Below are 71156 nucleotides of genomic sequence, written 5' to 3' on the forward strand. Positions count from 1 at the left end.
AAAGCTAGCTAACAGCCATCACAGGCGAAGTCGATACAGTCACGCATGTGTCTCCTGCTTGTCTCCAGTCAAGGTTGCTGAGGCACTGTCCCCCCCACCCCACCCCGCACAAACGTATCAGTTGACTGGGAAAAGAGAGCGATACAGGGATAGAGAGGAGACGGGAGGGGTAGGGGAGTTGTATTGAGATTTGCTTGAAAGAAATATTTATGAGCTGATTTTTTTTTTTTTTTTTTTTTTTAAGAAAGCGTTGTCTTTAATGAACATGTTTAAAGATTGTTTCACCATCTATAATTTATATGGTGGGGCTTCGTCAGGGAAAAAGGGCGAGTTTCAGTTCGTACTTGTGAATCCTGGATCGTGACGGTAAAGAGCATCCTGAACATCTGCTTTGCCGGAGAGGTGTGACTGTTTGACACTACTGTGCCATACAGAGGGGACTCATGGGATAAAGAGGCATTGTGAGGCTGAGTCTGTTGCCAAACTGTTTGAGAAATGCTGATTGACACTCATTGACCAGAGTAACAGGGGGTGGAGGGAGAGAGATTTGGAAGGCCTTGAATATCAGCATGACTGTCACTCAGAGAAGAGAGAGAGTGATGGGAAGGTGAAGGAGGAAAGAGGGATTGTGATTCCACCGAAAAGCATTACTGTAATTATCTGACTATGTCATTTTCTGATCTTCTGATCCCTTCTAAACCCACTAATTCCCTCCTGGTGAGCAATCCCATCAATAAAGCAGCACTCCTCACAACAAGCAGTACAGGGAAGCCCAGTGATTTTTTTCTTCTTGCTGCTCTTTATCAGGGAAATGTATTTCTTTGTTAGCTACCCTTTAAGCTTCAGGGTAGCTATTGATTAGTAATTTATAATATCCCTTCTTTACAGATGCCTGAGGAGAGATTTTTTTTTAAACACTTATTGATATTAACACAATTTATTTGATGAAAAAGACTCATGCGAAAGTTTACTTTGGAAATGTGCTGTTAAAGGGAATCACCAGCTATTTAGTGTTTCACTTTCATAAAGTTGGGGGACACAGCTGTAGGTCAAAACTGAAGCAACAGAGGCCAAGACATCTAGACGTGTATTCCCTATTATGGGTTAAACTTCAAAAACACTGGATCTTACATTTCCCATAATGCCAAACAATAGTGTAATTTGATCCTCCCTGTCTGAGAAATGTCCATGTTTTTTCAAACTCTATGTCCCCTGTGTGTATTTGCACACGTTCTGTTGTAAATTTGTAGTCGCCAAGACCAAGCTAAGATAACCCTAATGAGGTTTTTTCAGATAAAAGAAAAAGGCATTCCACAACTGTTTTCACGCACTGAGTAGTACTCCTCATGATGAACTGACTGACTATTGTGTAAAAAATCGGTAGGCCCGATTGAAGTGTTTGACACATGAACCTGCTGCAACTCCCAGGAGATAAATGTGATATGCATACATATATGTATGCAATCAAATACAACTTAAATCTTACAAAAAATAAATCTTTTTCATCAGAGAGCTCATTTGGCCAATGTTTGTGACAGTGTTGTATTGAATCAAATGATATTGAAAGATTTTGTGGGTCGACCACTAGATATAAGTAACTACTTTTAAAATGCAATTTTCTGTCAGAATGGCTTGTGATAGCTAATGAATGGAGGACAGTATGACTATGATGACAGACATCACAATGGCAGTGCACAGGAGGTTGCTGGTTGCTTTGTGAGCTTTTGAGAGTCTTGACATTTTTTTCTCCAAAGAGGAAATAAAAAACTGGGGGTTTTTTTGCAGTTAAACAATATCAAAAGTCAAGGAGCCAGCCTTCATGACAACATGCATCAGACCTCCTTTGGTTCAGCAGAGCAACATTTGTCTGGATGTCTCCTTCTATGACCAGAGCGGATGATCTAATCGCCTGCTGCTGTTGCTGTAGATTCACCTTCAGTGATGACAGCATGGCTGAGCAGGTGAGGTCACAGCCAATTGTCACTAATGGGAGTGAGATCAACGGCGGCACTAGCAACTGTGTAGAAACTCTAACCTTATTATTTACAAAGCTGCACCTCGAACCTTATCAGTCTCAAACGGAAGTTTGCCTTCAGCGTGTGCAGCTGAACGGAGATTATCACAGTCAAAAAAAGAAGAGAAGGGAAAACAAGCTATACTGTAGCTGTCAAAATTTCATCCTGTCTGAATTACTTCTTTACAAGTGCCTCACTACATGTAAACACAAGCACACACCCACACAAAGACACATGCGCAAATACACAACCATAAAAAAAAAGTACACGCCAATTTTCCAGTCTAGGATGTTGGAAAACCTGTCAGACTCTCACAAAGAAAAGCAAATTTATTTATTTATTTGAGTTCAGAGTAATTACAGGCATTACCGTGGTGCTTGGCGGTGACATCTCTTTATAAAATCAGGTGTCAGAGTGCGCCAAGTAGAGACGTGCCAGGGAGGAAATGTGACTCTTTTCCTCCTCTAATCTCTAATCAAATTAAATAGGTGAGCACTTTTTCCTTCTCTTGCGCTCTCTTTTTCTCTCCCTCGCATCACATGAGACGGGAGAGGATAAGTTTTGCCTGAAACTGCCAAGTGTATATCTAGATACCATGAAAAAGTATTCTTGTCAGCAATTGCGTAGATTTTTGTCCTGAGGAATTTTTTAATATGACTGCATGAGTACACATACCAGCAGCTCAAGGAAAACACCAGAGCCAAGAATCCAATTGAAGGTATTTGTTTCCATTTCCGGCTATTTGGCAAAGATGAGATAAATATGTTATTCATTCCTGCTGAACACAGTGGCTTCTGAGGAAATATGTTACTCTTGCCTCTTTCTTTGAGTCTAAATAATTGAACAGAGAGAGGAAGGCCTCTGCAGGGTTCATATTGAGTTTTTTTACTGACTTTCCCCACATCTGTTCATACTGGCTGTCTTGCTTTACACACGCGCACACACACACACATAAAGATGCACACACACACTTACAGATCATATGACAACATGTCTGAAATTCACCGCTTTGAGCTTTTGACAAAATAAGCGAGATGAAGACGAGCGCAGGTACAATATGGTCAGACTCCGCTGGGTTTGCAGATGCTTACACTCCTCCTCCTCTAGCACGAGCACCACCAGGCGCCCCAGGGCCCTGACAGAGAAGATATGACATTTTTTTTTTTTTAAACTAAAAGGGGGGAATGAAAAAAAACTTCCCCCATGAAGAAAAAAAAATAAGCCTGTGTTTTACATCTCTTTCACAACGACAGCTTCAGGGACAGTTTATGTGCGAGAGACAAAGATACTTTGACACTGTCAGCTTCTGTCACTGAAGCTACCAATGGTTGCTGGTGAGGAGTCGTTACAGCAAAGCGGCCTGCTCCTCTTTTGCTGATGTGTTGATCTGTGTATGTGTGTGTGTGTGTGTGTGTGTGTGTGTGTGTGTGTGTGTGTGTGTGTGTGTGTGTGTGTGTGTGTGTGTGTGTGTGTGTGTGTGTGTGTGTGTGTGTGTGTGTGTGAGAGAGACTGTGGGATGGCTGGGTCTTTTGTGTGTGACTTGATGTCTTGAGGCCTTTATGATAATGAATGCTAGGTCTTCCCCTACTAAAACATATCAATAAATAAAACATAGGAACTCCTCCATTGTGGTTGATTCACACATGGTTGTGGCGCAGGCCCTTTTAGCTCACTGCCACTTTAAGGGATACAAATACACCATCATAAACACTTAAGATGAACAATCCACCTGAGACTGTGAGAGCAGCCCTTTTATCCACGGTGAAGGAGAACTATACATAATTAAGAGAGGAAAGTGTAAAGATGTAATTGGTATGTTGTTGATAATCTTGATTACCATTATTAAGTAGTTTTTAAAGATACATGACTCTGAGCCATATTTAGAGGACCTAACTTATTAATCAGGCAGCTGTTTGCTGCTTCGGAGAAATGCAGAAGAAGAGGTACAGTAATAACTCAACATGGGTGTGTGTTTCTGTGTGTGTGTATGTACGTGTGCGTGTATAGGGGGAGAAAATATTACAGTGTTATTATGTGCTAAATTAATAACCAAGTAAGAAAACTGATTCGACAACTTTGTTGGACCTGAAAAAGTCGCATGTTTGATTATTAAACAAAAAAACCACTGTGCAAATACAAATGGATCTGACAACAAGAATTAACACAATCATAACCTATTTTAAATTGCTGACTACATGAAAAAAAATTAAGAAAATTACTCCACTACAGTAGGGAACACAGAGGGCCCTTTGTGTCTTAGTAAATATGGCAAAAGTCTTTGTTTCTTTGTTTTCGCGCTGACTGTGGAGGTCACGTTGTGGGTCTTACCCCCAGGTTTGAGGTGCGCTCTCAGGTGCCGTCTGCCATCCAAGCTTTGCTCACCCCCAACCATCCCCAGGCTCCACCGCTGCTCTTCAAAGACTGCTTGAAACAAAACGTGCTTGAATAAAAAAAAAAGAGAAAAAAGAATTGAACAATGATTTGCGAATGAGAATATTGGTAGATGTTTGAGGCAGAATACTTGGGAGAGGTAAAAGACATTTAAGCAAATGGAAACAAAATATCTACATGAACCACTCTAAAAAATGATTTTAAAACATGAAAGCCCTAATGAACATCTGTTTCTATCTTTAAATCTATCACTAATCTTATTGTGTTCTTAAACCTTACTGATCCATCAACATTACAAATAGAAAAATGATGTTATAGCACAATGAAAATCTGTGACTCCAGAATCTCTCAGACCAGATAACTATGCTGGACAAAGTAAAACATCTTTTGGGCTAAGGGTCTTTTCTATTCTAGAGGTGTACGTAGAGAGGACTACAACATACAATTACAAAATGTTGTTTGTTTGTTTTTTGTGTGTGTTGGGTTTTTTAATGAACAATCTAACATATTTCCCCTCTCTTCATTTATGGGTTTTAATCACAGGGTGTAAAACTTATTAGAGTGTGACATCTGAATGACAAAGATGCAAAATTCATCATATAGTATTTATCATGCACTATATCCCCACACACCAGTGTTTTGGGGGTGCTGAACAGAGCTCATTTGGGCCTTCACTTTTGTGACGCTGCCTGTCGTCATAGTCATACTGCCCTCCATTGGTTAAAAGTCATATTACATTAAATGTGCAGAGTTTAAAGTCAGCACTGACATTTCAGTTTGACTAAAAGCAGTTCAAGGTTGTTGTAATATTCTAATGTATTTAAAATAAAATTAAAAAAGATCTGTAACTAATTACAAAGTCCATCTTCCAACACTTTGTTGCTCTTTCTTCATCTCATCTACATTGTTATCCTCCCTCGTAATCCAATTTCACAGCCAAAAGTCATGTATTTGGATGTCAAATCAGTAATAGATGTTAAAAAAATTCAGTTTTGGAGTGCTTTGGTAGCCGAGTGGTTACTGCACACGCCACATATCAGCAACATCCCTGGTTTGAGTCCAGCAAGGGAGCTTTGTTGCATGTCATAACCATTACTCTCTACCCTTGTTCCCCACTGGTGTATTTGCCAGTAACTACCCAATGGAGGCAGTAAGTGTTCCAAAAAAAATTCTGTTTCATACTATTTGCCAATACTGATGAATTTCTGTTCGTAAAACAGCATGTTTGTGGTTTGTGCAACCTATAGGCAATATTACACTACACGAAACTGCATGTAGTCATCGCTGAAACATCAGTTTCAATTAATTCAAGAACTGTTCACCCTTCTCTTCTATCTCATAGTATGCAGAAAAACAATGAATGCATGACTGCTGAAACTTGTTGCATTGCACACATGGTTGTTATTGAGGTTAAGAAGTTTTAATATGTGATACAGGCCAGGATGTACTCTTTCTATCCATCTTCCTAATTCCTTGATAAATGCTAATTACTACTTTGTTGACAAGTGCAGTCATTTATTATGTTGAATCAAGTAAACAAATAAAATTGAATTCTTATGTATTTGGTTCTGATCTATCTGTTCAGGTTAACAATCAAGCATAACAAGGTTTCCAATCTACATCTTCATCTACTTATTGTATGCACTGTATAATCTTTTGTAAGAAAAAAAAGAAAAGAACAGAGGAAACGTGATTATCTATTCATCTAATGTTTTTAATTTTCATATTTATATTTATTTTAAAAGCTGCAGTATGAGCAATGACTAAAACTAATTATAAAATATATAACTCCACAAAAGCTCCTTAGACTTATGTTGTACTTGTGGCAGAGGAGCTTCTGCACTTTGTTATGAGTGTGCTTCCCATACTGCAAAGCAAGACCAGTGCACTTACAAAATGATTTAGGGCAGAGCCGGTCCTGACCTCCCTGAGGCCCTAAACAATATTCTACCATTAAACGGATCAGGGCATTTTAACCGGACATTTTTACTGTCATGTTGGGACATTTTTATTGCATTTTACTCATCATTTTAACCCAAACCATGTGTAAACCTAATCAGTGGCGTTAAATGACAAAAAAAGCTGAAAATGCATAGACAAGTGGCATGCATCAAAGGAGGTTCTCATCACCATGCCCCCTTTTTCAGGCAAAACAGCAACAGTGTGAACAGAGGAAGTTGAAACATGTCTCCAAACTTCTACTTCAAACAAACCAGTTTAAGATAATTACGCTATGCCGAACATTTTTTGCACTTCAATGGCTCACTACTTTAGTGTTTTGTGATTTCACCATCCTATAGATAGTGACAAAGGTAATGTCCTGATAGAATTTTATTACATTTGAGTATTTTTAAATAGTAAATATAATCTTTAACCTATGATTGGATATAAGGCTTTGTTTTGCATAATCCTGAATGCAACATCACTCAAAGTGAGTACTTACTGTATACTTACAGGATTACCCATTCAGGTTAAAGATGTTTTTGTCAATAACGTCAGGTAAGTAATGAAGTGACCAACTAATAGTGGCAATAATCTGACCCCGATTCTGAAAGGTTCATGGTTGTGGTACATTTACTGGAAGTGAAATGTGGTAAAAGAGCCCAGATTCAGACATGCTTGATCCTATCGGGGCTTCACCAGACCCATGTATACTGTCAAGGGTATTAATGTGAGTTCATAGCCTTCCCCATGGAGCATGAGTAGCATTTTAGAAAGCAAATTTATAGTCACTACAAGTAACTTTCATTTTGTGTTGATTTTAGCAGCCGCTGTGGACAAAAGTGGTACTGTTTTCCTGGATTGAAGACTGCATTTTCTATGAGCACTACTTCCTTGTGTTGTAAAGAGCTTGGCTAGAGCATGCTAGTAGTATTAATAGTGTTTTAGTATCGTTCACACACCTAGGTTACTCATAAGGCTGCATTCACCACCAAATCCAGCATTGTGGCACCTTCCTGCAGTTGTGTGGAGATGTGGGTGTGTTTGTATGTGCTTTGGAACATGACTGCTGTACTCCCTTGTTCTTACTACGCCACTGCTTGCTCTCTTCATTCACCCTCTTGCTAATTTGCTCTCGCTGGTGCTCTTGGCTCATTCACGCTCTCTCTCTCTTTTTCTCTTGTCTTTTTAAAAACAAATGCAGTGCCCATTCAAAATATGACTGTTTGGAAAAGTGAAGAACAGACAGACAGAGACTCTAACAAGTCTAACTTTATTTTGTTGTCAAGCAAAGAGAAATGTACTCTCCTTATCCTCCTCTCATCCTAGTAATGCTTTCTTACTCCTTCATGCTACAGTGTTACATGTATATTAACATAAGCTCTTCTGGTCTGCATGCCATAAATCATTTTGTTTGATTTCACGGTAATTCCGACCCAGTGGTGGCAATTTAGAATAACTATATAGAAATAGCTAATTTTCTGGCTGATGGTCCTGTTTGCTTATGTGGGTCATGTAGACACATCAGAGGCATCATGGAACTGTTTCATAACCAGTTAAAAGTTCCTTGTTTTAACTTTAACAGACAGATCACACATTACTAAGTTTTTTCATAGATCATACATTAGGCCTCAAGTGTTGCAAACATCCTTCATTTTCTAATGAATTCTTTCTCATCTCCACTGCCCTACAGAGGACACACAAGAAGGGACCAAGTATAACACACAGCTGGTCCAGTGTTTCCCACTTTTACATTAAACTTTAAACCAGTTTGTCATAATTAATAAATCATTTTTCTACTAACTCTGTTGAGTGGTTAAACATTGTTTAAACTCACAGTAGTGAAAGATCACAACGTTTACAGTTATGCATATTATTGTATAACATGTTCGATTTTTGTGTGATTAAAACTCAATGAAATGTTGAAACAATTCAATGTATATCATACACACAGTAAGTGATCATATGATGCTTTTTGTCCTCTGTTCAGAGGACCCACCTCAAACTGAAACATCACAATGTAAACTGATGACCTAAAGTTCCTTAACAAACGGTTTCAAAATGCCTTAATAAGTTACTGAATCATTTCAGTGAAAATTCCAAATTACAATAAATGATTTGTGCACTTACTGCAAATATATTGCAGGGTTGCTGCACATGTTTTAAAATTAAATATGATGATTTTTTTAAGACCTCTACAGAGATTCATCCAATTGGACAATGGGAAAAAAGGCAAATGATGTTGGGTGATTTTCTGATTTGATTTGAAGTTTTTTCAACTTGAGGCATTCAAGGTGCTCCTGCAAAATGCAAGGTGCATAAAGCAGAAAAACCAACAAAGCAAAAAGCTTGACTCTCATTGAAAACAATTACAAAAAGCCACCCCAACTACAAAGAGCGCTCTGACTGATGGGGGCCTTGTATGGACTTGGGACAGCCGAATATCGCAGAATGCATTTCGCCTCAACCAGCAGCAAAGGTGGAGATTTTGAGCCATGCTAAAAGCTGTTGTACACTGTAGGAATATTAATGTCACTTTATTAAATTCTAATATTTTTTCAGGTGAGAAAATAACCATTCAGATTTCCAGTATGTGGTCAGTTTAGACAGAGTTCCAGATGTGCCTATTGGATGTCACTGGCCCTACATTCTTGTGGTAAATATTTTAATTTACCATGCCTGATTAGACATCTTTTCTTTTGATTGTGTTGATATGTACATCTCGCTCACTCTTGTTTGCTTTGCTGTTCCTGTTTAGGTAAGACAACTGTTTTTATTACTGTGGTAATACTTTTTTTTTTACACACCTTTATTGAAGAAATAAGAGTACATATTACACCAGGTACACAACAAGTACACAGTACAATACAGGAATGTTCCAAAATATAGTATATAAATACTTAGTTAGTAATAAGTGATAAATAAATGCATTAAATGAAAGTCAAAAAACATTAAAATAAATTAGTAGTTAGGAAGGAATAAAAATCTGGACGTTTATTATTGTTATTGGTACATGTAGTGTGATGACCTTGCACAGTTCTGCCTGACTTCCACCTGGGCCGAGGTCTAATTAATGAGCATAAGTGTAAACACCTGTGTGGGTGTGCAGGGTCGTTAAAAAATAATCAGTGCCAAATTCCTCCGAAGATAACGTGCATACACAGCCTCCTATACACTTGGCATATGAAACCAGGGAATATTATTTAGCAAGTAGGTGAAGGCTGAAACCTGTGATAGCTAGTTGCTAAACTGACAGCTAAATCTGCTTTAAAAACCTGAGAAGAAAACTCGGAAAAGGATCTCTGCAGGTAGCCGTGTGAGCTCATGAAAGGAGTCTTTTTTAAATAGCTTTGAACTAATAAGTAATGCACTACAGTAGAATAAGTGACAAAATATTGAACACAATAAATTGTCAGAATGGAAATCGCAACAAAATAAGTCCTGAATTCTGATCCTATATTGTTCCTTAAGGCTTCCAACAAGTGGCTACACCTTTTTTTTTTTTCAGCAGTTAGTAGTGAAGTTTATGGGAAATGTGGTGCTGATTTAATAGCACATCTGGCATGAGACAGAGCCAGGAAGTCATATAGACCATAGTTTAATTTGTTACCATGCCAAACAATTAATTTTAAGATGATATATTACTGTTTAAAATGCTAGTGTCTTTAAATGGGATCAAACTCATTGTTTATTGCCTAACTACATAACTGCTATATTTTTTCTCAGCACATTCATTGGTCACTGTGTACTGTTGTGGTAGCCACTGTCACTAACACATACACATACACACATATATTTTGTCTATCATGTAGACACAAAAAAAGACAAATAAAGTTGCTTAAATTATATCATCTCCATTAATAAGGCCTGGAGATTAAGTGACAAAGGTGAATAATAAAGTAATACAGTATAGAGTTTAATGTTTTGTAGACAGTAGTAGTAGATCTGGAGGCTTTTGGTTCAAATTTGACCCAGTGTACTTATAGATTCAAGCAGTTTTACAATACAAAGGATGGTTAAAATGGACATTTCAGGGTCATTCACTTTGATTTTCACATCCAAATAAGACTGGTCATTTGTTTAAAATCTGTGTCATCATGTCATCTGAAATGCAGCACCTGTAAGTTACATGTAACTGTATCATAACTGGGAAAGAAATGACACAAAACTATTGTAAAAATTAGTTTTCCTTTATAAATACTTCTCCATGCTCACAGTTGACTTTGGTGAACTGGGGGGAAATATGGGGATTTTACCTTACTGTTGGTTGCAGTAACAAAACTAGGATGAGTTGTGTATTATTCTTATTGCTTTAGCATTAAGATTGTAATTGCATTATGTAAAAGCTAAGGTTAGTGGATATGAGATGTTTTAAGACATAAAAAACCTTTCAGTGTGTGTGCACTGGAGGCTTCACATTTTCATGACACACTTGTGAAAGTTGTATGCTGGACCACAAATCGCCCCAAACAAGTTGTGATGTCACAAATCCTGCTCATAGGAAGACAGATTAAGGGCAGGTAAAGTGAAACTTTCCACCTTCAGCAAATTAATTTTGGTGTCAAACGCTGCACGTCATTCTGTATGGTGAGGCTCAAAAATCCAACTTTAGCCACAGTAAGTAAAACACATGTTAGAGAGGAGAGGAATTTTTAACTGTAACATTGTAAATCTTTATCTGACAGTGCTGAACAGATACAAAAAAAAGATCCCAGGAATTTTATTCGCAGCCAGGCTAAGTCACATAACTTATCATACAGAATCGACCATTATGGATCACATTATAGAATAAAGTGATGATTAAGCTACTCTGAGGATAGCTGAGTTCTATGTTCTGTTTGGGCTGTGCTGCTGAAACGTACTTTGTGTAGCTGTCAGAGAGGCCTGACTAGAATAATGAGTGGCCTCAAACCTCAAACGTCTGAGAGGCAAGCTGAAGGTAGCTGATTCAAGAAACTGGTCATGTTTGGGATATTGCTATGATTGAAAACAGATGGCATTGGGAAAATACACACTTTTCATTTTTCATTACAGTCTAATTGGGTGAAAGTCCTTTAAATGTAATATCCCACTCTTGAAGATGAGTCTCAGAAGTAAAACCAATGTCAAACTGCCTGCAATTCATTTCTTAGTTGAATTGATAAGAACACACTCAAGGCTGCAGTTTGTAAGAAACCTGGCAACACATCTCCAGCTCTGTCAACAAACTTATGAGTCCTGATGAAAAACGCCCAATGGATTAGGCCCATGTTCTTTCTCCTCATTCACTGAATCCAAGGTCTGGACATGCAGAGGAACCAACTATGGAACTTGTCTAGTATAAAAAGCCTTAAAACCCTCCATGCACCCATGTAATGTGTGTGCTTGTGTGCGCCTGTGCACATAAAGCCACAGTCCCTCAGGGCCAGGAAGATGGTTTGGCAGGGGATCATGAGGAACAGGTCAACACGATGAGCGAGAAAAGGCAAGGCAAGGCAGACGGAAGAGTCAAAGAAAGCCGGAGAAGTCTTTGAATCCAGTGGAATTCCTCTCCTCCTCCGTGGCTCCTCTGGGAGGCGTCAGGAGCCTGTGGAGAGAGCGAGGTAAGACGGGGCCTGTCAGGAACAAAGCTCCAAATTCACATGATATGTTTAGCTAAAAGGGTGAAAGAGAAATGAATCAAAGCTTGGCAGGATCAAAGAAACGCAACAATAAAGTCAAGGCGGTTGCCATGGGACCAGCAGGAGATGCATATCATTTATAAGTTGTACTTCAGCTCTGTCAGATGTGGAGGGAACTGATTGTTATTGTTTGGAGGATGAGCTGCTGGTGGAGGGGGTTAAGAGCAAGGGTCATCATCGCACAGTGAGAGGAATATATCTTCTCACTTGTTTTAAACAACAGCCGTCTCTGATCTTTGTCAGAGGCCACAGCAGAGGCACCTTCAACTCATGATAACAGACAACAAGACAGACACAAAGACAACTTTGTCAACCCCGTAAATATCTTATCAGCACAATCCATTGATAGGCTAAACATTTGTTTTGCATCTTACACTGTCAAAGGTTATGAACATTGTTACGTTTTTGAATGTGAAATCAAACAGACTTAAGCTGTTAACTGCAGACTTTCATTTTCATTCATGTAGCGTAACTTTCAAATGAAGAATGTTAACGCACAACTGCAGCAAAGAGTAGGCTGTTTTTCAGGGTCAGTTCAGACATATCACAAAAACCACAGTTTCTCACTAAGCACTGGCGATGACTGCCATGCAGATCATTTTGGTTTTAGGGATTAAAACCTTTCATGAGACTCAAATGTAACATGTCTTACCAATGTTCTTGTTACTCTGGGTAATGGATAATTTGTTGGAATGACAGAAAAGTAGTTTGGAGCAATTTTTGGTTGATTATCATGATATCTCAAAACCTTGGCAGGGACTAGTATAAGTGAGGGAAATATGCTGTGTGAACCGAGCTGTTAGCTTGGCATTAAACTGAGGCCACAGCAACAGAAGAGATTAGACTTGCACAAAAGAAAATAACTCACATCCAAACAACCTGAGAACAAGCCCTAGTCTTCACCTAAATGTCTAAATTGCAGACTTTCCTCATTGCAACAAATAGAAATTTAACAGCAATTACACAAAACTCCTAGTTCATTGTAAAGACTCAAATTTATGGAAGCTCATTTCCGCCAAGTAAAAAAAATAATTAGATTACAATTAAACATGATGAAAATAAAAATTATGAAACAGCATATCAAATTTCGGCCTAATGTCAAATATGTTTTACATACTGTACATAGTACATACATAGTTTTTTGTTTTTGTTTTTAAATACTTTTTTTTTTACCATCATAAATAGGCTTCCATACAAATTATATTAGATCACATGGAGCAAATAATTCCTCTGCACTGAAATACTCTACATATGTCTTAATTACTGAGAATAAATGGTTTTTCCATATGCACATATATCTCCAAAAAACCAGACAATTTGATTGACATGACAGTGAGCATGTCATTACATTTTTTTTTGTATATGCAGGTGCCTGTTAGTGTGTGCATGTGTAAATGTGTGTGTGTGTGTGTGTGTGTGTGTGTGTGTGTGTGTGTGTGTGTGTGTGTGTGTGTGTGTGTGTGTGTGTGTGTGTGTGTACATGCGCCGGTGCAGAGATGAGACCCAGTCTGTCTGCTGCTCTCTCAGATTGCACCCATGAGAAATCCCAAAATAACAACAAAGAGCCCTCAGTGGGTCGGATGAAAGCCCTGTCACCAACCATTTCAGCACAGAGAGTCTCCTCCCCTACTGTATCTCTGAGTGACACCTCACACATCACATGAAGACAGGAAGGGGAGACAGTCTCCCGCATCTGACCGCAACAAATATTTCCATATGTTAATGAGATTGTTGTTGGCTTTTAACAGGGTCAAATGGCTTGTGGTTCTAAACTGAATAGTTGTTTTCTTGCTATTTCACTGCTGATGTAAACATTCACTGGGGTTCGGTAAAAGTTAAAGCTGGGAGTTATGAGGAATCAGATTGATCATCCTAGCGCTCATTGCATTTTTTTTCTCTTTCTTTAAAAGGAATGGTTTGACATCTTGGGAAATACGCTTTTTTGCCTTCTTTTTAAGAATTAGATGGTGTCTGTGAAGTATGCATGCAGCTATGAGGTGATTAGCTTAGCTTAGCATAGGGGCTTGAAGCAGGGGGAAACAACTAGCCAAAATGTATTAGTGAGTTTTAAAGGTGCTGTATTTTTTTAAACATTGGATAGAGACAGGTTAACAGTTTCAATCTGATTCCAGGCGTTATGCTAAGCTAAGCTAGTTGCTTCTTTGCTGAAGCTCTGTATTTAGCGCACAGAGATAAGAGCGGTATTGCTTTTTTTCTTCTCAATGTCAGGAAGGGGAAAAAAAGCAAATAAGCATATTTGCTTTACTTTGAATGGCCTTAAGTCAACAATTCAAAAAATATATAAATCATCCAAGGCAACAAAGAGAAAAGCAGACATAAATCAATTTAAAATCTCTGCAGAATCACTGTAGCATTAGAGTAGAATGACTGTTTAATTTGCTGATCTGATGCACCAAAAATAAAGCCCCCTCTCTAACAAGAAGCACTCTTTTACACTGTCCCCACTAGCACTTAAATCCACTGTGAAAAAATCCCTCCATGTTCTACTACTGATGTCAGGCCAAAAAAACTACAAACAGTGGAGAAGGACTCCATTGTTATTTCTAACTGGTAGAAGCCCTGAGGTTATTTTTCCTCTGCCTTGAAACAAATCAATGAAGCACAACTCACTTTGAACAATTGCACATTTGCTGAAATCAGATGTGGGTTGAGGAGCCAGCCATCATTGCGCTTATTCTGTTTGTTGACAGAAGAGGACTTTGATAAACAAGCCCGTTCTTTGAAACAGGTGCCCGAGCATGAGTTCAGTTTTGAAAGGCAATTCAGAAAACCGACTGATTAGAGAGTTATTCTGCATGCAACCGTCTATCCTTCCCCAAAGTCACATAGATGCTTTCGGTATAAACAAACTATTTATTTTTCAACTAAGATAACAATACATTTTTAAATGGATATTTGCAGTATTTCAAATACCTCAGCAGTGAAATTGCCTGTTGTCTCTTGTCACATTGATATAAATGTCAACAAACAATATAACTTGATAAAATCAGCCACTGTACGGAGGTTTTGTTTAGCCAACGTTGCCCCCAAGTGGTTACACTAGAAGTTGCAAGTTTACATTACACAGCAATTAACATACTTCAACCAAATCCTCCAAAACTTTGCACCCACTAATATTTAACATATTTTGATTACATCATTTTTGTTAAATGTATGCTCAACTTTCAAGACTAAAAACCGAAAAACTCATGACTTAACTGTGATCTGTTTTTACTGGCTGCTTTACAACAGTAAACACAACATGCAGTCCACTCAGTTCACAAACTCGGCTTATCCTCACTATCAACATATGGAAGTGTTTTCAAATTGCTATCTACTAGCAGCAAATGGTCTTAAATCAGTCATTTTAATATCAAAGCACTTAACACTAGAATGATGATTACTTGCAGGTGGATATCCATGCTGCTTGTCAAGACTGCATTTGAAGAAAATGACTGAGCTCTTATCCGACACGTACAGTACAGCCAGTGTTCAATAGGCAAGATCACATTACAGAAGATTACTTTAGAGTTTCAGCAATTTTCCCAAATTACACTGGCCTTTGGTCTCTGGTAAACTTGATTGACTTGAATGGTTTTCATTAGAAAGCCTCGCAGAGGCTTTACTGTTGATGTTCGTACACAAAAGTTGAGGCATTCAAGGGTGAGCGAGTGCAGCTGGGACACTGGAAGTGAACGGATATGCAAATCCTTTCATGGAAATGCTTCATCATGTTTTAAGGGAACGCAGACTCTGCTATTGGAATTGTGATGCTCGTCTGTAGTTCACAAGCCTGACATTCTCCTCCTTCACAACCATTTTGTGTCACTTAATTGTCCTTAAACAGAACTGATCAGTAATGCAGCTTGTATGAAGCACTGAATTTACTGAATTAGTGCAGGCTTTCAGATTCAGCATGGCAGGGAAGTATTGCAAATATATAGTGTTTTGATGCATTCAGTGTGCGTTCACAATAAAACAAACCTTATGTGATTTACACTCAGTGTCATATTTGAACTTCAGTCCACCCTCCCTCTGTCTCTTCCCATCGAAAGAAAAAAATCTGGGTAATGGAAATCAGTTTGATGTCACAAAAAGCCTGAGCCCAGACTGACAAGAAAATAGCCATGAATAACATGACCACCCTTATTACCCTACTAGGAAAATACTTAGAGAGGGATCCAAAATGAAGAGTAATCCGGATACACTTTCAGTGTCACAAGGAATAAAAGCTATTCTGGCCAGAGATATTACCACATTCCCATCAGCTGTTTGACTGCTTTGCCTCAAAACTGAAATGTAGAGGTTTATCTGGATGGAATTAAGGAATGGTGTCATATGCTTGTATGCATTAAGAGATTATGCTCACCAACCAAATGCATAAAGCACAAATGATTAATCTACCTGGCAACATATACCTTAATTTTGATAGTTTATGCTTGTCACTCCGTGTTAAACAATCTTTACATCTAGCTGTCACAAGACTAAAATACAGTTTAACTGGACAGAGTTTCTAAATGTTTTCTGGAGAGATCTGCAGGTTTTTGATGCCATCTTGAGGAGCTTTACTGACATGGCATGAAACTAAAGCACTGCACAGCATGCAGGTCTTTCAACTGCAGAAGAGATATTCGGGTTACATTTCCAGAATATGAACAGAGCTACATCTACCATGAGAAAAACAGTCACAAGCATGTTGAATAGATTCCTGTCACAGGATGAGAAGTCAGAGATTTGATTATCCTCTGACATTATCTTATCCTATGACAGTTATTCATAGACCACTTTCATTTTTTAAATTATGTACTGATAAGACACAATGTGAGAGGATATGAAATTAGAGTTTGATAATTGTTAACAAAAACAGTAATAATTGTGATCATGATGGTCAGGGAAAGGACAAAGCTTAAATGGCACTTATAGGGTTACAAGGGTTGTACCAGTTTGTCATGGTGGAAGGGTAACCTTGTTAATACTATTATCTAATTATTTGTTATTGTAGGCTATATAACTATTGATTATTAAGATTGATGACTATCATTGCAGTATTATTATTAATGATGCATTTTATTGAATGTGTCCTTTTTTCTTTAATTTATGTAAATTTTTCAAAAAAAGTCTATTGAAAAAGTAAACTTAGAAAAATGTACTGAAGCCATCATGCAAGACAGAGATGAATGCTCCACCCAAGCCGCAAAGGATGTTTGACAGGAACCCTTTGAAGAAGGCCACCTCATCACTGGCAGTTTTCCTCTATCACTCTAAAGTGAAGTGTACATGAAGTCATGTCTGCTGGGGAGATATAAAAATTACATCTACGTACTACAGAGATAATGCTACTTAAAAGTGATTATTTTTTCTTTAATCATCTTAGCCCCATTGCATCCAGATTGCATCATCATATGACATCTCACAGTGTTAAAGAGGCAGGATTCATGCTCTGGACACAGCCGACACCCAGCTGACCAACAGTGTGAGGTTTGCTGTTTACAACAACAGTCTGATAGTGAGGTAGACTATCCACATAACAGATATGGTATCATCATTCATCTTCTGGGGCTGTCTGCTTGTGTTTCCGACTCATTTTCTGCACTTCCCTGTTTTAAAGATGCCAAAATAGGCAGTCCAGCTGAGTAGTGTGAAATCCCCTGTAGATACAATGAGGCCCTGTTAAAGATGCATCCAATCGGACCAGAATCTCGTTTTTGAGCAGTCTGTTACCTCTAAGAGCTTCCTCATCTGGTGAGATTTAGGGAAAGGGATGCAGAGATGTAACAGAAAGTTGCAGAGACAGCAGTGCCACAAGTGTTCATCCAAGTGTTCCCTTTAAGAGGATCTGTGCTTCCCTTAAAGTAAAGGGCTTGGGTGGGGAAGTATGTGGATGCCATTGGCTAGATTTCTGTGCCAAAAACATGAACTTGTTCTTTGTTTTTTGGATGCACAAACATCTTTCTACAACACTCTTGTACTGCTTTTAAGCACTGATTTGTCTGCTGGAACTAATGAGGATTAGGTTGAAGGAGAAAGTGCATTTCACATAATATAGACCTGCCAAAGGATGACTACAGAAGCAACCACAGATCTCAGGTTTGCGTGCAGATGCTGCCGTTTCTCAAGTGTCAACAACTCGGTTGTGTATTAGCAGACAAGGATACAAACAGCTTCACCACACCATTGTGAAAAGTATTATGACACGCTTATCAGCACTACTTCCTGCAGCTGGTGGAAACAGGTGCATGTACTGTATGTATAACTTCTGTGGGTGACATATCATTTCCATCACTTCAGTTACTGGTAGTGATGGCCCACATAATAAATAAAAACTTAGTCTATATAATTATAGATTAAACACCCAATGGAATATAAAATAGTTAAAATGATCTCACACACAAATGCATAGATGAAAATAAAAACCTTGTTTATTTTGCACATACTTGTACTATAATTTGTAGTACATGACCATGGCAATGTAACTTTTCACCACACATTCTAGTTGTATAATGATGCATATGAAAAATCAAGATGCTTTTTTAGATCATTTTTGTTTGGGAGATATTTCCATCAAGAGTTTCTGAAGACCAAAAAAAAAAAAGGAAAAAGGAATACTGGACTTCATCGCAACAACTTAAAAGAGAAGAAGTTAATGTAGTGTTTATGATGCCTTCACATGTTCAGAAACAATCAATTGTGTGTAATTGGTGCATCACTATTTTTACTTTAGAAAATTACCTCAATATATTTTCCACCACTGATCAATAACACCAAAAACTACAGTGATCTGCCATAATCAACTGAATAAAAAACATTTTCAAATGCATGATTCCCCTGCTGCTACATTTTAACAGCAATAACAGCATCTAGAAAGTTCTTAGTGTGAATTACACATGTGTCCCCAAATCCATGTTTGTTCAGCAAGTCTGCATACTGGCTCTCTGTCCTTTCCAGTCCCTCAGTCTGGGCCAGCATGTTAAGAGACTGCAGAGTAGAGTAGGCTGTCTGTCCATCCAACATGGTCTCAGCTATTAGCACTGCACATCCTATGGCCCAACACAAGAGATTGTTCTGGTGCTTAGTGTATCGGACAACTTTACAATGGCTTATTATACACCATTAAAAATAACACTATTTAATTCAATGACAATATCGTCTTGTGCATGTCTTTGTCGATTAGCAAAAAAAAGGGTAGTGCTGAACACTTATTGATTTACATACTTTAGTGACTCACTTCATCATAAGAACAGTTCTGACTTTAGCTTTTGTTTTTTGCAAATGTTACCAACAATATATATCACAAGACCCTGTATATAGTCCTGCAGAGAGTGTTGTCAGTCACACTTTGATGCAGAGCATGGCATCCAGGAAGTTGTCTGTATGTCTGACTTGTGCTGTGATGAAACCATGGCTCTCCAAAAGCAGACTGTATTCTGTCGCGCCCCTCTGTTTCCCCACGCTCATACTGAGGGCCTGGAGCAGCCCACGACTCGGGCCCCTTCTGTCTTCATCCAGGAAGATCTCACTCAGCAGGATTCCGCAGCCTGGCGGCATGGTGCAAGTGCATGATGTGTATGCATATTTTTAGAGAACAATATTGTACTAGTGCTCTTGTACTCCAATATCTCCTTGCATTTATTTGTCTTACAGCAAAAAATAAGGCTCAAGAAGAGCAAGAAAACTACTATCAGGCTTTTTTGAACTTGCCATACTCTTGCAATATGTTGTTTTACATGTTGTTACAGTGCAATCATTTTCAGCCTGTAAACAAATCAGTTTCAAAAGAGTTCTACAAAGGTCTAATAGTGTGCAGGTTTGCACTGAAACTTAATCAAACAAAATCTGATATAAAACAAACCTTCCCTATAGCAAAAGATCTAATCAGTGAAATCACTAGCCGCAGTTTTACTAAACTTGAGTTGCAGTGGGAACTGAAATTATTAACACTGATCAAACGTGTAGTAAATAAAGATGAAAAGATTGAAATAGCGGTGTGAAATTTACCTGGTGTAGATGCATCTGCGATTTTGTTCAACAGGATGTGCACTTTCTCATCAGGCCAGTCATGGAGAATTCTTGCAAGGATGTACAAGTCAGCTTTAGGTAACTCGTCTTTGAAGAAGTCTCCTGCTCATACAGTGAGGACAAAGTCATGAGTTATGGTCATAGATAGAGTGGCTGTACATTAACATTTATAACTGACATCCAAGAACAACTGAATAAGCTAAATACACAGCATCGGCCACCAACACCAGCAGTCATGACAGTATTTTAGAGTGGATACACAAACTGACCTGCTACAAATGATACCCTGTTGTCTGTGTGCAGCGGATGGAAATGTTCACTCATTTCAACAACAGCTGGCAAGTCAAACACCGTCACAGACAAGCCAGGATGGGCTTTAGTAAACTCATAAGCCATTGCACCTGTGCATCCTGGGGAAAAAACAGAAAGATAAAATGCAGAATTAGGTTGGTTTTTTTTTGTTTTTTTTTAATCTAAGAAAATTAGTTTTTACATTTACCTTCTAACTATCCTTACCTCCAAGGTCACAGGCAGTTTTGAAACGAGAGAGGTCAAAAGCTGTTGCTATAGCTTTTCCTGTAACTTTAGCGATGCTGTGCATGGCATTCATGAATCTCAGTTTGATCTCTTGACTGTTGTAGAAAGTATCCTGTAAATAGAGAAAAATGATGAGAGAAACCAGAAAATAACATCTGTAAAAAAAATGTCATCATGATCTTGACCACATTTTACCAAATCTAAGGCCAAACCTGGAGATAATCACCTGAAACACATCCTTAGACTTCTTGCCGAAAGCCTTCTCATGCTGGTTACTTCCCTCCCTCACAGCACTCTCCAGGTGGGAGAAAAGAGGCCACACAGTGTTGTTACAGTGCTGGATGTAGCCATGCAGAGAAAAAGGAGCATCTGACCGTAAAAAACGCTTTGCCAAGTCGGTGTTCTTGTACACTGGCCTCTGGTATTCTGGGGGTGAAGACAACATGTAAGAGATTTATTTTAAGTGAAGCATTTAATGCCTCATCTTGTAATTATCAGCCGAGTGCTGACTAACTTCTCTCTTTGCTCTTCAACAGTCCCAGAGAAACACAAGCCTCAAGCAGGCATTCAGTCCCTTTTTCAGAGGCTTTGATCTCCTGGGCCACCTGTGCTGCATCCAGCCCTGGCTGGCTCTGTAGCAGGTCGAACACACACATCTCGGATGCGGTAAACAGTGCCTGGAACATTTTTGGAAATAAAAGCAGAGTACAGTTTAGTTTGTTTAAAAATGATAAAATCAAGTTTATCTTTATTATTTTGATGATATCACACAACAAAACCAGGTACTGGGATCTTGAAACACATACAAAATGATAAAAACATTGTTTAAAAAAAATGTTCCTCTACAGTTTCAAAGCAGTGTACTATCCTGTAGAAAAAACATCAAAATAGACCATTTTTATGAGTCTTTAGTATAGCTAAAATGTTTCTTTCCTGTAGAAATCAACTACAACATGAACATTAATATTTTGCAATCACAGTTTATTCCTAATTACCTTTGAGGCTTTGAATCCATCCATCAGTTCAATGATTCGCTGCAACTCCTCTTTCTTAGGTCCACTGTCCTCAGGCTCTGTCAAATTATGCCCAATCATGTGCCCTCTGCTGGTTGTTGGTGGTAACTTTGTATTCTCAGAGTCTCTGAGCTCAGTCTCTGCGTCATCTGTGTGTTTAGACAAGCTGTTGACCAATGTCCAGGAACTCTCACCCACTTCACTTTCAGTGTCTTTCCGTTTGACCTATAAAAAGAGAGAACCTCTTACAGATGGGGAAAAAACGGTACCAAAATTGTGCTCTTTGGGTGAGAAGTACAAACCTTATGGATGGGACTGTCCGAAGGGCTGCTCTGGGTGCCGTTTGTTTGACTGGCAGAGGGACTTTTGGGTCTGGGGCCGGATGAGGAGCTATGTTTGGATAAAGCTGGCAGGTTGGGTGAGGGTTGAGTGAGTATCAAATGAGTGCCGTTGTTGTGGACAGACCCACTTTCCAGCTCCAAGCGGTTGTAAATCATGTCAAGCTGCTTGCAAAAGTGGTTAAGAGGGAAACCCACAACATTGAGGAAGTCCCCGTGGACGTACTCCACCAGCATGCCGCCAAGAGCTTGAATACCGTAACCGCCGGCCTTGTCCCTGACACACACAGAAAAAACTTTCACTTACACAACAACATACAGACTGAGATTAATAAAAAATACTTGCATGTATGATAAACCCTTCAAATGCAAAGCAAATCAAACAACACACACTTGCTGACCCGACTTCAGTTTTTCTATCTTGCTGACACAGTCGCTTCATGTCAAACAGGACAAGACAAACAAGGCTGGAATAAAACTGTGGTATCAAAGTCCAACAAGGGACAAGTCCAGAGAGCTCACATCCAGTGAACACCAAAGGAAATCAATAGTTCTTACATATGTGCAAGCTCAAGCCTTCATACTCACATGGGTTCACCACTATTGATGTACTCCCACAGCATATCTTCTGAGAGATCAGCAAACTTCACCTTTGTTTCTTCATAGAAGTGTACTAGCTGGTAATCCACCTCATCGTCTGGGGTACAGGGGAGTTTAGAAATGAAATGTGTCCACTCATGGAAGCACAACATTACAGTGTAAACGATCCATTGCTTTATCAAATTTCAACAGAAAGCCAACTGCAACAATTATTTACTTACTTTCTTTCTCATGGCAGAGGATGATAGCTACACCTGTGAAGACACTGTGCTCTTTACCACTCAAGCTGGAGCAGGAAAAAGGAAGTTAGAAGAGATAAATTGTAAACAACGCTGTGACTGTTTTACTCCTGTTATGTAATGACACAACATAAAATTATACTGACCTTGACAGCATCCTGTAAGCATCTTGCTTGTCCACTGGCTTCTCCAGAATCATGCCATCTACAGTCTGTAGAAATAAAAAAAAACATTAGCAAGAAGAGGAGAATATACAGTATATTGCAGTCAGTAAGTAAGCTTCCTCTTCTTACCACAATAGTGTCTGCTCCAATTACTATGTCGGGAGTCTTCAGGTGTTTCTAAAACAAATTAAAACAAAATATGTTATCAATATGCCACTCTACAAGAAAAGTACACTGTATAGTCGTATAAAAAGTAGATTAACTCACAAAGGGCATCCTCCTGGCCACCTCCAGGGCCTTCTGCTTGGCTGTCTCAACAGCATACTCATGAGGTGCTTTGAACAGACCCTTGTCAAGTGTTTCTTTAAACCAAGATGGTACCAACTCAAACCGTAAGCCCTGACATGTAGGAGAGCACACAGGAATAATAAAACATTCATCGTATTGATATCATCATTCAATGCAAGAGATGTGGCAAAGCATTCATCATACATTCAGACCAAGGATCTGAAAATGTACTGGTAGGTCTCCTAATTAACACTGATGCCCAGAAACCCCTTTAAAGGTGAAGGTGTAGACTCCCTAGGACCAGGTGCAGTAGATAGGAACACTACTTTTTAGGATGTGCATTCCTCTATACTAGTTACCAGCACTACAGCACTGAAATTAACTGCTAAATTAATTATTGCGTTCACTTATTGTTTAACTGATTTAGTGTGCTACTTTTTCTATTACTTTCACAACTGGTTATGCAATACGTAATGTTATGTTTTTGCAATAATTCAAGCCATATTTCAAAGTAGGATTTGCAAAGAAACACGTCTGATTTGTGTAGTAACATGTATGATCCAATCATATTTTTCCAAGTCAGAAAACAAAAGTAATTTATAGTCAGATTTACAGCTGTCCTAATGCTGCAGTCATAAGGTTTTCATGAAAGTGGACCACGTCGGACACATACCGCATTGCTGAGAATCTCCTGTCTCCTAGGAGAAGCACTGGCCAGCACAACCAGTTTACCGGCAAGCTTAGAAATGACAGGGTTCAGCACCATGGTGGTCTTCTTGTCTTACTGCCCTTAAGGTGATGAACAGAGTTAAACATTACAGATGTGGCCTAGTTCGAGTCAAAAGTTCAGGAGTAAGAAATCAGATGACTGTAGGTGTTCCAATGCATACTGTCATTGAGGATAGGTCCATATAGTGTGTATATGATGAGATTATGACTTGATTAGATGATCAACATAACATTGAATTTGTTAATCAATCATTTATCAAGGAAAGGTGCCAAACATTCACTAAGTCCTGCTTCTCAAATGTGAAGATTTACAGCTTTTCTCTGTTTTACATCATTGTTAATTGAATATATTTTGGGATTTGAACTGTTGGTTGTACAAAACAATTCTCACTTTGGGCTCTAATAGTGTGTTAGACATTTATTTCTATCTTCAAAAAAATAATTGCCAGGTTAACCTATAATAAACATAATTAAAAGGTAAATGCTACACTAAGCCCATATTTCTCATACATGTGATACAATACTGATTTAAAAGAACATACTGTGTTGCTGTACGTATAGTAGAGACATTTCCATTGACTATAGAGACATGGCAGCGTTATTGACTGATAAGGGGCGTCTTTGAAAGTAGCTAAGGTTAAACACGTAACGTTATATTATATAACCACATAACTAATAATTTAACAGACATAGCACATACCTCTGCTGTCCTTCTAAACGTCATGTTAACTTAGTGTAAGCTAAGTCAGTAACTTTGGTTGTTTTGTGGACTTAATGTCCTGAACAAGCTCCTGTACGAATATGTTAACGAAACACTACTGTAAAGACCTCGTTCTGCCAGTTCACCCCCAACAGCATGAACACAATCACTTTAAAAACATTTCTTTCATGGTCGGAACATTACATTTTATACAGTAAACATGCAGAATACCGCTTGACTTACCTGCACAATTCAGGAAACGGCGAGCGGACGGATTGCTACGACAACCAGCGTGACAGCACATACGTGATGACGTTTTATACAGTGGGCGGATCCACCAATCGGAGACGGAAGAGGATCATGTGGTCCACGTGTGGCGGGTGTATAGTGGGTGCATAATGTCAGACAATAACCATAACCATAACAAAGATGACAGAAATAGTACTTTGTCTTTATTTGATCTCGTTATCTCTGAACTACTAAGGCGCAACATTGTTATTATTACATTATCATTATTGCACGCTGCATATACGCTACTGCTTTACTCCTGGTCAATATATTCTGTATGCTACATTACATCCCATTCTCTTCTACTTAAAATCTAAACCTGTAGCAGCTCTTCTCACTTAAAATATGTACATCTGATTATTTTTTAGTTGAAAAAAAAAGAAACCAAATGAGTGAAACCAAAATAATGAGAAGAAGAACATGAAACAAGGTCAACTATGTCCACAGATTATTTCCCAAGACGTTAATATAAACAATATTGCAATTAAATCAGCTATAGCTTTGGCCAAAGAAGACTTATGTAATGTACACATTATATCACAGTTTGATACACAAGCTACATTTTGTCAAAATAATCTCGTGAATGGTTGTGACAAATAAAAAAAAAAAGCTGAAGTACAAGTATTTTGACATATGTCATAAGAGATTGGCACATTCAGAAAAGTCCTTCACACACACACACACACACTTTCTCTCTCACACTTCCTTTCACACGTTTTTTGTTGCTCTCATTCCCTCTTTCTATGCTTTGCTGTGCTGCAGCATCAAACACACCTTGCTGTTGTCAGTGTCTCAACCTCTCACAGCTTCGCTTGCAGAGTACAGGTTCTCTTTACACTCCATCTTCATTGAATCTGCACTACTCAGGCTGTGCAAATTCATTATCTGCCTCAACTTCTGTCTGAATTCCTTAGAAGCAAAGTAGTAAATAAACGGATCAAGGCAGCTATTCAAACAGCTACAACAGAGAGAGAGTTTGTAGGCCATGTAGAGAGACTTCCCATGGAAGAGTTTAAGCACAGTGTGAGCAAAGAGGAGGATGTTGTTAGGAGCAAAACAGAGGGTGAAAACCAGGAGAACCATGAAGGCCAGACGTATCGCTCTCGCTTTCTGGGCATTCTTGGAATCCCTGGCCAGTTTACGTATGACACTGACATAGCAGAATATTGTGACACAGAAAGGGAAGAGGAAGAGGACAAACACCATGCTGAAGACAAAGGTCGCCCATGCCATCTTGTTTGGGAGCATGTCTTTCTTCAGCACGTCAAAGCATGTGGTAATACGCAGTTCAGGAATGGCAAAGGTCAGGTCTGTGGTCATCAGCGGGTACAGAACGGACAGGACCAAACCCCACATTAAAAGGCAGCTGATGACAGCGATGGACTTCCTCTCCCTGGTCTCTCGGAATAGCATGGGCCTGACGATGCCCAGGTAGCGGTCAATACTAATGGCCATCATGGTGAGGATGGAACAATACATATTGGTGTAGAAGACAAGGGTCAGGACACTGTAGGTGGATACACAGAAAAAGGGTTTATTTAATCACTGCAAAAGCAAAGCAAAATAATGATGAAATGTTTGACATTTTGAGAAATGCATTTTTTGCTTTCTTGCTGAGGGGTAAAATGAGAAGATACAAAGTCTGTGAGAGAATGGTATCAATCGCCTCATCTTGGCAAGAAAGAGAAAAATGTCAAATTATTCCTTTAAGAATGTCCTAAATCTGTGAAAATAAAAAACATAATAGGAGCCAATTTCTCCCAAATTTCAATGAATTCTTGTTGAACACATCCCGTGTTATTACTTTCAGAACTGTCCTGCCAACAAACAATACCTGCACATGTTTGGTCCCAGAACCCAATGGTATCCATGGAGCTGGTAGGCGATCTGGAAGGGGAGGGCAGTGCCGATGGCCAAGTCGGTGAAGGTGAGATTAATCATGAAGATGATAGACGGAGTCTTAGGAGATGTGCGGAAGAGGAGGAGCCACAGGGAAAGACCATTTCCTACTATGTTAATGAAAGTAACTATTACGTAAATGACAGACATGGCGATGCTGACGTTTACATTCTGTAACATGGACAGGGTGGCGTTGTCTAATTTGCTGGAATTCCACGACATGGTTGGAGGAGAGTTGCCTCTGATCACCTGTGGGCCATAGATCAACAAAGGCTTCAGTGAGGCTCATGGTACAATTTATTTTTCTTGCAAAATACTTGGGAGGCATTATTATGCATGTATTATGTACATCTTAGTTTATGCATATCATGATCATTTTGTAATATCTGAATAAGTGAAAAGAAAAACCCATTAGATGACATACACCATTAGAACAAAGAAAAACACCTTGTGAAACGAGTAACACATGATACTCATACAATCTTCCTACTCTTTGCAAGAACGAAACCAGTTGAAGTCATAGGTGTGCAACAGATAGCGTAGAATTCATATCAGGACTCATTGTTCTGTTTTGTTGATTTGCGTGACAGAAGAGCATGTGTTGGGTGGAGTCTTCACACAGGAAAAGGACATGCATTATTTGTGGTAGGATCGCTAACTGTCACTTGTGGTGTTTCATGAGCAATCAGCACGTAAGAATGGTTGTGGGGTAGACTGTAAGTAAAGGTGTTAAAAAAAATAAAACTTACAGATGCTGAAGAAGACAAAACTTAATTCTAGCTTAGTTGCCATGTGGCAGTTAATGCTTCAACACAGGCGAGAAATACAAACGCCCAAACCAACCGATGTAGGGCACATGGTGGTTTAGAGGGAATTACCTCAAACCAAATAAGCAGCAGACACTTTCATTGAACCACTTTACTAGAAGTTATGAATTGAAAATACAGTATGAGGAAATCGATCACCGTCACCCACATTACAGCATTAAATTACTACATATCTATACTTAATATATTGATATGTGATGATTTCACATTTATATTTTCAGTGTGTGCCGTTATCTATTTGAGTATGTCACATTACATCACACTGTACTCATATTGCACCGTAGATGTAAGGCAGACAATCATTTAAGAAGAATGAAAATATTGTCAATAAAAAAAGTAACATATTGTGGTAATTTTTTCCTCTTTTGACTAAAAATACTATGTCACTTCATTGACTGGTCATATTTAAAAAAAACTTTAAAGTTAAAAGTACAGACAATTACAACAAAAAAGTCACTAAAACTAAAACACATAAAATTAATAAATATTGACACATGGTGCATTGTAGGCCCATTTCAATACTAAATCAACTTAAATAATATAAAGTACTGATAAAGCTCAGTAAAAGTCAGTTGAACACTTACCTTTATCAACACAAAGGCAGAACAGAGGGAAGATAACTTCACACACTAGAGTCAGTTGGAGTTTGAGAACAGATATTGACTGATGAGGAAATGGGGTGTGAATACGTTATTGCCAGGGAGAGACAGAGAGAGGAAATGCTACCATGTGACAATATTCATCCTATACCAACTGCAGCAACAGTCACCCTTTAGATTTCGTCTTGGAGATGAGTTGCTTGCAAACAACGTTGAAAGCATATTTACTCATCATGATTAAACGCATGGCTGTACCTCTCACCACGTGGTTCATGAATTATCTCAACAGTCTCTTAACTATAGCTGTAAATGTGGCAAGACTGAACAAATATGGTCTATAAAGAAAAAAAAAAGTAGCAAAATTATTAAAACATTACAAATCTATAGGCTACTCTTGAAGGTCTTTAAGTACATGATGAGGGTTCATTTTTACCCATTATCAGTCATGTTGTTGCTGTGATTGAAATGGAATAGGAATTCCTGTGATGCCTTGTATGAAAATGAAGAAGAATTAAAATCCTAGATAGATCAAACAGAGTAAATTCTATTAAATATATTTTATCAGTGCTAGTGCAACAGCACGATTAGAGAGAGGGAGGGGGGTGGGGGGGGTTGGAGATAAGGTGTCATGGTGTCAATAGGCTCACACTTGCATACATACAGGAAAGTGTTGTTATTCAGTGAAGTGTGAATACCAGATTCATGAGACACTCTTATGCCTCTGACTTCCTGTTGATTGCCAGTTCTGCTTTATGTATCAGGGTGACAGACGCTACGTTGAGTCAGATTTCACCATCATCTGTGATAAGTAAAAAAGATAATATCAACATACCACCTGTTTTCATGTATCACTGTGACTGAACATTTTAAAGGAGAAGAAAGAGAAGGGTTGTATTTAAGATTTGGGTAATGTGTTTCAGTATGACACAAGAAGCAGTTAGACATGAACCCATGAAAGCTGAGATTCAGTTGTAAATTAATTCATTGCTAACTATAATTGACTCATAACTAGCATCTGTAAATGTGTATTATGCACAGCCACAGCCCTCAGCCTCACCCTGTCACACATTTTCAAGGCCTGAGAACTTCCACCAAGACTGAAACAAACGACTCTCTCATAACTGTTTATTATTTTCTCACAGCGTAAGGGCAGAAACCAAAATGATATAATAACAGGTATGATAAATGTTAGGTCATGTGCAAAAACAATACACAGTAAGGCTTGTTAAACAGACTGTATTACTATAGCAATATCTGCAGCTTTTCCCATTACATTTAGTTGATAGAATTAATAGAAAACCATGCAAACATCTTAGAAAATCAATTGTTTTCTGTGTCAGGCTGGGAAATCCTTAATTTTATTTTTAGGAAATGCTTCATAGAAATGTAGATAATGTGTTCTTCCTGGCTCACAAAGCGTTCCTCACTGAAAAATTACCGACTGTATTGCATGACATCTTAGAATAAGATTATGGACAAAAGGTCATAAGATGCATAAAAATTAGGAAAAAAGTGGTACAACATGAAACATTGTCCTCTCAATCATTCATAACTTCCTCTCATTTGCTCACCTTCACAGGTACAAATACACACATGATTTCCACTCTTACATTCTCTACATCCATTGTCTGTAAGTTCTACTTACAATAAATTTCTTTTTGATAAAATCTATAGCATCTTTAAAAACATCCAACTTCAGTGGACTCTACAAAGGCTTAGAAACAAGATCTCTTGTGGAGGATGAGGTCATGGTTTCACTAGCAAATTGATGATGGACACTACAGGTGAGCTGCCTCTTACAAGTACACACACACGAACAAAGGAAATGACAGGACTGCCTCTAATGATGATGCTTTGATCAAATTTGATGAAAACTAAAATAAAAAACTAGATATCGGGCAGCAATTTAAAAAATGAGAAAGAAAAAGAATGAGAAATCTCAATGTGTGCATCAGCACCAAGGTAGCACATGGAATATACCAAACAGTTGTGACAAATTGAGTGAATTATTGTGCTGTCATACTAATAACTTCTTTAGTTTGCCCCAATACTAGGATTTGGTCTATTAGTACTGTTGGATACCTCTTTGAATGCTGAACAGTGAGATGGTTAAAATATTTATGTAACAAAAATGTTCATGGTCCAAAAACAAAACAAAAATTTCACCAATATTCAAAGCTCTGAATTTGATTACACCCATTTGACAATGACTAAAACAAAAAAGATAATAAATATTACTGAGTTACCTTTTCCCTCAGGCGGGTACATTATTTTTAGAAGCTCAATAATAATCGGTCAAACCTGTCACCATCAACTTAGGCTGAAAAGCTCAATAATTTATTTGTATTGCCTATGAATATCTGGACTGCTCACTGCTCATCTTTGCTTTTCTCGAACCCCTTATCCAGCCCCGTTGCCATAGTGACAACGTCAAAGCAACGTTCAGTCCCGGGTTCAGGTGAGTGACCCACAGGGATGCAGTCATAGCCTTTGCCTGCTGAGCTCATGCGCTTGCGGTTGCGTGCGCCAGGCTGGTAGAGCTGCATGGCTGGACGGTCCTGCAGGGAGACAAGAGCGCAGAGCACGGGTGAGAAAAGCACAAGTATGTACATTTAATCATTCACGTTCTTTATCCACTTAATCCACTTACACAGGGATGTATGCCAACATGCACGGGGCTAGCAGGTAGTGACATACCTTGAATAGGTCGTCTGACATCACAAGCTGACCCCACCCCCACTACCACTAGAGCTCTGAGACACTCCCAGGAAGTTATGAAACCCAGGATTTCCACCAAACCATGACTGAGGGCTCGACAAGCAGACAAACTATGTGGGTTAAAATAATAACCTTTCATTCATATAATCTTATTTTATTTAGTTAATATGTCATAGATATATTTGAGTGTATAATGGATTGTATTGTATTGTATTTATAACATTATTCCAAGATTATGAATGTAATCCATGTAAAACATACAATGTCAGTGAAAATAAGGATTTTTCTGATTCTTTATCATTTCAATTGGTGATATATTGTTTTCATGTATAGAAAAAAAATCACCCATCCATTCATCCATCCCTGAATGATTTCCACTGATAAACTGTTTGGCTTTTGGATCCCTGTGTTTAAATGCGCACCTCACACCAGATGTTCTGTGAGCCAATGCTGCTAACATCAATGCAGTTTTTTCAAAGGGCCACACACAGATACACCAAACAAACACGTATTCATCCTTATGAGCAATTTCAGGTCAGTCACCATCTGCAATGAGTCATAACAATGAAGTTAAAGGACTACATCATAAGAGACAAAGCAATTAGTTGTCACCGTTCCCCCCCATCTCATGCTCACCTTCTCGCTCACCTTGTTTCGGAGGCGTTCCTTCCTGTTACCCAGGTCCTCCCTGTCCTCTTTTCCCAGTTTGTCTCCACTGTCAGGGCAGTAAGAATAACCGTGATGGTGCCCCTCTTTCTTGGCTCGATCCTGGCAGTAACCCTTTCCCCATTTTGTTTCATCTTTGCGGCGCATAAACTTGTCAAACTCATAGTGGTGCCGCTGACGTTTCCTCTCGTCGTCCTTCCCTCGGTGGTCTTTATCTCTCTGTCTGCGGCAGTGCTGTTCTCTCTGTTCCTTGTCACTCTCAGGCTGACCTCTAGTGGTCAGAGGGGAGATTACATAGACATCAGATACATGATTATTACAAAGACACTGTTATTTTTTTTGAGAATTCTTAGCAAAACTGTGACAATAAAGAGTACAGGTTTGACTAGAGAACATGAAGTTATTCAAATTTGAAACAGTTTGGCCTATAAATGAATAATACTGAGGTAATAAGTAGTATGTATGTCTCATATATAGCTCATCATAATTGATAATATAGCAGTATAGGATGGCACATTTTGGATGTAAACAACCATTAAGCAAAATTAAAAACATAACTAGTACTCCAATTAAGAGAGGAGTGATAGCAGATTTCAAATGTGTGTTTTAATTAAGGTAATTATTGGGAATGTGCTTTTGTTTATATTTGGATCATGGAGTGTAATTTCATTTGTAATTAAACAATTTAATAACATCTCACAGATTAGCAATTACTCATTAGAATAAAAGAAAAGAACATTTAGTAGGCAGGTTGTGAGCTAATCCACCAACACAGCTTGTGCACGGACAGACCCCTCCCACGGATTGTTTGTCCCCCAACCTACTTAGTGACACTGAAAACTACAGATTAATGTCTTTTTGTAAAGTGGAAACATATCTAGAGATATCTAGAGAGACCTATTAGTAACCACTGACCTCCCACTTATGTTTCATTAGTGGTCAACCCACACACAGCTCCCAGATGTAAATGTTGACATATGTACTTTGTTGCAGATACTCTCAATCTCAATCTCAGTCAGTGAAAGGGTCCTTCCTATTTAATAAGGGTGCTTATTAAAAAGCAAACTACTTTAGCAGTGTAAACATACACCAACAGGATCCTTTCAATTATTTACTATTTGTAAAATTCCTAGGGTGATTAGTATTTACACACTAAGTATGCTTGAATGTAAAGTGGTACCAACCATGGTATGATTACTGGCCATCCTGATCCTGATAGATTTAACACCTTTAATAGAAACATTTTGATGATTCTTACTTTTCCTTGGGGTCCTTTGACTTCATTTGTCCACCAGGTTTCTCCCATTTCCCTCTGTCTGTCTCCCCAACTTCACTTTTGTCCTTTATTCGGTCTGAATCCACATCATCGTCCCTGTCACTCTTCTTTAGGAGCTAAAACAGATAATAATAGAGGCAACAGATTGCATAACCACATGCTAAACCATTTAAAGAATCCAAACAACTGGGACATACAAATAAGTGTGATTTTTCAAAATGGTTACCTTAATTTTGATGTCTTTATCAGACAATTTCTTCTGCTTCTCTGCCTCCTTCCGTTTGCGTCTCTCCTCCTCCCGTCGCTTTCTCTTCTCCTCCTCTCGTTGCCGTTTCTTTTCAAGCTCTCTTCTTCTCCTCTCCTCTCTTTTCTCCTCCCTTATTCTCTGTAAGGGGGAGGATGATGCCCATTACAAAAGATGTTTCACATCTTCAGAAACAATTAATATGAGCACTTTTTTTCCTGTCTTACCTGTTTCTCAATTTTCTTATTTTTGATGTACTCCAACAGCGGTGTGGTCCGTTTCGCTGAAATTGAGAAATAAACAGAAGTTCAGTCATTTTGTGGGAGCTATTACTCTGACATTTGTGATCATTTTGCGACTTTGTGACTTACCTATGAGCTCTCTGGTTTTTGCCTCTATTTCTCCCAACAGAGTCTCAGGGTTGGCCATAGACTTTTCTTCATCACAGGAGTAGTTCTCCAAGAACCGCTTATATTCTGGGTCTGAGGGGATTTAAGACCCAGGATGAATACAGACTATAGCAACATATGTTTTAATAGACCAAGATTTATTTTCTATGGCTCTTAAATCCATGATGGAACAAAATAATGTCAATCAGAGTTGTTTAAAATGCAAGCTCTGTATTTCACTACCTTCTTCAATGCTCCCAACTTTGGCATCTTTCTTTTTTAGCTTCTTCTTGGAGATTTTCTGGAACGGGGCAAACTCTACCACTGCAGGGTACTCCTGACCTGAGTAAATATTGAAATAAAAGGCAGCTTGTCACTTCACACACCAGCAATCAAATAGTAACAATGGCAACAAAAGCTCTAAAGCCACCTCTCTGTCCATTTAGTGTGGTTTGCAGCTGTAAAACAAACACACTTTTGTTTGCATTTAATATAGCACAATGGGTATAGTGGTGTACGTCCACCTTCATGGCACCACAGCAGCTTTAAAGTCAAACTGAGTTTAAACAAAATCAGGAGTTACCCTTGTTGTCAATGAAGACATAGCCATCAAATCGGTCCCGAAACAAAAGGATATCTTCAGGGTTTTTAAAATTGATATATGCTCTGGAGAACAGGTGGGGGTAAAGACTGCAGAGACAAAGCAAAAAGTCATTAACGTCTGTATAAAAGGGACAAATCAACAATATTTGCTATTTCAATCATAAGTAGTTTTGTGAATGGTTGAAGAGGTTATCATGTATACCTTTGATCGGCTGGAAAGAACTCAAAATAGTCATAGGAAGGAAGTGGACTGAGCTGCTCTTCTAACAGGTCCTTTGATAGGTTAGGTGGGAGTCTTCGAATCACCACCTGTAAAACAATCATTTACACAGTATTCTCAGTTCAGAAGGAAGGCCATTGTTGGTGGTGCATGTGTTTCTGTGAGTTCAGGGATCAACCAACCTTTGGGTACTAGTTCTATTATATACCAGAGTTTCTCCGCTTTTGGGTTAGGTCCAAATGGGGTCAACTGCTGTGCAAATTAGGTTATGACAGAATATTGTACTTAAGATATATAGTACACTGATATTTGTTTTACATTTTTCTCTTGTGTAACAAGTTTCGAGATGCTCTAAAGGGGCATACAACTGAAATGAGGAGGGAATACAACACATCCAGTAGAAACAATTTTAAGTTTTCTTTGACTCTGAAGAAAACATTTTATAGCCCGAGTTACAAACTGTGGCAAAAGGATTATTTTTTCAGTGTTAAAGCTACTCTCCTCACATTATCTTTATTGAAAGTATCAACAACCAGGATTGTGTCAGTGTGAGAAAGTTTTCTCCTCTCTTCCACCCATCAGAAACATCAACATTAATAACAACAAGAACAATAATAATAATAATAGGCCTAATAATAATAATAATAATAATGATAATAATAGTAGGCTAGTAGTAGTAGTAGTAGTAGTAGTATTAGTAAGAATTCACACTAGCTTACGTATTACTTACTAATATACCACAACTTATAAGGGCAAATGTATAGTACCAGTTAATAGTTTGGACAGACCTTCCCGTTCGCTTCAATGAGAAAGTGTGTCCAAACGTTTGACAAAATTGTCTTTTTAAAAACAGATTTTAAAAAAACTGTTATTACGACCATAAAAGGTTAAATAAACATATTCTAAACATTGTAAAATTAAATGATGCTCATTAAATGATAAGATAATCGCTATAGTAAATACGATTACAATGTGAGTCCCTTATGATCAGTGTTTGCAGCACATCTTTAATCACTTAGCTGCCAATGTCAGCTCCTTTAACAGACACAAACAGTCGTTACATCAGTAGAGGCAGTGAGGAGTACTAAATAAACTAAAATAGGAGGTTGTGGGTCTAGCTGACAGTCTAGAGAAGCAGTGGGATTGTCCTCCTCCTCCTCCTCTTGTCGCTGTCCGCGGTGCTGAAACCATCCCACCTTCCTCCCAGCCTCCTCCATGTCTGTTTTCCCACGCAGCGTAAACAACGGGGCACATCGCAAACGCTCGGGTTCCTACCTTTGTAAAAACCTCTTTTTTCTCTTCTTTCTGCTTGGAGTTACAGCCAGTGTTGTCTTGCTCTCTTGGGAGGTCCCTAAACTTTATCTCGACGACGTTTTTCTCCTTGCCCACCGTCATTTGGTCCTTTTCAGACCTCATTTCTCTCCATCTCCCTCTCGGCAGTGTTGTTACTTTATACTCGCGAGATTACAGTAATATCGCGAGTGGAGGGGGCTTTAGAAAGACGGCTTTGATGTCAGTGAGATTGAGCTGTGTGGCTGTGCGGTTCATACATTGACAGTGTTGGGGAATAAATAGTAACTACATTGACAGTGCTACTAAATGTAAGTGTAATCCCTTACAGTTACTGAGAAAAACTGTAATTAAATGACAGTTATTATGAAAATGTTGATGATTACAAAGGGGATTGCATCTGAAGTCAGACCTTTAAGATTTTGCTCAGGAGGGGGTTTCCCCCTCATTTTTAATATTTAACATGTTACAGAATACATTGCTGTTTTTAATTCTTTGAAATCAATATCGTTTTATATTTTGTAAATAAATCATGATGTGGGTTTATTTGGAACACACATGAGCTTAAATGTGTCACTATACCAATTAAGCCTATGCCAGACTTTTGACTTTTTTCATAAAATATCTTTTATAAAATATCTAAAATATCATTTTCAAATAAGATATAAATCTTGCTTTATATGAAATGATCTCCCTTATACATCATGTCAGTATCCATGAAAAACACCTACATTTAGATTTTGGTGGGCTTAATGGGTACTCTTATCCTAAAAGTTGAAAACATTCATTAGAAAATTAGAAAAGTAATCAAATGTAATACGTTACATTACTTTTTATATATAATATATATACTTATTACATTTAAATAGGGTAACAAGTAATCTGTAACCTATTACATTTCCAAAGTAACCATCCCAACCATGCTGGATTGACTGCATCCTGGTATGAAAGGCTTATATTACTGCCAGCTGGACCTTTCCCATGTCCTCCTTAATTGTATTAGATTTAATCATATGTAGGAGCCACAACAGCATGTCCAATAATCAATTTCCCTTTGCCTTCCAAATTGTAGGTCCACAAACACAAATTTTCTCAATAATTACAGTTGGGTTAAGGGTTAGGGTTAGAGTTAAGGTGTTGTGAATATGTCTAATGCTGCAATACCTATTAGCCATTTTCTACTATAGTTTACTGTACGAATCACAAATGACACAGGCAGTGCTCAAAGGTATGTTTTTAAACTTTTTATTCTGTCTTATTTTGATTATATTGTGTTTTTAAAATTATGTTTATATTTTACAGGGAATATTCATAATGTAAACTGAATGAGCTCACATGTCTAAACGCACATTTAATGTACGTTACTTTAGTAAAAGGTATGCAGTTGTTTTTTTAATATTGCAACAAAAAAACCAACATCAGTTCAAGCATACATTAAGACTATCTCTAATTCTTTCAAGATATCATCCATAGCTCATATTCTCCAATTGACCCTCCATTGCATGACTGCATAAGAGCACATAGTCCAGTTTTTACACCCAATTAATGATGCGTGTGTGTGTGGTGTGTGTGAAGATAATCCGACTTCCACTTGTTGTGTCACTGTGTAACTGCGGGTTGAGTTAAATGTTCCTCCAGCCCTCAGCGTCAGTGTGCGGGTCCGGTGTCGGGCTGCGGGGCATCATGTTGAGCTGATCTGTGCAGGGCGAGCTGCCTGAGGCGGAGATTCCCGCAGAGCTCCATGATTCAGAGTAGGACGACTGGCTCACTGACCGACCGTGGAAGTCTCGCTGGGGTACTGTGGAGCAGATAGAAATAATGATGCAGAAATCTGACTTTTCAATAAAAAAAAAAAAAGCATTTGCGTCACTCCATTTTATTCTTTATTGGAATAAACTGGATTTACATCTCCAAATGCGTTTTTCCTCACGCATGCATGAACCATAACATCTCCATAAATCAGAATCCATGCGTGTTTTGTTTTATATTAACTCACCACTGAGGAAAGTTTGCCTCCCACTGCTGGTTTCCACACACAGCAGAGGTGACGGTCTCTCTGGCGTCGACACGGAGCTCTTCAGGCTCGGGACAAAAGTGGAGCAGGTGTCCAGGTCTCGACAGACCTTGTCTTGGTTGTAAATGACGGCAGATTTAGACGGAGTGCAGCCCATCTCTTATAAAGCTGCTCCAGCCACTCTCCATTGGAAAACAGGACCCAGAGGTAAAGGGTGAAATTCTGTATCTGGTCGGTGGTTGTCAGAGGGAGGATAGAGAGGAGTTGTGTGTTTTTCATTTGAAGCAGGGACCTCACTCCTCCCCTAGACCGGAATATGACATTTGAGAAGATACTCTATGGTCCAGTTAGTCACCTCAATACTACATGAACATCTCTTTACATGTTTTTTTCTGTTGAAGGGTAATTAAGATGTAAAATCTCAGTTCAGCAAAACTTAATCTGTAGTGGATTTCCTGCTTTGAAGAGTTTAGTATGCATAATGATAAATATATGTTGAAGGACAGTTTAGATAAGATTTGACTCTGTAGACAGAACATACATTTCTGTGCATTTTGGCGGAATAGGAAATCACTGAAAACAAGTTATCTCTCAAAATCTTGTAACATAAGTGTTATTAGGTTTAAATATATATCTACTCTAATGACCTATGCAGATATCAGAATAATTACCACAGCATATTTATATCAAAATGTATTTGAGTATTAAAAAACTAAATCTTGTTTCTTCAATCTGTTAACTCAAATGCTCAGTAGTTTACTTTTATGATTGTAAGTTTGCAAGAATTATAATTAAATGCAAGTCATCAATTTAGACACCAGAACTCTAGTGCTCAGCCATACTGCCATGACATAATCTGTTCTGCTGGTTTTACAAATTAACCACTTTATTCAAATGAAGACAAACAACAGATATGATAAAATCTTTAAAGATAAATGCATGGTTTAATTACCAGTAACTGTTTTCACCCAAACTGCTTGTCTTGAGCTGGCTCTTTATTCAAGGTGAAAATCCACAGGTTAAGCAACACGGAAGGTCCTGCCATAGGCAGTAATAAGTGACTTTAGTCTTTTAATAGTGAGATGAGGCGTACGGCTGTGTTTGCTCCGTTCAATCAAGTGTCAAAGTATCACATCTTCCCAGTGACTTCAGGCTTAACCCAACGTCCAATCTTCATTCTCAACCCCTTAACCAAGGCACATGTTAATTCCCCTTTAAAAGTGCATTCTTGCTAAATTGATCTGATGTACAGCAGGTGCTGTACATAAATTCACTCACCCACTTTTATGCTACACAACAACACACTACACAACACAGCCATATCTAATGCACAAGAAGGGAAATCCACAAGAAACCTTTGGTGGAGGAGAAGTGCCCAAGTTTAGGTTTGAAAGTTGTTCTTGGGCTTGGATATGTGTACCTAAGACGACCTGTTGCTACAACAGTTCCACCCCTTGACAGGATGCAATCACGTGCTGGTGTCGGACAAGGTCTCTAACATCACGTCGCTTTCATACATGTCACACTCCAAGGTTAAAGAGAGTCGCAGGGGTGTTTCCAGCATCATCTTGTCCTGATTTGACAGTGGCGTTTCCAAGGACGCAATGCTGGTGTCCTCCAGTCTTGGCGTGGCTAGAAGCTCGCTGGGTTCTGATGTGTTCAGCATCTTCATCAGTGCCGGAGTGTTCAAGCTTCCTCGCACCTTGTCATTGAGGTCGGTGCCTTTGTGACAAATTTAGAGACAAATTTCACCACATTAATACTAATGCGACTAAAACAATCGAGTATTTCAGAGCATGAAATGTTGAAATTTCCTTCACAGTAATGACAGCCAAGATGAAATTCTCTGGCACTGCCACTTATAGCTGTGTCATACCTATGTAGGCATCTGTGTCACCAATGTACATCTCAATGCAGTGGCCAAGCATTGTCACAGAAAACGTGTCGTCCCTTTTCAGTCCAAGTGCCTGCCACAGAAACAAAAAAATTTGATGTATTTATTGACAAAAAGGAAATTCATTCAACCAATCACAAATTATGCTCCATATTTTGGTGTTAGGTATGACTGATGACTGTCTAATAAAAACTAACAAAAACAAAAACAGTCCCATGTCATCCAAGATATTATACAATGCCCAAGCTATTACATTCTTCAATTTTGATTTCATTGCAAAATTAAAGAAAACAGCTGATGGTTTTAACTGGATTTTTAAATAGTATTTATTGGTCCAGTCTAATGCTTGATTTTATGTTTGTCATTTTTGTTGCACAAGAAACAAAACCCACATGGACTGAAGAGAAAGGGACTATACCGTATGGAAGTAGTCAATCGCACTCTCAAAGTCGCCCATGAGGCTGTGCACATATCCTATGGCAGCATAGGTGGAGGCATGCTGAGGGATTAACACCAGTGCCTGACGGTGGTACTCCAGAGCCTGGTCGTACTTTCTACAGAAAAACAGAGTATAACACAGTCATTATAAAGGGAAATAAAATGTTTAACTTTGTAAGCAGATATTTCCAGAAATATCACAGAATGAACACAATATATTACTTTACTATCAACTGCACAGATGTGTCAAAACATTATTTAACATGAGTACCAAAATCTTGGCACATTTCACTGTGTATCAAGAAGTAGTCTGACAATGACTAAAACACCTCCACTTTGTAAACAAACGCCTGCAAGCACTGACTGAGTAAGCCAGTTCCCTGATGTGCATTGTAACTAAAAGATACAAATGGGTATTATACCATTTAGTTTTTACTATCCCAGTGAAACTTAATAAATGCTAGAAAGAGCCTCATCCTGCAACATGCCTATAAATACATATACAAGTGAAGAAGGTGGTTTACATTAGTCTATAGATACTTCAATTCTAATCACAATAAATAATACAATCCTTAGAATAGAACAGAGTGGCAACTAAATGTAGCCTCACATAACAACGGGCTATAAATGTATTGATGACGCACCAACAACCGACACGAGGCATTCTCTTTGTATGGCTGATATCTCCTCTCTACAAATAAACTATCCAAACCGTTCAAAAACAACCACTTGTGCGGCTACATTCACATATACTGAGTGGAGACTGTGCATAATTCATTTAAGTGTATTCAAATTAATTCTCAATGAGGGGCCTACCTATGCTGAACTATATTGTTAGAGAACAACTGAGGACGGTTTTGAATATAGTTTGAAGCAGGCAGGCGAAAGAAAAAATAAAAGATATGGAGGGGAATGAACAAATCAGACGAGAATGTCCTTCAAACAATCTTCTTACAATCTTTCATTCAGGATAAATTTAGCCTCCTGTACTTTGCTGGCATTATATGTCCTAACTCAGAGGAGAGCATGAAACCCATGTCATATGGAAAAAAGGCAAGATCAAAGATCATTCATTCAATAGAAGACTGCACAATAAAATCGGATCCATACTTACTTCAATTTTCGACACACATGGCCCAAGTTGTTTAACAAAGGCTCCCATTTGTCCACTGTTACCTTAAATTGAATGAAAAATAGTATAAAGCATACGTTAAGCAACAGTCATGTTTGAAGATGTTCATCATTTACACAAATGTAATAAATTAGCAGTTACCTCATTCCCTATGGCTTTGATCTTCTCCATTGCGTCAAGAAATAACCGCTCTGCTGTCTTCCAGCTGAAACGACAGATGTGGAAAATATTCCCACAGCATGAACTTTCTGCATAATAAACCAGATACTTCTTGTGTAATCTATGTATTCTCAATGTGTGGCTGCTGTTTCAGTTTATCTTTAAATCAGTCTGTACTTTGTGTTTAAATGTTTTCCTGGAATAAAAGGATCAGTTTACCCAGATTAAATCACATTATGCATATTAATTAAATGTGTCAAAAACAAGGAAAATCAAACCAAACTATATTACTGAGGATCAAATGAAATGAGAAATGAGAAAATGTTTTTTGTATAATCTGAGTAAACCAAAAGATCTTTCCTTTAAGAATGTACAATTTAATCAGTGGGAGTTACACCGATGTATTATCTGATGCTCAGAGTTACGAATTGGAGTAATTTTATGTAAATCTCTCAGCCAACTGTTGGACTGCCAGAAAAAGTGACTGAATACGAACAATTTAACCCTAAAATAGATTTTAAAGCGAAGTGAAATAGCTGCTGCTAATTTTGTCAAGCAGGGACTGTTCATTCAGTCATTTCATTCAGCCTGATAGTCCCTTATATTTAGTGATTACATGAACAGTACATGATGTTGATTCTTTTTAAATTAGCCCCACCTTCTTAGTCTACTTTTAGAAATACCACTACTGTGTGTCACCATTCATATGTGCTGTAGTAACCTTTCTGTTACCTTTGTCAAACTAGAGAGGACTCAGCCATTTTAATGTGTGTGTTTGTGGCTGCATGACTCACTCTCCGTTTTGAAAGGCAACCACTGCCACTTCGTGTATGACAAATGGGTCCTCTGGAGCGATACTCAGAGCCTGGCTGAAGAAACGTTCTGCTAGCTTGGAGTTGTTGGTCAGACCGTACTCTAGGCCAATGTACAGCATGGGTAAGTGACACCTGGATAAGAAAGGGCAGGAGACAATAAGCAAGCTATTCCTGTATTGTTTTTTTTCTTAACACAGACTCAAATCTCAACCCTCAATAAGGGTTTTTAGGCCTTTATCGAGTTATATTAAACCTAAAAAATTAACACTGTTTACATATCATATAGTATGTTAAAAAAATCACCACTGCAGTTGAAAAGTTTAATACTCAAGCCTGCATCTTTTTTTATTTTTGTAAATTTGAAAAATAAACATGTCATGAGTGGTTTCAATGGCAAAATGACCAGTCCAGACACTTTAAATTCACATTACAAACTGCCAAACTGAAACCAAAAAACAAACAAAACCTCTAAATGCATGACTTGTGCACCATTAGTCGTGGCTATGTGGGGTTTTTATTGATTGACAGACTGCCAACTCAGCTGTAGTGCTCATCTGTGGCATTTCAGATAAAATAATGTAGAAGAGTAGAGAACTTAATGATTTGTCAGTCATGTGCCTACCCTTTCATCAGCTGGGCAGCAGTGAAGTAGGCAGCCATGGCTTGGTCATGCTCACTTTCTACTGCAAATGAATGACCATAGGCAATCCATGCAGGACCATATGTCCTCTCCAGGGTGGTGGCTTTGCTACAAGAGAAATGAAATATTTGGCACTTAGAACTGAAACCTAAATATAAACTGCCTGAAACTGAAAACAGGATGGACTTCCTTTTACAGTACAAATAGATACCTAAGGTAGCGCCGAGCATGTTCGTTTTTATGGCCAACCATGAGATAATAGCACCCAACAGCAAACCAGGAAACCTGCAAAAAGGTTTTCATCTGATTACTAAACAGATTAACGTAAGTAAACAGAGAAAAGTGTTAGAGTAGCAACACTTACTGGGTTGTTGGGATACAAGTCTACAAGTTTGTGCGAGAGGTAAAACAACTCTGAAGGGGGAAAAAAAGAAAAAAAGTTTAACCAACTAACAATACATTATAAAAGCACTCTTAGTAGGCCAAACAATCATACTGAACATTATTTATGGCTGGTATTTATCATATATTTTACCATTTGCTTTTCCGAGCTCTACCAGAGTTCCTATGTGGACTGGCAGACAGTTGGCATGGAAGGGATCTTTAACCATCACCCTGAAAATACAAACAAACAGAGCTGCATCAAACTGTATTGTGTTTTGTTTTTGCATACAGACATTCATAAACTTTTAAAGTTGAATCCAACTTTGGATTTTTTTGTAATGTTAACAGCCTGAAATATAGTTTTTTCACATCATTTAGAGTTAAATTTTCCTTAGTGGGAAAAACTATAAAGTAAAGACAAAAGGTAATAAAAAATCAAAGCTTACTAAGCTATAATACACTATATTCAGGTGACTTGAACGTGACTTGCTCCAGTAGTGAAAACCACATGTCAAGATCTCCTGTTCTGCCAGCATGATTGAGATATTGGCACGAGTGGCAGCTGCCAGATAAACAGGGAAGCATGTGAGCAAAGTAGAAAAGAACATGTTTGTGTAATGACGGTTATTTAAGAAATTATGTAACTGTGTTGTTCTGTGTCACGAGGGTACATTTATGTGGTTCCTCAGTTTGACTGTTCGACTACACTGGATCCGTGGGTGTGTATCAGATAAAAACTTTCTCTGATTGAGAAAGTTTATGAACAGGTATGAACAGGAAGTAATGTGAAAGAGAAAAGCAAACAACACATTTTGTACCCAGCTGATCAACAGTGGAAAACTGAAGACACCTACATTGATGTGAGTTTGTAGCACATCTTGAAATCACAGTTATAATAATGCCTCTCAGCAAGAGACACCACTACATCCAAGTTGTCCTGAAGACCATTGACCATCTCTGGCACCACCAAATCACTGGGCTTGTTATACTGCAGTGGGAAAGAGAGGGAGAGGGAGAGGGAGAAAGAGAGAGAGAGAGAGAGAGAGAGAGAGAGAGAGAGAGAGAGAGAGAGAGAGAGAGAGAGAGAGAGAGAGAAAGAGAGTGAGTGAGTCATGCATGTGCATGATGGGTGGGTGCCAGGTTTTAAAGTTAGTAGGTGGGAAAAGGGATAAAGCAAGGTTGTGAAAAAGGAAACAAATTAGAAGAATTAGACATAAACAGGGCAGAATATCCATAAAATGCATTTGCATATTCATTAATATTAACTGTAAAGAAATAAACCATGATGCCCTGCAACAGTGTAGAGCACCATGATATGGTTATTTGCTCTCTCTGAGGTCAGATTAAAGGATGAGGCGGGATAGTACATTGAAACTCAAAATAAACTACAGTGCCAATTTTCATTATGATGAAGGAACATAAGACCCCCTGCAATAATTAAATGTTTTAATACCGTTTTGAATACAAAAGGAAATACTTCTTAGTCGGATAAATTCCTTGTTGGTTTTTTATGGAATTTGTTGACAGTAACAGAAATGTAAAATATCACCTGCCTTATCCTTTAATTAATTAATAAGCAAAGGACATACACAATCCTTTGGAAAACTTATAGCACAGCTCCTTTACCTTCTTTAACTTATTCTCAAATAGGAAGTGCAACAGCTCCTCCTCTTCTTCGGTGCACTGTTGACTCAGAGGAAGTGAGTCGAGGAAGTCTTTCTCTATGGAATGAGAACCGAAGGTTTCACATATATTGACGATATTACAAAGGACACTTAAATGATAATAAACAGCACACATCTACAGACACATCAGTCTCACCTTCCTGTGCAGTCAACATGTGGTGTGAAGTTAAAAGGTCAAAGGCTTCAAAGCAGTACACATCCAGTTTCAAGGCCTCTTTGTAGCTGGAGGTGGCCAGTGGCCTGTTGTCCATGGCATCATAGATCTTACCCCGCAGGAGGCAGATGGAGCTGTTGATCTGATATTTCAGAGGGAACAGGCAGAACAGAAGCAAGAGGGCAGAGGTCACAGTCTTTAGTGAATGTCATTGTAAAAACATTGCACAACAGAGATGATATTATATTCCCAACATTAATGTCATGCAAATTGTGCCCGCTCAAAATAATCCTTCTGCTGCATTCAACTGCTTTAGCTGAAAATCTACCTAAGAAAGACTCAATAGGTTTTTAACCACTGACTTATTTCTAGTATAATATCTTTGATGATTTATGTTTTTGCTGTGAACAGGACTTTTGCACTTTATGCCAATCAAAATCGATATACGAGTCTACCAGTTTGGCATGTCAAAATGGGAAAATAAATGATTGCACATAGGATACTGCATTCAATGATTGATTGTTGTGACATTCTTACATTTATAAGAAATAATACATTCCTATTCAAAAATGTAAGATTAAACACCAGGAACAACACTAATACCAATAACACCAATTGAGTGAAAAGTCAGAACACTGAGAGAAGATTCCTCTGGCAGAACAGCTACAGATTTCTACAACAGACAGCGTTCAACAAGAGGAAAGAAAACATGAGTGGGGGTGTGGATATTAGGCCTGGGACCAAAATCTCATATCCCGGTACAGGTCATTCATATCCCAGTAACGACACCAATGCCGATATAGCACATCTTAATACATTTAGTAAATAGTTGGTCCAAAGCGAGATGCTACATTGGATTAATGGCTTGTAGATTAATTGTTATAGGTGAGCGGCAGTGAATGCACTGGCACTCAAAGCTATTTTTGATTGTATTTTCCAAAATGAGGGACATAGTCATAACATCAGCTCACACATCATTAGAACAACAATAAATATATCATTGTAGATGATATATATCACACACCCCTGGTGGATATCTTTAAGCTGATTATGTTTCATCAAAAGCAACACTACAGCACAATGCTGAGTAATTAAATGGGACTATTCAAAACTAAGAAAACCAATATATGACCTAAATGAGCTTTGAAATCATGAAATTGTGTGCAGAATTAGATATATTCCAGTGTTTAGCAGCAGACTTACAGAAGCAGGGGACATGTCCCAGTCCTTGGTTGACTCTGTTGTCCCACTGTCCTCCTTCCCACTACTGTCCAGCAGCTTCTTACAAGCTGGCTCCTCTGCATCCAGGATATCCAAGGCCTGCTGGAACTCTTTGGCAGCATACTAGAACAAACAGACATAAAATATAGCTAGACAAACTCTCTGCATTACATTATGAAGTTCATTAACAACTAAGAGAGGGTTGGAGTTCATACAGTAGAGGCATGTTTAAGTCACTTACATGGCACCTAGCAGCAAGATACTGACAAGCTCCATACAGCTGTGTGAGACAAGACGAGAAGAAGTGTTGTTTCAGACTGGGGACTGACATAAGGAAAATTATGCTACTGACTTAATTCTTGTAGGTTTTATTTTAGATTTCAACACATAAAAAATCATTACACACATTAAAAACACAATATCATCCACACACGGCTTTGCACATATCAATAATTCACACATATCCTGAAGTTACCTTGTCAAGTTTTCGTGAACGGAGGGCATGGGAGGCTCTGTGGTACTGTGAGGTCAAGTAAAGGCACTGAGCTAGCCAGTAGATATCCTGTGGATCCTCTGTATGTCAAAGAGATAGGTAACTTTGGGTCATTCATTTGTGAAGTTAGATTGTCAACACAGACAGACGGGCTACACAAAGCCACTGCAGCTGATGTGCTATCTGCCACATCCACTGCTGAAAAGTTGCCGTACAAAGTGTGATGGTACGTAACATTGATCAAGATAACAGGACCAAAACACGAATATCATCTGTATGACAAAAGCTATGTAACTTTAGGTGACAGATTAGTAAGTACGTGGTTATAAACAGCACTCACCGCGAGAGAGGGATGCTATCTTGTCGGCCCAAAACAGAGCACTTTGATACTGTTGCTGTAAACACACAAACACATATAAAGACGGGATAAGAGTCATTCAAAAGCGTATTTTTGTTGTCGTTTGCCGACTAACTGGCGGGGTCTCGAGTGATAAGGTTTGTCATTATTAATGTCAGGTTTGCTCGCAAGCTAGCATTAGCTAGCAACACAGAAACTCAGAAAGAAATCCTTAAATGTTACCTGGTCGATGTACTGCCGCACTCGCTTCCGAAGTCTGTCGAGATTCATTTTGATTGTTTTTAAGTCGACGTTTTGACTATCAAAGGTGTTTCATTCTTAGAGACAGAAAAACAAAACAATGTGTCAAACTGTAGTAACGTTACTGTAGTACGCGCTAGCTTGTTAGCTGCGTAAAATCAAATCCGCGGCTTCTTCTCCTGCGAGTGTTCCGCTAAACTACGCCGTGGGGAAACTCGAGTGTATAGAAGGTTCCACTTTCGCTGCATGTTAAGTTGTACATTATTGTATGAATATAAAAACATTTACACATTTCATTTGATATTTTTCTTATTTCTTTATTTTTTATTTATTTGTGTCCTCATCACATAAACACATTACAAAAGGTTAGTGAACTTTATTTCTTCGTGAATTAAGGGAAGTATTGTGCTCATGAAATGATCCTGGTACAAAGCCTATAGGACTACCAATGCTCTATTTAATGAATGGATTAATTGTACAATATATCTATATCTATATCTGCTATACAATTTCAGGGTTCAGTTTCACTTGGAGCTAAGGTTGTATTTGTCCAAAACTGCTCAAAGTTGAGCTAACAGGTTATCTTTACAGTGCAGAAAATGATTACTTTGCTTTTACAAGGCATTTTATCCCTCCTTAATACTTGTGGTCTCCTGTTCATGTGTTTTAGGTGTGTGAGGAGTGTTGGGCATTTCAGATCCATCAGGATACATGGCCCTTTCAGCAGTGTGAGGGTTTTTATCTGGTGTGACTTGAATGGTGTCAGAAGAACCGGGATTCTCAGGTGTATCTGGTGAGATGGATTTCTCAGGTATATTTGGTTTAGGTGCAGGGTTTGTAGTTGTCTCCTCTTGCTCTGTTCCTGTATCCTCTTTCTTGCTGGTTTCTTTCCTGCTTTCATTTCCCTTAGATTTTTCTTTGCCCTTGGTCTTGGTGCTTGCAGGGCTGTGTGTGGTTTCATCAGCACAGGTCTTTTTTTCTTTTTTACAGCTACAGCTCTTCTTTCTGGGATTATCTTGGCCCTGAAATTGATAGACAAAACGAAATCTATATGGTACAAAATCATTCAGATACGGTTTAGGAGATCATTGTGACTCTGATTCGTGTATAGAGTGAAGAATATAGTATTGTGCTTGGCATGTGAATCACAGCAGTAATGCTATACTGTACATTACATCAAAAAACAAAAACCTTTTGTTGACTTGCTCCTCGTGGGTAACGTGCAATGGCGTCCATCACCTTGAGAGTTTGGAGCCAATCCTCATGCCAGCCCCTCACATTGTAGTGTGACCTGCATTGGCTCAGACGGAGCAGGATCATTTCATTCTCCTTGGTAATACGGATCAACTCCAGCTGTCGCTTCTCCTTGCCAAGGCTACAATGACGAGTAAAGACAGGCCGGGTTTTTAGTTTCAAAGGCCACCTTATTTCTTGGCAATACAACATGTTGCCTTCACATGTTGACTGTAAATATTTACTTTTCCATATCCTGATTTCTTTATTGCTTTCAATGCAAAGTCCAAACCTCAACTTACCTTTTCTTGTCATAGTAATTCCTGTTGTCAACTGCTCCAGTTGTTCTCATGATGTGTGATATTTTGTCCATCAGCATACTGTTTTCCCTCTGAATCTTCATCCTCCACTCCTCTTCAAGCTGAATGCAATATCATATGATTAACCCAGAAACACAGCCTAAGAGGGAACACATGACAAATTGACAAATAGTCAATCTTTTCAATACTTTGATTATTGTATTTGATCAGTTTTGTAGTCACTTATGATTAAAACAATATTCTAAATTGAATTGGGTGCAAAAACATTCTGATCGTTTAATTTCCAATATTAGTTTGTAACTAATACAGATTGTACAGATCCTGTAGTTTCAGCACTGTACTATCTGCTGCTATCCCACAAACATGATTTAAGCTGAGTTGAAAACATGTGAGATAAAAAGCAACCTTTAGTTTCTTCATCTTCAGAGCCAGATGACTGTAGGTCTTTGGTGGAGTCATATTTATTGTTGGTTTAGCTGACTTCACCTTGGGAGACATATACAGCACATATAGATTGTATAGGACTGAATAGTAATATTACTAATTTCAACATACACTAACTGGATGGGTAAAAAAAAGATTGAATAAAAGCCCAAGTTACAACTTATAGAACCTAACCGTTCTCTTGTGTAAATCATATGAAGATTGGTCCCATTTCTGCTGAAGATATTTGCTTCCAGCAGGAAGCAGAGGTTGATATGCCAGGTGCTGCATTATATTCTGTTAAGATAAAAATATTAGACAGGCTGGCAATATTACAATCCCCCCACTCCCACAAAAAAACAAAAACAAACAGTAATGCATTATTATGTTGTGGTCCAGCACTAATCACATAAAAGTGGACAGTATGCCAGCTTACCTGGCCCCTGGGGGATCTCTGACTCACCTCACAGTCTGTGGCTGGCCTCGTGTCTCAGTATCACAACTCTTCATCTGCCCAAGTGTGTGTTTATGCCGAAACCCTCCAGGTAGACTGGAGCTCAGAGACCGCAGTCTGTTTTCTGCCAGTCATACATGGTTGCCATGACAGCAGCTGGAGAGCGGGGAGATGAATGAATGGTTTCAAACCATGTGCTTGTCTAGCAAGTTCCACACAGAGAAAGGCATACAGGCATAGAGATAGGCTAATTAGTGAGGAGATGGCGGAGAGAGTGACTGCAAAATGAGCTGCTGTGCAAAGACACCGTTTCACACAGTTCAAAGCCTGAAATTGAACTGGAATACAAAATGTATTCATGCTGTTTTAAACTGTTGCTCATGCCTGGAAGGAAAAATGAAGAAACAAGCTTTCTGTTAAAGTCAAAGTTGCTGATCCAGAAAATGAAATCAATTGTAGAATTTTACATTTAATGGAAACCCTGCTACTACACCCCCCCCCCCCCCCCCCCCCCAAGGTTAAAAGCGTGTATGTTACTGTATTTTCCTACTTGCTCCATGGAGACAATTACAGCCTTGGGAACGGTTACTTAGAAACTTACATTAGAACAACATAAACACACTTGGTGCAGCATTTTATACAGTTTATACAGACGATAACCACAGAATCTAATCCACATAGTAAGCCGATGGGTGCAAAAATTAAAAAAAATATGCACAGAAATGAAGTTTATTTTTAGGTATAAAAATACTTTCAATTAAATTGAATACATACACCAGATAACAACATTAACTATGTTTGATATCATGTTAAATTATATTGTCATGTAACATACCCAATACAGATATACTTCCAGATAATACAATACAAAAGAATGTATCATCAAAGATTTGTTGAATGAATTCCATTGAGGCAGTATGACTTCATGAATGAACATCTATCTACATTACAACACCCCCCTCTACTGACTAGAGCTGGCTATGACTATTTTTAGTGCAACAGAGATCACAACTGTTAATAATTCAAATCTCATGCCAGAATGAACAACCAAAGAGCTCATAAAACTGTAATAGATAACAGTAATAGATGATCATCATTCTTTTCCTTGCACCATGATAATCTCTCATTTTCTCTCATGTTTAGCACAACAAGGTGTAGTGTGCTTTTTTAAAGCTGGCAATGAACTCAACAATAATATACACAATGCAAAACCTGTGTAACCAACTATCAAGGCTCAAGCAATATTTGAGCAAACAACTGCACACATGTAACTTTCATGAGTGTATTACAAAAGATTACAGTTGTGTAACATTGTAGGAGTTGTTGTAAATCTTCCATGGCAAAAGGTGATTCTTCATGTCTGACATCTCCCCACAGATGCCCTCAAAAGCCAATTAACCGTTCTCCCCAGCGCAGTCACATCTCAGTGCATAGGAAGAGCCTTCATGAATGAATTATAGGCAGTAAAACGTTTCCAGGCCAGTTTGTTACTTTGTTGTATAAGAGAAGACGACTTGATGGGACAGATGGCGGATACCAGGGCGTTAAAATAGGAACTCAACCTTTCACATTCTTTCTTTGTGCTGGCTGTTTCTAGCCCATTTCCAAAAATGAAAATCCCTTGTTATGTAGCTGAGTATCAAGTGGGGCTATTGCAAAAAGCATATGCACGTTACTTTTAAAACCCTACTATTATGAGTTGAATAAGAAACTCTGTGCACAATGCCTTTAGAAAGTAAAAAGACCTGCCCATACCACCCCACACTTTTACATGTTTTATTTTCACACTCACCTTTCAAGTCAATCTCTTTGAGCTTTGCTGATCTGGACGCTACAGATTTCAGCCGTTTGTGAATCTGTCAAGTTGCATGGGGACTGTGAGGGCAGAGCAATTTTCTGCCACAAATTCTCAACTGGACTGAGGTCTGGATGCTGATTCATATTGGGGGTTGTTGTCTTGTTAAAAAACAGATCTTTTCCTGAGTTGTATTTCTCTTGTGGACTTAATTTGGACATCCTGTTGAAGAGGCACATTCGCCCCCTGTATGTTGCTGCCACCACCAGGCTTCATGGTAAGAATGGAGAAGCCAAGAAGTTAGACTTTGGACTCATAAGAGCCAATAATCTTCCTCCATCGTCAGGGTCTCCCATGTGCATTCTAGCAAACACGTACTCAGATGTCCATTTATTCCTGCTTAGGGTGGCTTGGGGGTAGGTGCTGGAGCCTATCCCAGTACACACCAGGCTAGAAGAAGGGTACAACCCTTCATATCAGCTTTGGGCAAAAGAGTCTCTAGTTCACCTAAATTGGATTTCTTTAGGAGGAAACTGGAGCCCCTGGAGGAAACCCATGCAGACACAGGAAGAGCATTCAAACTTACAAACACAGTTTTTGAATGTACAGCATCTCCCATTTCAGCCAAGGAACCTTGTGGCCACAAAAATGATCTTCACAGGTCTTTTGGCAACCACGCTAATGGCCTTCTCACTCAAACACTCAAGTGTAGAGCACGACTTGCTCTGGGCCGATTTACAGCTGTGCCAATTGTTTTTTTCTTTCCCTGATTGACCTTTCTTGACTTTGTGCATCAGAAATCTTCTTTTGTCCTCTGTCCTGACTGGTATTTTTCAGTTAACTTCTTAACTTCTAGGTTTGTCTAGAAGGATCCTTCATATTTATTTATTTGACCTAGTCATTCAACCAAAAATCCCTTTGACACACCTTGATCAGACACAGGGGATCTCTATTCAATTACAATGCCCCCTCTAAAAACAACTGATTTAAGAGGGTTACTATTCACCTAAACAAAAACAATGTTTTGTTTTCACTGACATTTAAAAGTTTTTCTTTCTGTTGATCCCTGTCAAAAATTACATTCATATCAATTGAAATTCAGTGTTGAGAGAATGCACACATGAATACGTTTTGTTGGTTCCTTATATATCACCATTAAATAAGATTGGAGATAATGATGCATTTAAAATAATGAAGCTTGTTTTCATGTCCTGTTCATAATGGCAGGGGATGCTAGCAGTTCCAGGGAAGTCTCAGTGGTGGATCTTCCATTGCACCATTGTGGGAATTGGTGCTAAGAAAGAAGGTCTCTTTGGGAGAGGGAAGTACAGTAAGACCTGATTCACATATCAACATAACAGATACTGTGTGTGTGTGTGTGTGTGTGTGTGTGTGTGTGTGTGTGTGTGTGTGTATGTGTGTGTTATGTTTTTCAGATGAAGCCTTTGTTGCATTATGCTCCTGGAATTTCAACATTTGTGGTGTATTTCTGTCCGTTTTGTTAGTGTTGGATTATGTTAGGCAGTACAGGTCTCTATTTACAAGAAATGAGGATAATACTTCACATATTTGTAGCTCTGTTTACCTCAGTATGGCCACTGAACAGTACCACCCACTGTCTCTCCTGTTGGCCACGCTGTCTCCACAGATTGAGACAAATACCAGGAGTTCCCTCAGAGCTCATATTTTGCTAGTCGATGCCTTTGGCCAGAACCACAGAAAGATCAGCAGGAAGTGTTTGAGCATTTCCCCCAAGGTTACGATCGAGGCTTTTTTTTTTATCTGAGTGATGGAAAGCAACTAAGGTAACAGGTCCCATGATAGAATCCTGCTTAGAGGTGGCTGCATCGAACTGAATCCCAGCCTGAACAGACACCTACAATCAAGACTTGTTGTTAGTAAAAATATGTTTTTCTCCCGTCTAGCTCTTATATTTCATCATTTTGTCAAGCCAAGGTAATTCTAATGTCACATCAGAAGTGAGACAGAATAAGATACTGTTGAAATTAAAACAATGAAACCTTTATTGTGCATAAGTATGCAGTTAGTTGGCTCAAATGTATCACTTCATACCTTTTGGATCAAGAGGCTTTCAAAGTGATGGACCAGGAAGCTTTTGCCAACAGAAGGAATTATAAACACTGTCTTGACCTTTTAAATATAGAAACAGACATTAGAGACACCTCTAGGGATACTACTTACTTCTTTTGGAGTTGACCCTGTTCTGCCACTATCTACATGATAAAGCAATAAAGTATAATACATGTAATCTTTGATCATATTAGAAAATACAGAAAACACCCATTCTGATTACATGTATGAGTATTATGTGAGTGTTATCAGCCCCTCTGGTTTTTCCCCACATCTGCACCTTTGTGGGAAAAAAAAGGATAACCCTAACAAAATCTGAATATCTGTCTTACCTGATATATAAAAAGTAGTTTCAAAGTCAACACAATTTTCAGCTAATGGATGGTAGAATAGGTAACGACACTAAGGCACTATACTCTCAGCTCTGCTGCTCCATTAATGCTGCTGAGCTACAGAGGAATGGATGCTTTGACTCGGAAATAGGCTTTATCCCTCTAAAGTGGCTCTTTTGATGACAGTTTGGCGCACACATGCTGCACTTCCTCTTGGATGCAGGAAGTTTGTCCCATTTTTATACTCAACCCATACAAGCCTATATCCCAGATAGATCTGCGCTATGAAATGGTATAAATAATGAAAGATGCAGTCTTTGGAAGTTAAAAAAAGACCCACAGTGCCGTTACGTAACAGTGGTAAGAGTTATGAGGATAACAAATTAGCAGAGTGAGGCCGAGTACAGTGACATGCCAGACTAATCGACTGCAGCAAGTGAACATAAACGCAGATTTACAGTGTGATTTATCCTCTTAAATGTTACCTCTGCTTTGTTCACAACTATAAATGTTTTCCTGTTTCCCTTGGCAACTTCACCTCTTCTTAACATTTCAGCTTGTTGGTTACTGCCAAGGTTCTTCCTCCTTTTATCTTGATTTAAAAACTGTAAAAACAATTCCATTGCAGGTTATTTAACCTACTTAAAATGAGTATTAAGGAACTCTGTGTTTGAGATCATATTGTGCATGGGTTTTGTATTTCAAAGGTGAAGAATATTAGGCTCCAGTGAGAGCTAACTGTTCTGTATGTAATGTATATTGTGTGTAACTGTGTTCTGTCACTTTGAGACAAATCATATTCTTTTTAATAGACAGGCCACACTTTCTAAAGTATACAATCATGTGGTAGACTGTTGACTGTGACAATGTGTATGACAATAGTTCACTTAAAAATACTTGAAACCTGCACAAGGCAGATAATGCAACTCACTGTATGTCTCTTTTTTTGTCATTGCATACATCTAATTGTTGCATGTTAATGCAGTAGAAAATGTGAATGTGAGTCTCAGAAACATGAGATATAAGAGTTACTGAAAACAGCTGCATTCAAGAGCTACTGTATGTTCTCATGGAGAGGATCATGTAAATGTGACAAGTCGACAATGATTTTCAATCAGTCATCTTGACTTTCTCACAAGATGACTGCTACTGTAATACTGTAATAAAGGGGGTGTAGGGCCACATTTATCAGTTTTCCTTAATAAATATCTGTCTCTTTGTAGCTGAATGCCCAACTATGTTCACCAGATTACTTTCCTCGTCTGCTGTTTCGTATGGAGTACAGTAGGTTTATAAGGAGCTTTTTCACTTGAACTTAGCTGGATGCGGCTGCAGATATTACTCATATAAAAATTTAGACTGAGCTATAAAACTGCACACATTTTATAGTGAAATGTATTAAAGATACCAATTCAATGAAAATGTAAATGTCTTTAAATTGTACATAGTACACATTGTACACATTGTACATAGATACAATTGATTCAAACCATATGCAAAATCAAGCTGTTTTCAATATACAATGGCTATAAATAAACCTGATAAGTCATATGTGTTCTGCTGTGTCTCTGAATAAAAATGATGTCACAATGAGCCAGTAGGATTGCATTCAGTCACTTAGCCTGCCAGTCAGGTAGCGCAAAAATAAACAACAACAACAAAAACGTTTCCTTCAGTGTGGAATAAAGAAGTTCATGAGGAAACATTCACCTCATATCTGACACTTAAAATAATCTGATAGTATCACATTTATTGTCCTTGTACTTGTGCATTTTTTCTGGTAGTAGTAGTACAAAAGATAATTTTACATCCTTGTCCTAACAATGACTTCTACAGGGTAAATACAGTGTAAAGAGCAGAACAAAGTAGTTCACTACATGGCAGATCAGTGCCTAAAGAGGGGGGAAAATAGTTGAAATATTGATTATCTTGTTGGCACTGCAGGAACCAATCAATTCCATGTTCACACATGGCTGTATGGTCGGGTACAACCTCATGAGCACGACTATGTAACTGCACTGTTACAACTATATGGAGTGCATTTCACTGCCATGAGAGAAAGAAAACTCCAAATAAAGCTGTTCAAATTACCAAAGGGTCAAACTGAACTGTAAAGGGGTCGAGGAGAGCTCAGCCAGGCTAAAAATGGAGAGTGCTTTCATCATAAGGCAGGAAATATGATGATTATGACAATTCTCACTGGTCAGGAAACTCCCCGAGAGATGATTATAAAAGGGCGTGATTTGAGAGCGTGCTTTATTTTAGGCCCTGTGCATCATTAAGACATGTGTGCACCGCTTCTGGGTAAAGTTTAGATGAGGGTGTGGGGATAAAGTCCAGAGGAAGGGCAGTGGCAGCAGCGCCAAACGATGCTTGGCATGAGTGACCACTGTAACATTCATTACTCATATCCGCTCACTTATTCTCTGTCCATTTGACCCGCAGGCCCATCCTCATGCTTTGAGTGACTATGCAGTGAAGGCACTTCTTGCCTCGCCTAAAACAATACTGAGAACATCTACAGTATACTTATCCAGTTACTTCAGAGCCTTTTTTGACAAATGTTTTCAAATAGGCAATAGGTTAATCATCTTGGAGCATTTTTGGTTGTTAATGGAGATAAAAATTGCCTTTTTGTATGAACAGAGAATACCAGTTCACCAAGTGGTTCATTAAAGCATGAAATCAATGCAAAGTGAGTCATCTCCAGTTGCCCCTAATAACTTTGAACTTTCAACAAGGATCATAGAACAACCATTAGATGGGCCCCAAAGTTTTGTGGTAGGAGAGGGTGAGGCCTATAATTAGTACAACACATTAAGGGAGTGATTAGAGTGATCTTAAGGGGAGATCTGTCTGTTTACATTGACAACATGTTACCTAATTGAAAACTCTAACCCTAACTCCAGTCCTTACTCCAGGGACAGAAGCAGGATAAATGTAATTGTATAGTAAGATTTTAGACTGTTTTTATACAGTTTCCTCAGATCATCATTATGTGGCCATTACACTGTAGGCCTACTGTATATCTTGAAAGATATAAATGCATTGTATAACTAGCAATCTGTACTCAATGAATGTGGGCTGGCTCACTATACAGTGGAGGATGCCTGAATCCTCACTAGCCCGGGGGAGCCATATTCATTTCAAAAGTACGGGGGCCAAAAAGTATTCATATGTGTGTCTGTGTGTGTGTGTGTGTGTGTGTGTGTGTGTGTGTGTGTGTGTGTGTGTGTGTGTGTGTGTGTGTGATAGTTACATACAAGTTTTTTTGTTTAATTACCCAAAACTACAAGTTTATAGGAAAGTAACAAAGCAAGTAGCCTATAGGAATGTTAATGTTGTCCATGTGACATAATCCATATTTAACCATAAACATTACTTTACTGCTGCTTCACCTTTGCAAATTATCAACATGCCATGCTGTTGTAAGAATGTCATTCATAGCCTACAGTAGCTCTGTGTATGTGTGTTTGTACGTGTGTGGGGGGGCTGCAATGGCCCCTTGGTCCACCTACTTCCAGCGCCCTTGCACTGGCCATTGCCCTTATCTCTCTGCAATAATGAATACTGTTGGTCACAATGGATTTTAAAGAGGAGTTGGTTATTATGTGCGTGGGATTCCTCAATTTGTTCTATTGGTCTTTTGCCCTATTAGTCACAATGTGGGTGCATTGGAGAGGTTTTCGAGCCCAGCGCTAAACATCACATATGGTGTTGCATATTAGCCAAGTACCAGTGAGCAGGAAATCAAAGCTGGGTGCTAAGTGCTTAAAAGTGTTGCATGCCTGTGTTTTATATTCCACGTACAGTATACATACATAAATACACCTATACCCATTCTGATTAAACTTATATGAGTAAATTAACCCAGTTAGTTGCTTACTGGTGTTTATAGTGCATTGTCGCTGTTCGAGCCTAGTGATGCACATAAAGTAGTTCTGGCCCTTCAACTCTGTGTCTGAACATCAGTGACTGTGTTGCAGACAACTTCAAGGAGGGCCTTCACTGGACGAAGAGCAGAGTGGGAATGAACATAAGCTGGCTACAAATTGTTTAGGCTACATACAGAGTTTGTGTTTATGTAAATGTTAGTGTGTGTAATGTTTAAATGAAGTCTTTGGTCATGAAGTGGTTCCCAGCAGCTGTTCATCTCCTACCGAACACTTGCTCTAAGCAGTGCCAAACACGGCCCACACTCCTTCTCTGATTGGTAGACATCTTGGCTGTGGGCATGCCGGGTGAAAGGGAGCGGATGGTATTAACTCTGCTACTGAACATGGACATGAATGTTGTCCCAGTCTAGCATTCCCTGAAAGCCTTGGACATGGCTTGAACAAATGCACAAGTTTCTAAATTAAACTACAACAGACTGATTACAAACATAATGCTTTTTACTCATTTTGAGCTGACTGAATTTAAGAAAATATTGGATTATATTGCAAAACTATATAGCTACAGAGCCATACTCATCTATTAACAACACTGTCTGAAATCAATAGTAAAAATAGATTTATCGTTAAGTGATCTTCAGTACTGTCCAAAATTATTAGTTGAAGCACTTAATGTGTTTTCACTGGCTACTTGACATTAGTTAACCATTATCCAGTATTTCATTATGTATATTCTTATTTATCCTGAAACAGTAAAAGGCAAACTGGCTTAAACATCTTCTCCTTTCCAACGAGCACATTAAGTTAGGCTTTTTTGGCATATGTGGGCATTCATCATTTCAAGGTTCAAGCAATTAATACTGATGGTCCTTGAATTACTTCAACACAGCTCACCATTCTCACTGTAACCTTTAAACTCATTTATTTGAATATCTTAAATCTAATCTAAAGTATAGCGCATGTTGTAATGAATTTCTGGCTCATTCATTCATAAATTGCGTTCCCTATTTTAAAGGGTCAGTTCACTCAAATTAAAAATATACTGTAAGTGTGTGCCAAATTTGTGTTCTAAAATACAAAAACATGTTTCTAAATATATTTACACTTTTCACATCAGATCATTTATGAATCCCTCCATGTGTACCATATATCTCCAAATGATAACGCTCATTCATGCAGTCTTCACACTCCCCCTTGTACAAGCCTTTTAAAATGTGTACAGTAAAGCCACAGAGGCCATGAGTAAAACTGGAACCAGTCCATTTATCTCTGTGCATCTTAAATCAAGTTATTTTTCACCATCAGGAGAAAAGAGGCTGTTAAAACTCACAGGGGAGCCACTTCCTGCTGGCCGCAGCCTGGGCAATCAAAAAGAAGTATTCTAATGATCCCTGACAAAATTGTCAGACGATATCCTCTAGGGTGCGATGATACTTTACATTACAGTAGATGGATCGATAGGGAGGATGACATGAGAGGCATCTGTGGGGGTAGAAAGCTGGAGAGCCTGCGGTGCACTGCTCTGACTTGTGCTGATTCCAGCGAGTCCATTTGACCTCACAGGACACGTGTAGAAGTATACAGCACACGAATGGAAATTTCTTTAATTGCTTAAGCAACTGTGTAAGTGTGAGGTGGTGTGCTGTATAGATATGTATGTATGGGGCTTCTGTTGCATTGTGTGGTCTGGTTAAGCGCCTCTGCACATTTAAAGTCTTAGCAGCCACACATGTGCATATAATCTATCAGCAATTGAAGAATTGACAGCTCCTTCTTAAAATCAATAAGACATTCTTTACGGTTGGCCTTTAAACAGTGACACAGCAAAATGATGCTGCTGTGTAAAGAAAGTCAATCTGGAAACATTTTGTTTCAAAGTGGCCCACATCCCTGAGGACTGAGGACATAGACAACTGAGAAGACCTGGGCGCCACAAAAAACTAGGTCATTAAAGTGGATTAATGCTGTAATTCGGAGACGAACACACAACACAACCCCACTAATGAACCCCTCCAGTCTCACATCATGCTTCCTGTGCTGCGGTTAATGCTGTTTACCCGAAGCTCAGCTTTTTGTCTCTTCTGCTCACTCGACATTACATTGGACAAAACCAGCTTCTGATAATAACGCGTTCACCTGTTATTTGTCATCAACTGTCCACAAAAACATGACGATGAAAAATTGATTATCTCAAGAGGTAGGGTGATATACACTTTATAAACATATAATGTGACGGTACAGTAATACATCTCAAAGTGTTTAGTGCTAGATTTTGAAGTAATTTGGAGAATGGATGGATAAGTGAATGATCTAATGCAGCACTGTTCCATTATGAATCAACCTTTTTCCGTACGCTATTTACAGCAAATCACCACGTAAGTAAAATAATTAAATACTTATCGCTCTACTGAATTCAAAACTAGAGGGTCAGTTCTAAGTGGGTCATTTGCGGCCGTTATGTTGGTTATTTGTATTTCTTTGTATTCGTAATTCTTTGCATGGCATCCTAATGAGGATGACTTACTGTATTCAACACCTGTGGGTGAGCTCTGCACTGAGCAACTAATGGGTCCACTTTCAAACACTGGCAGGCAAACTGACTTCTGCCATTTGTGCTGAGAGGGAGTCATGCTAACAGATCTAGGATTATTAGATCTGAAGTATGGAAAACCCATACAACAGAGGGACAAAAGCACCACTGGTGCCAAATTGAATATAAAACTGAATTTTGCCTCTGTGCAATGACACAGACTTTGCACACGACCCCTACCTAAGCAAGGCAGGCATAATCAGGGAAAACAATGTCCCCCCCTCCCCCTTTAGTCTGTGATGGAAAACCTTTAAACCCATGGAGAAATGTAGTCACACAGTGGTAACAGTCGTCATGAGCAACACTAACTGGACCGTGGTCCCCAGAGATGAAGGAACAAAACAGAAACAGGAACACACAATATTCCATATGAATGTTTTGTCAAATAAAAGACAGAATGTGTACCTTGTAATTATAAAGTGGAAGGCTCAGTGGTTTTAAAAACATGTTTTTCTTCATTTCAATCTACTGCAATAACTTTTATGTTAAATACATATTTTCTGCTGCAAATGTAGGACAGAATTCATTAAACCTACCAAAGTAATAGTGATCTGTTGCAGTTCCCTATACAGTAGGCTGCAGCCCTGCTTTAGCAATGCTTGACTTGACACACACACACACACGCACACTGCCCATCAATATATGACAGCAGGTGAGTCTTAGCACCTGTGTGCGCAATCACTCGATTAACACGCATGAAAGCTGCAACTACTTAAGGAACTGTGAGCAAAGAAATGACACTGTGAAACGGTGAAATTGTATGAAGCTGAGTGGTGTAAATGTGGACTCTGACGTTCGGTGCACAAATGCCCCCCTATGTAAAAAAGATCTACTTCATACACACAGTCATTTCCAAAAATGTAAGCTGGTATACAGCTTGTCACAATAGTCTGAGTCGGATCATAAAGATTTCCGAGAGCATCACTGATATGACGGCGCAGAAACCACGTGTTTACGTAATGGAAAGCCAATCTTTCAATTTAACCCCTCCTCCCCGTCTATTTCTAACAGAGGTCCGACGCTAAAGGAAATTCATTCAAATGTTTTTGTACAGGCGCACCGTACTTTTGGAGATGCCAGTGGCGTGGCGCTGAAAACGGCTTGAGGAAAATACCTCACAAAAAGGGAAGAAACGCACACTCCAGGAATCACGGACACACACCAAGAACCCAAGTCTGGCTTCAACAGAAACGTTGCAGTGTGGGACTGTGAGAGATGAAAACTGCGGCTTGTGTTGTCTGACCTCACAAAACAAGCGGGTTTATAGAAGAAACGAATTTGACTTGATCCGGCAATGTGGTGTTTTGTTGGGGCTATCATTGCAGCAGTCTGTGCATAGGATGCATCCTCCCTTGGCTTTTGATGCTGTGCAGATCCACCCTCCTCTCCTCAGAGTGATGAACTAATAGGCAATGATTTTCTCCTCGGAAATCCACCGTGTTTTACTGTTTTCACGTTAGTTGTGTTTGTTTACTGGCGGCCCGTCTCCTCCCGGTGCGACACATGCAATTTACAGAGTATATTTTCTATTATCGACTAGTTGAGGAGGCATCCTTTATACGCCAGAAGAAGAAAACACACCATTATTACGAAGTCTGACAGATACTGAATATTTTTGCCACGTGAATGAAAACGCATAGGAGTTGGATATACCTATTTTTCTATGATACAATTGGTAGCCTTGTCCTGGAGAACTGATCCAATTGTGTTATTATGCAACCGCAAGGATCTCATCTATATCTGGGTGTTTAAGCCACTGGATTGCTCTTCGCCCAAATCAATGTGGTTTCTTTGGAACATTTTCAGCAAAGGAACGCATATGCTGCAGTGTCTTTGTGGCAAGAGTCTTAAGAAAAACAAGAATCCAAGTGGTAAGCTCATCACCATTATGCCTACTCCTCCGTTTCGCTGTGAACCGGCGTTGTGCGTGCGTGCGCGCGTGTGTGTGACTGAGAGATGGGGAGAAAGAGAGTGTGTGTGTCTGCGTTATTCGTTTGTTTGTTGTAATGGTGATAGATCTGCAATCATATTTATGCAGCGAGTGGATCATTCAGAGGCGCTGGGAGGGAGGAACAACTTATTCTGTGCAGCTACTATCAGCGAGCCCTGGTTTGGGGACGCGCAGCGCACATACACACAAAAGCTCCCCCGCATCGCCACGGCACCATGATCTTCTAACTTTTTAAATAGTGCTCTCTCTCTCTCAAACACACACACTCACACATAAACACACATACACACGGGTTAGATGTTATTTCAGAGGATCAAATCCACGCACAGTTATTCTATCTAACGTGATTCCCCATAACCAGATTATTCCATCCCGGGGCTTACTGCAGCAGCATTCCCCCCTCTGCAACACCACTTCTCGATTAAATAGGTTACTCGCTATGTCTTTTTAGCAAGCCAGCCGGAGGAGACAGACTATTCTTTCTTGTCTATCTCTCGGCTGTTGCAGGCCAGTACTCATCATGCGGGCCTATAGGGAAACATGATTTTTTTCTACGAGCACTTGAGTTGATTTAGTGTTGAAGAAGCCAGGGGCAGCTGAGGTGCAAACAGTGCACGTCGAAAGGAACTGGGATCCACTGCACTGATGCAAATCCTGCACCTGAGCAGTCGACATCGTTTCGACTCTGATTCTTGACTTTTGTGTGTGTGTGTGTGTGTGTGTGTGTGTGTGTGTGTGTGTAAAATCAATGCACAAGCCCTGCCTTCAGTAGCAGCAGTCATTAGTTATGCTGTTTCTAATACAATGCACAACACATTGCAGAATGAGCAATGTTCATTTCAACAGGCTGTTGTAGGTAGGACAGAGAAGCCCCAGGTGGACAGCATGTAGTGCGGGCTACTTGTTACCTCATGCTGAGGGTTTGAAGATGATGTGCTCAGCAGCGGTACAGTTCCTCGACACTGCAGCTGCAGTATATCATCATCACACTGTAGCGGGACTAGTTTGCCTTGCTGACACTGCAGGAGCAACGTCAAAACATTTTCTACTATCAGCTATAGTGGACGCTGGTTAAACCTAGTTTGGTGTGAGCAGCAACAATTAGCTTCAGTGTGTCCCTCACCTAGTGATTTCAACATTTAAGACATTCAAGTCACAGAGGAGCTAGCTTGTTTCTAAGACAAATAGCTGCACAAGCTAAGCTTTGGAGACCTCGCAGGTTGTATGGCAAGACTTTCAACTGATTTGAAGACCTTTCTAAATTCCTCCAAGACTTGTTAAACATAAGGGCTAAAAATACTCAAAGGCCGGCATTTTTAACCTATCATCACCCCCAATAATATAATATATACAATGAAGTATCACATTCATGTTAGTCTAGTTATTTACAAACGCACAAATGCACACATACACACGCACATCTATATATCTATATTTATACTGTATGTTTATGTTGATTTGTTCTATTAAGTCTATGGTATATTTTAATAAATTGTGCCAACACATTTTTCCTAGCAAGGAAATGTGCCATCTTTGGTTTTTAAAAAACACATCGTAACTTGGGATATACAATTTTGTTCTTGTGTAGCAGACTAAATATCTTTTAGTCAGTATGGTTAAAGGACTGAGGAATCAGGGTAACTTTCTTAAGTGTTAAGTGTTTTCAAACAGCCCTGTGTGTGTGTGTGTGTGTGTGTGTGTGTGTGTGTGTGTGTGTGTGTGTGTGTGTGTGTGTGTGTGTGTGTGTGTGTGTGTAGGTAGGTGTGTGTGTGCCTGTGTGTGTGTTTTATTTAGCTGGTAGTTATCTTTTGAAAAAAAATTGCATGAAATTATCGGTGCACAGGTTTAAAATGTAAAAATGGCAATCAAATGATGAAAGGCACAATCTGAGGCTAAGCCACAGTAGAGTCTTGGGTGACAAACTGACTGATTGAGGTTCTAAGCTGCAGCAAGACACCAAGGCCATATTTAGACCAAATCAGGCGTTGCAGCAAAAATGCCAGTCCATCTATTCATTAGAATAGAGGATGTGGGGGGGGTTTTGGCTGGAGTGGCAACACACCGGCCTGTGGCATGAAAGTTGATCGTGAGTAAACTTTTGGAGAAACACAGTCCAACGTCACACTGCGGTCGCCAATCCAGCGATCAGACTGGGAGAAGGGGAGTACATTTTTCTTTGTTTGATAATGTTAAAAGTAAAGTTAGACTTTGCTGTTGGCTTCCTGACTCGTTTTAAGAAAGACAAGAAAGAGATGGCCTGATTTGGTATGAATACGGCCTTCCAGAACTCAAGCTCAACGCCATGCAGCCAATGGATCAAAGCTGAGACTTACTGTCAGGTGTTTGCAATCTGAAGCCGTGTGCCTTTCAAAGTGAGAGCAGCCCAACTTGTGGAGGCACATTATTGAATTCACTTAAACTGATGGTGTGGGCACAGTATGGTCAGGATTTGCGCTGATGCAGCAAATAGAGCTTGTAAGATCCTGGAAAATGAAGTAGAGGCCAATATGCAGACTGTGTCATCAGGGTGCTTCTTAAGATGCCAACTAATTGAACACTAACTGTCAAACAAATCCAACAACAGATTTGTTTAAGCTACAGAGGTCCCTTCAGAGGATTTTCTAGTACCCTTTCATAGTACGATAGAGAATCCTCTGTGTAGCCCTCTGTCAGCAGAAGCAGGTGTTTCCAGAGTAGTGCTCATTAGGCCTGAACTGCAAAGGCCTAGATATGGTGCTCTAGCTCTTGGGCTGTATTTTTAGTAACACAACATAACTGAGAGAACATAGAAAGCCAACCGGACTGTATCAATAAGACTGTCAGCCTTTATCAACATAGTCACACTCCAAACTTTTGACTGGAACAATACATGACCTGGCCACCTGAAGAGATTAAAGGAGAGGTCATATATGTGAGGAGATTCTGTCTTTAGGTCATTATGTGTCTCAAAATTTTTAGTAGTTGAAAATGTAAGGTTGACACAGCTGTGTTTTTAGTCTACATTAAAACAGTTTTAGTCATAAACAATTCTAAACAGAGAGACGAAGCTGCAGCTGGATCAGCCCTACGATTGTCAAAGAAGTACAGATTGGAAAGTAAAGGTATAATCTTTTCAGAGACTTGTTCTTCAGCATCATCACATTTAAAGTGATGCATCATGGCTTAATTATTGGGTGATTTAAAAATTCATGCTGGTGCTTTTAGAAGCTACATGTTTGTCAGCCTATTTTCTCAGCGTTATAGTAGATATGTAATTGAAGTATAATATATCTCACTTCTATGATAATTTTCACTTACTTCTGTTTGTAGTTGTTTTCCCATTCCTTTCATGAATACATACATCCCATGGGTTTTCCTCACATTGTGACTTTCATTTGCTGCACTATGTACAGAAAAGAGGGAAAGTAAATATTCATTCTCTTGTTCCAAACTAAGTGGTAATGCATTAGTCTCGACCGTAGATACATATAAAACATTTCTTTGAATGGACCAAATTGTTTTACGTAGAAGCCATATGAGATTAGTGCTGTGTTTTTGTGAGGCTTAATGGGTAGTGCATGGCTAAAACATTACATGAGTTAAGGCATTTCCTCCCTTTGGAGTCATCTGCACTGAACAAGTTGTCACTTTGCTTCATGATGCTGTGGTTAAGATAAACCACTGAGAGATGATGCAAATTAAAATGTTGGGTCAAAGCTGTAAACAGATCTACTTACCTCTTGAGCGCATACATGGCAATTTAGTATAATGTAAAGACTACACATCCAGTTTTAGCCCTTTTACAAAACCACTACTATTAAGCTACACTAAGCCTTTAAAGTCAGTGACTAGTTAATACTCTTTCAGCCGTGATACTGTTTTACAGCAAGATCTTTGTTTCATCTTTGGTAGATTTTCATTAGAGTAGGTCATCTGGTACAACTGTTGGCCTACCCTTAATGCTCACTCTCATGTTCCAGTATGGCTACATGTCTCTGAGTGAATATACTTCATTAAGTCAATTAAGTAATGAACTAGCTGAGTGGAAGGGATGGAGATACAGTAAGTTTTACCCTGCCGCCTGCATGTATAGCAGTAATGATTGCGCAAATGACCACATAGCTGTCATCTTGAAACTTTGCAAATGTCACTGAATGGTATATATAGCCACAATGAATGACAGTTGGCTAATGAGGGCATTTGGTGGTTAACGTTAGAGGAGAAAGTTATGTCATAAATTGCCATTTGTAATAAAGGCAGATGTTTGATTGGTGCTCGCTGATGTATTTTGGGCTTTGTAGGTTTTGTGAAGCGTTGAGTGCTGTAAATGTAGATGGAGAGTGTATCCAGGTGGATGAATGAGCAGAATTGCAGTGGATGTGTGTAGTCAGTAGGTGGCTTCTTCAGAGTACCACAGCAGTGGCTCATTGACAGCAGAGTGACAGTACAGGTCACAGAACACCCAGGCGTCCACATGATGATGGTTCATAACGTATCAAGTGAAACGCAATTCTGTGGTGTGTGACAGAGCCAGGAGGCAGACCCTGAAGCTCCTCTTTGCTCCATCGGTATACAGGAGCATTAACGCTCTGTCTTGACCTCACACTGAAGCTGTGACCTGAGTCTCTGGCATGGTCAACCATACAAATTATTGGAAGACTATAATCTTGTATTGGCACTAAAATCTATGATTAAGCTAAGAAAGACTACAATTTAAATGTTTGGATTTGTGGTGGCTCACATTAGCTAAAATCATAAAAATAATGAATAAGCAGGGACATAAATAAATGATTGATGCTTGAGTTTGGGCAATGTCAATTTCTGTAGAAGACTTAAGTTTGCATGATCTGCATTACTGTAGACAAGTTGATGATGAGGCTGCTAATATATTTTTAAGAACTATTGCCGCATATTGAATGATGCCGTGATAAGATGCAATTTCATTTATCTAGTTGTTGTTTGCTGTCATATCAGATTTATGAATCTCTGAGTATAAAATATTCTTTTCACTGTGCACTCACTATTCATGGCTGAGTAGAATGTCATCTGAAATTGCATGTGCATTTTAATAACTAGGTACTGCTGCTGGTGTCCTTTCTGCATGCAGTTCTCACCTCAGATCAATATGAGAACAATATATCTCAAATACTATTCTTTCTGAAAAAGAAGAAAAAAGGGGCTAGGATTTTTATACAGTAAAGTTGCCTGATTCGTTTGTGTAAAATACGCACGCTAGTTTAATTTGTGGCAACAAAGAAAAAAACTGTAATTAAATGGGATGGGTACGATTCAAACAACTCCTACAATTAGAATAACAGCAGGGTTGGCTAAAAATATCCTCCTCCAACCAGTGTGATATGTTGCTAGGTTTCATACAGAAACATTGCAGTAAGTTTCTAAATGGCTAAACTGCAGTAGCTTTACTGATAATACACAAAGGTTTTTATAGACGCTGTCATGCCACAGCTAAGATAACAAAACAAAACAGCCTTTACAGTCAAGTGCTCACATTTTTATTAAGGGCCATTCTAAAAACAGTACTACCTCTTCATCAATGTGACAGTCCATAGCTGACACATCCGTATATAGCAGTTAATATAGCGAAAGAGGATGGAAGTGTGTCATTAATACAAAGCAAAAATTGTATTTTGTGATTGTCAATAACTGTTTTCTTCTCATGTAAAACCTCAGAAATGCTGTAAGTGAGTAATCAAAAAGGTATGACGCTGTTTGTCGCCGCACTGGGTCACAAGTCAACAAGTAACATAATTTCTCTCATTTTTTTTGGTAGTGATAATGGCAGCAACATCATCAGTTCCACAGTGAATTAATTTGCGTTGTCTCTATCATGCTCTTGAGAAATATGACCCGCAGGGGTGATGAGATTCAAGTCCCTGGCTGCCATTCTGCCTCCCTCTGAGAGACAATCAAGTTTACATACAAATCAACTAAGATGATGAGGTGAATGTAGTGTGTCAGTATACACACACACACAGAGAAGGGTGAACAAGGGTACATGGAGTTTTAAAAACCAAAACTCTTAATTTACATGAAGTTTCCCCAAGGATGCTCTAGACAGTTCCTAGATGCTACAGTTTGCAGTGGTGAGAGGGATGATGTCCCATGTGGTCCTGGCTCAGTGCCTATGAGGGTGACTCTGGCCACCGGACCTGCAGGTGGATGGTTTCACAGGCCGTGCACGGAGCTGCTCTCTGTTCCCTCAAGGTTAGGCCTGATGTGACTTTAGTTGAAGCACAGACACCCTGAAATGGTTTAGTTTTTCTCATAGATTCTGTGATCAATAACATCTTTTTTTTAGTTTGTCTTATTTGGTGGTTTGTTAGTGAAGTTGTGTGTGCATACATGTGGGTATGAAAATTAAAATGCACTAATGCAGTGAAATGACATGTCTCTATCGTGTCATTAACAACTTAGTCTAGTCTGTATGGCATTTGTGGGGATATTCTGTGTTTAATTTGGATACTGTAGGTTTTCTCTCTTATATAATTATAAATTGAATATAAGTTTTGGGCTGTTGGTTCCACACATTAAGATATTAAAATGTCATATTGGGCCCTGAGAACTGAGTTATTGTCCTTTTTAAGAACTTAAACTTGCATGGTAATTCTGTATTTAAACATATCAAGTCAAGTCAAGTCAACTTGTATAGCAGCTTTCATACACAATGGCAGTTCAAGGTGCTTACATCAGCTTAAAGGCAACTGATCAACATGATAAACTTGTTTAAAGCAAAGCTTAACAATACAGAAATACAACAATTAAAAATGTACACCAAATTAAACACAGACGCACACATGTATTAAAACAGTACGTGCGACTGAAAGACAGGATTCAGTTTTACTAGCATCATTTGATATCCTATTTTTAACCTAATCTGTCTGGTCTCTAAAGCCAACTTGTCTAATCAGATCCACTTTCTGTCAGATCATGGGTCAATATTAGCTCGCATATCAGATAATAACACAATGAAATTGTCAGTCTTTCCAAAAAGAAGTAAAGCATTGAGGATGTACTTGTGTTTCAAGCTAATGGTGTAAGCAGGCTACCTTTTCTGTAATTTGCACTTACAGCAGTAGACTGAAGACATTAGAGATAATGTTGTTGTGTCGAACAAACAGCGGTCGTCCTGGTAACCACTTTTAAAGGCCATATTGTTCCTTGGTAGACCATCTAATGGACCTTTAATTTCCCAGAAAATGTATTAAAACATTTCAAGCTCAAAAGACATGTCTGTTTTGTTTAAGAACACTATTAATTGGTGCAACCTTGTTAAAGGACAAATTAAAGTCCTCCGAATGAACTACAGGTAAAATGTGAGTGAGGAGCGAAGATTAGCTCATTGCTTTGTGATTTGAGTCATAGATGCAGTTTGCTACCTGTGGTGTGAAACGTTGCTGTGAGGAACATCATGTGGCTGAATGAGAATTACAACGTGATTACTGTGAATTATGCTGATTTGGCAAAATAAAACGTCAGCGTTAGGGAGTGTTGTATGTGTATTTTTTTATTAGGAGGTTTACATGCTTTATACAAAACATAATCAAAAGCAGGCACACAGAGAAACATCTGGTAACAAATGCTTGAAAGTATTTCACACTTTTTTCCTTGCCACAGATTCTGATGGCAGCTTTGTTTCTGTGGCTGTTTTGAGTTATGTTCGACACAGAGGGGTGAAATTGGCCATTTGTGGACGGATACTGACACGGTCTTGTCAGATTTGAAGGAACAACTTCAGATAGAGTAATAAATTGTTCCTCAATTGTCAGTTTTATGAACTTTCTTGCCCTCAGTCATTTGAGGTGAATGAAATTTCTTATTAGGCCATGAGTGATATCTTGACCACACTTAAATGGGACACTGAGATCAATTTCTAATCTCACAACACCAGAAATTACAATAAAATGAGTTTAAATATAATTTTACAGGATGGAACAAAGAATATAACTTGAATGAAGATAGAGGTTAAAGTGTGTCTTTGAATCTTTGAAGTTACTTTGTATTTTGTGTCAAGCACTGCTTAACTATATGTTTAAAAATGACTATTCTTGGCCAGGACCAGGCAAACAGCAGACCCCAGGAAGTTTCTGACCCTGTCCAAGAAATAGTCGTTTTCAGACTTCAGTTTTTTTGTATGGATTACACAAATTAGATATAGCACATTAATTAATGAGCTTTAGAGGTGCTGGTAGGTAGATTTGGTGACTTTTGGACAGAGTCAAGAAAATTGTGTTGACCTGTTTCCAGTTTTTATGCAGTTTTAGACAGCTGATTTCCAAGAATGTTTTTCGAACTTTAACGTTCAAAGAATGACACGCAGTCAGACAATATGACATTTTTGCATGTTTTTGTATAGGTTAGACAAAAAAGAATTAGTGAGCTTTGGTGGATTTTGTTACCCCCTGCTTCTAGACTGTATGCTAAGCTAAGCTAACAGGCTGCTGGCTGTAACCTCAGATTGACTGACTATGAGTATAGTATCAGTCTTCTCATCCATCTGGCAAGAAAGTTGATGAACATATCTTCCAAATGATCAAACTATTGCTTTAAGCTTCTTATAACAGATTTATTTCAAGGACTTCCATAATTTCACTGACCTCAGTAGTTTGTGTAGTGAATAGCTTTACCGAGGGCATGCTCAATGCTGATAGCTCTACTTTTCTCCAGGAACACCAAGAAATTGAGGTACATCTCACAATAGTAATCACAACAGGATAGTAAGCCTGTGCTTTTCCTGACTTGATTTTCTGCCCTGTGTCTTATGGCGGCTCTATAAATCATCTTGTAATTTGGCTCATCC

General features: G+C 38.8%; 6 protein-coding genes across 10 annotated transcripts in view; 1 reads left to right on the forward strand and 5 right to left on the reverse strand.

Moving 5' to 3' along the window:
* Positions 1-18404: 18404 nt before the first annotated feature.
* asmtl (acetylserotonin O-methyltransferase-like) lies at positions 18405-24947 on the reverse strand. Of its 4 annotated transcripts, none has more exons than XM_062431550.1 (16): positions 24875-24947; positions 23876-23991; positions 23182-23313; positions 23044-23091; positions 22897-22961; positions 22733-22797; positions 22500-22608; positions 21876-22188; positions 21556-21798; positions 21075-21237; positions 20787-20986; positions 20540-20672; positions 20293-20433; positions 20003-20125; positions 19388-19542; positions 18898-19044 (listed from the first exon to the last, which is right to left on the reverse strand). In XM_062431550.1, exons 2-16 carry the CDS (start codon positions 23966-23968, stop codon positions 19030-19032), a joined length of 1998 nt encoding a protein of 665 aa, XP_062287534.1. In that variant the 5' UTR covers positions 23969-23991; positions 24875-24947; the 3' UTR covers positions 18898-19029. The 4 variants fall into 4 exon arrangements, with proteins under 4 accessions (XP_062287532.1, XP_062287534.1, XP_062287533.1 ...); XM_062431549.1 differs by having other exon boundaries at positions 18908-19044; positions 19305-19542; XM_062431548.1 differs by lacking the exon at positions 19388-19542 and having other exon boundaries at positions 18405-19044.
* Positions 24948-25711: 764 nt separating this feature from the next.
* Positions 25712-29037, reverse strand: p2ry8 (P2Y receptor family member 8). The gene is made up of 3 exons (XM_062432266.1): positions 28940-29037; positions 26754-27067; positions 25712-26426 (listed from the first exon to the last, which is right to left on the reverse strand). The coding sequence occupies exons 1-3, from the start codon at positions 28946-28948 to the stop codon at positions 25712-25714; spliced, it is 1038 nt and encodes a 345-aa protein (XP_062288250.1). The 5' UTR covers positions 28949-29037.
* A 318-nt stretch (positions 29038-29355) lies between these two features.
* On the reverse strand, positions 29356-35776 carry upf3a (UPF3A regulator of nonsense mediated mRNA decay). Of its 2 annotated transcripts, none has more exons than XM_062431681.1 (11): positions 35636-35776; positions 34343-34449; positions 34121-34227; positions 33781-33879; positions 33520-33630; positions 33376-33431; positions 33131-33289; positions 32887-33020; positions 32449-32451; positions 31611-31899; positions 29356-30802 (listed from the first exon to the last, which is right to left on the reverse strand). In XM_062431681.1, exons 1-11 carry the CDS (start codon positions 35774-35776, stop codon positions 30614-30616), a joined length of 1395 nt encoding a protein of 464 aa, XP_062287665.1. In that variant the 3' UTR covers positions 29356-30613. The 2 variants fall into 2 exon arrangements, with proteins under 2 accessions (XP_062287665.1, XP_062287664.1); XM_062431680.1 differs by having other exon boundaries at positions 31599-31899.
* Positions 35777-38607: 2831 nt separating this feature from the next.
* On the reverse strand, positions 38608-47449 carry cdc16 (cell division cycle 16 homolog (S. cerevisiae)). The gene is made up of 18 exons (XM_062431669.1): positions 47260-47449; positions 47020-47074; positions 46662-46759; positions 46428-46466; positions 46169-46309; positions 44948-45107; positions 44753-44847; positions 43981-44114; positions 43278-43357; positions 43107-43156; positions 42954-43027; positions 42725-42850; positions 42082-42234; positions 41270-41333; positions 41111-41172; positions 39977-40112; positions 39541-39631; positions 38608-39386 (listed from the first exon to the last, which is right to left on the reverse strand). Exons 1-18 carry the CDS (start codon positions 47305-47307, stop codon positions 39133-39135), a joined length of 1860 nt encoding a protein of 619 aa, XP_062287653.1. The 5' UTR covers positions 47308-47449; the 3' UTR covers positions 38608-39132.
* A 231-nt stretch (positions 47450-47680) lies between these two features.
* LOC133993377 (neurofilament medium polypeptide-like) lies at positions 47681-48618 on the reverse strand. Its single transcript, XM_062432295.1, has 2 exons — positions 48469-48618; positions 47681-48299 (listed from the first exon to the last, which is right to left on the reverse strand). Exons 1-2 carry the CDS (start codon positions 48595-48597, stop codon positions 47904-47906), a joined length of 525 nt encoding a protein of 174 aa, XP_062288279.1. The 5' UTR covers positions 48598-48618; the 3' UTR covers positions 47681-47903.
* A 13453-nt stretch (positions 48619-62071) lies between these two features.
* fgf14 (fibroblast growth factor 14) overlaps positions 62072-71156 on the forward strand; it is a 108306-nt gene continuing 99221 nt past the window's right edge. The window contains exon 1 of the mRNA XM_062431579.1: positions 62072-62279. Coding sequence (XP_062287563.1) covers positions 62072-62279 — 208 coding nt within the window. The remainder of the gene's footprint in view (positions 62280-71156) is intronic.

The sequence above is a fragment of the Scomber scombrus genome, chromosome 13 (genome assembly GCF_963691925.1).
Source record: "Scomber scombrus chromosome 13, fScoSco1.1, whole genome shotgun sequence".
Taxonomy (NCBI): Eukaryota; Metazoa; Chordata; class Actinopteri; order Scombriformes; family Scombridae; genus Scomber; species Scomber scombrus.

Coding starts and splice junctions, on each gene's coding strand:
- asmtl (XM_062431548.1), bottom strand. CDS start 23,968: ATGGTGCTGAACCCTGTCATTTCTAAGCTTGCCGGTAAACTGGTTGTG. Junction 22,189..22,499: donor ATCAATAGTGGTGAACCCAT/GTGAGTATGAAG, acceptor TGTGTGTGTCAG/GGACAAGGCCGGCGGTTACG. Junction 19,045..20,002: donor CGCAGATGCATCTACACCAG/GTAAATTTCACA, acceptor GTTGGGCCATAG/GATGTGCAGTGCTAATAGCT.
- p2ry8 (XM_062432266.1), bottom strand. Junction 26,427..26,753: donor CTGGGACCAAACATGTGCAG/GTATTGTTTGTT, acceptor ATCCACCTACAG/TGTCCTGACCCTTGTCTTCT.
- upf3a (XM_062431680.1), bottom strand. CDS start 35,776: ATGAGGTCTGAAAAGGACCAAATGACGGTGGGCAAGGAGAAAAACGTC. Junction 34,228..34,342: donor TTCTTTCCAGCCGATCAAAG/GTATACATGATA, acceptor TTGTCTCTGCAG/TCTTTACCCCCACCTGTTCT. Junction 33,432..33,519: donor AAAAACCAGAGAGCTCATAG/GTAAGTCACAAA, acceptor TCTCAATTTCAG/CGAAACGGACCACACCGCTG.
- cdc16 (XM_062431669.1), bottom strand. CDS start 47,307: ATGAATCTCGACAGACTTCGGAAGCGAGTGCGGCAGTACATCGACCAG. Junction 44,115..44,752: donor TTGAGAATAAGTTAAAGAAG/GTAAAGGAGCTG, acceptor TTCCCACTGCAG/TATAACAAGCCCAGTGATTT. Junction 41,334..42,081: donor GTTGCCTTTCAAAACGGAGA/GTGAGTCATGCA, acceptor CTGTCGTTTCAG/CTGGAAGACAGCAGAGCGGT.
- LOC133993377 (XM_062432295.1), bottom strand. CDS start 48,597: ATGATCCTGCTCCGTCTGAGCCAATGCAGGTCACACTACAATGTGAGG. Junction 48,300..48,468: donor GAGGAGCAAGTCAACAAAAG/GTTTTTGTTTTT, acceptor TATCAATTTCAG/GGCCAAGATAATCCCAGAAA.